At 41.0% G+C, this 72,089-nt stretch overlaps 1 protein-coding gene across 2 annotated transcripts; it reads left to right on the plus strand.

The window, feature by feature from the left end:
• Nucleotides 1–6,710: 6,710 nt before the first annotated feature.
• LOC132898930 (uncharacterized) lies at nucleotides 6,711–49,462 on the plus strand. 2 transcript variants are annotated; one of them, XM_060940599.1, is made up of 6 exons: nucleotides 6,711–6,802; nucleotides 40,869–40,945; nucleotides 44,066–45,067; nucleotides 45,167–45,316; nucleotides 47,576–47,671; nucleotides 48,962–49,462. In XM_060940599.1, exons 3-6 carry the CDS (start codon nucleotides 44,066–44,068, stop codon nucleotides 49,289–49,291), a joined length of 1,578 nt encoding a protein of 525 aa, XP_060796582.1. In that variant the 5' UTR covers nucleotides 6,711–6,802; nucleotides 40,869–40,945; the 3' UTR covers nucleotides 49,292–49,462. The 2 variants fall into 2 exon arrangements, with proteins under 2 accessions (XP_060796582.1, XP_060796583.1); XM_060940600.1 differs by lacking the exon at nucleotides 40,869–40,945.
• The last annotated feature ends 22,627 nt before the right edge of the window (nucleotides 49,463–72,089 follow it).

A 72,089-nucleotide genomic window follows, 5' to 3' on the forward strand; every position in this document is an offset into this window, starting at 1 on the left:
TCCGGTACTGTTGGTCAACAAGGTGCCATTGGAAAGTATGCTACTGTTACGCCAAAACAGAGAAGGAAAAAGACAGGGGGAGGCATGTTAGAAGAGAGCATGAAAGATGGAAGGGAAGGAGCTTAGAATTGAGGGTAGAAACACTGAATGTGGGAACAATGACTGGCAGAGCGAGAGAGTTAGCAGGTATGATGGAAAGAAGGAAGTTGGACATTTTGTGTGTGCAGGAGACAAGGTGGAAAGGAAGCAAGGCCAAGAACATTGGAGGTGGATGCAAGTTGTTTTATTATGGAGTCGATGGAAAGAGAAATGGTGTTGGTATTGTTTTGAGGGGAGAGTTGGTCAACAGTGTGATTGATGTGAAGAGGGTGTCAGATAGAGTGATAGGCATGAAGTTGGAGATTCAAGGAGTGGTAATCAATGTTGTGTGTGCATATGCCCCACAGGTTGGATATGAGAATGAAGAGAAAGAGTCTTTCTGGGAAAAGATGGATGAAGTGGTAGAAAGTATACCGAGGGAGGAGCTTGTGCTGATTGGAGCAGATTTCAACGGACATGTTGGTGAGGGAAACAGAGGAGATGAGGACGTGATGGGCAGATATGGTGTAAGAGAGAGAAATGGGGAAGGGCAAATGGTGGTTGATTTTTCAAAGAGGATGAATTTGGCAATAGTCAATACATACTTTGAGAAGAAAGAGCAGCACAGGGTGACATTTAAGAGTGGAGGAAGATCTACACAGGTGGACTACATACTCTGCAGAAGGGGTAACCTGAAGGAGATTAGAGACTGTAAAGTGATGGCAGGGGAGAGTGTAGCTAGACAACATCGAGTGGTCGTGTGCAGGATGAGCTTGAAAGTGAAAAAGAGGGAGCATGAAATGGTGGAGTTGAAGATTAATTGGTGGAAACTAAAAGAGGTTGAACATCAGAAGGAGTTTAAGGAAGAAATGAGACGAGCATTGAGTGGTCATGGAAGTCTGCCAGAAGATTGGGATACTACTGTTATACTAGTAAGAGAGGCAGCAAGGAAGGTGCTAGGGTGGTCATCGGGAAGGAGGAAGGAAGACAAGGAGACATAGTGGTGGAACAAAGACATGCAGGAAATTATAAAAGATAAGAGGCTAGCAAAGAAAAATTGGGACAATCAGAGAGATGAGGAAAGCAGGTGGTTATACAGAGAGATGAGACAGAAGGCAAAAAGAGCAGTAGTGAAGGCAAAAGCAGATGCATACCAGGAGTTGTACGAAAGACTGGAGACCAAAGAAGGAGAGAAAGACCTGTACAGACTAGCTAGGCAGAGAAACAGGGAAGCGAGGGATGTACAGCAGGTAAGAGTGATGAACGATGGAAATGGAAATGTGCTGACAAACAAAGAGAGTGTATTAAGAAGGTGGAAAGAGTACTTTGAAGATTTATTAAATGAGGAGAATCCAAGAGAGAAAAGGTCAGATTTGTTGGAGACAGCAAATCAGGAAGCAGAGTTGGTTAGTAATGATGAGGTGAGGGCAGCCATGAAAAGAATGAAGACTGAGAAAGCAGTCAGACTAGATGGTATCCCGATTGAGGCTTGGAGATGTTTGGGTGAGATAGCTGTGGAGTTCCTAACGAGATTGTGTAATAAGGCAAGGCAAGTTTATTTATATAGTGCATTTCATACACAGTGGCAGGTCAATGTGCTTTACAGAGGTAAAGGCAAAACAGTAAACAATAGAAAATAAAATTACATAAAATAAAGGGGGAAGAAGAGAGAAAAAATAATAAGAATTAAACAATAGTAGAAATAAAATAATAAAATGAAGTAAAAGTTCAGTAAAAAAACAGCAGAATAAAATAGAATAAAAGTTAAGTAAAGTTTAAAACATGCAAAGACTGTAAAAGTTAAGTAAAGTTTAAAACGTAAAGATGATGATATTTATCAGTTAGCAGAAAGCATCTGAAAACAGCTTGGTCTTTAATCTAGATTTGAAGCTGCCAACAGCAGGAGCATTTTTAATGTCCTCTGGGAGTTGGTTCCATAGCTGTACTGCATAGTAGCTAAAAGCTGCTTCACCACACTTTGTTTTAACAACAGGTTTTACCAGTAAATTTTGCTGCTGCGATCTGGTAGATCTGATTGGGTTAGGCCGCTGCAACATATCAGAGAGGTAATTGGGCCCTGTACCATTTAGAGATTTGTACACCAGCAGCAATGCTTTAAAGTCAATTCTGTAGCTTACTGGAAGCCAGTGAAGGGACCTTTGAATTGGAGTAATGTGCTCTGTTCTTTTTGTTCGTGTGAGAACCCTAGCCGCTGCATTTTGAATCACCTGAAGTCATTTGATGGTCTTTTTTGGCAGGCCTGTGAAAAGGTCATTGCAGTAGTCAACCCTACTAGAGATGAAGGCATGTATTAGTTTTTCCAGATCATTTTTTTGACATAAGTCCTCTTAGTTTGGAAATGTTTTTTAGGTGATAAAATGCGGATTTACTGATTGCTTTCATGTGACTGTCAAAGTTTAGCTTGCTGTCAATGAAAACACCAAGATTTTTAACCATATCTTTTGTTTTAATCCCCTTTATGTCAAGAATAGTGGTAATCCTGAGTCTTTCATCTTTTTCCCAAATAGAATTACTTCTGTTTTATCTGTGTTCAGCTGAAGAAAATTTTGTGACATCCAGTTGTTGATTTGGTCAATACACTGGTAGAGACATTCAAGGGGGGCATAATCATTAGGTGATAGAGCAAAATAAATTTGGGTGTCATCTGCATAGCAGTGATACAAAATTGAGTTGTTCTTGATAATTTGTCCAAGTGGGAGCATATAAAGGTTGAATAGTAATGGTCCAAGGATCGACCCCTGGGGGACACCACAGGTCAAGGACATTGATGTTGAGGTACAATTTCCCATGGTAACAAAGAAGCTTCTATCTTTTAAATTTGATTTTAACCAATTGATAACTTTACCAGTCAACCCAACCCAGTGTTCAAGTCGATATAGCAGTATGTTGTGATCAACAGTATCAAAAGCTGCACTGAGGTCCAGTAACACCAGGACCGATGTTTTGCCTGCATCAGTATTAAGACGTATGTCATTTATAACTTTAATCAGCGCTGTTTCAGTGCTATGATTGGCACAAAATCCTGACTGAAAGTTATCAAAACAGCTGTTTGATATCAAGAAGGCAGTTAATTGATTGAAGACAATTTTTTCAAGGATTTTCCTGATGAATGGTAGATTTGATATTGGCCTGAAGTTGTTCAATACTGAAGCATCCAGATTATTCTTTTTAAGTAGGGGCTTTACAACGGCTTTTTTCAGGGACACAGGAAAAATGCCAGTCTCTAGGGATGTATTTATGATCTGAAGCACATCTGAAATTATGAGGTGAAGAACAGACTTAAAAAAGTTGGTGGGCAGAATGTCCAATTCAGATGTTGAGGAACTGAGATTTTGTACAGTTTTTTCAAGAGTCTCGTAATCAATCAAAGAAAATTCTGACATTGTGTTGAAATTGTCTGTCTGTGTCACAGGTGATTGCAGCTTTTCAGTTATTTGCAACTGAGATATATTATGAGCAATATTCTGCCGTATTTTACCAATTTTACCTTTGAAGAAGGATGCAAACTCATTGCATTTATTAACTGAGAGAAGTTCAGGTGCTAATTGTGGTGGGGGATTAGTTAGCTTCTCTACTGTTGAAAATAGCACACGGGCATTGTTCATATTCCTGTTGATGATGTTGAAGAAAAAAGACTGTCTTGCTTTACCAACTTCATAATTATATTTACAAAGCATCTCTTTATGGATTTGATAATGGATGTGAAGTTTAGATTTGCGCCATTTTCTTTCAGTCTTTCTACATTATCTCTTTAGCAGTTTAACAGCCGGGTACTGCTTCCATGGTGCTTTCTGCTTGTCATTGACTCTTTTGATTTTGAATGGAGCAATATCATCCATAATTTGGGTCATATTTAAATTAAAAATTTCCAGTAAATCATCTACAGAGTCTGACATTTTGGTTGAGTTCTGAGAGAGAGCTTGCTCAAAGAGAGCACATGTGTTGTCTTTTATGACTCTCCTACCTATAGTTGTTGAGCTGTTCTGAATGTGAGGAGACATAGAAACATCAAAGAAAACACAGAGATGATCAGATAAGGCCAGGTCAACAACAGTATTAGAAACAGTAAGACCCTTTGTGATGACGAGGTCAAGAGTATGACCACGAGAGTGGGTCGGCCCCTGTACATGTTGTACTAGGTTGAAGTTGTCAATAATTGCAAGTAGTTCTTTGGCATAAATGTTATCAGTATTATCTACATGCAAGTTAAAATCTCCAGATATAATAAGACAATCAAACTCTAAGCAAATGACTGATAACAGTTCACCAAACTCTTCAAGAAAGACTTTGGCTGAATGTCTCGGAGGCCTATAAATAGTTAATAATAATATGTTAGGAGAGCATGTAACAAGTGCACATAAGTGTTCAAAGGACGTAAAATCACCAAGTGAGGATTGTTTACATTGAAAAGAGACTTTGAATATATTTGCGATCCCTCCACCTTTCCCTTGTCGGGTAACATTCAAAAAATTAAAATTTGGGGGAGCTGCTTCAATAAGGGTGGTAGCACTATTTGCTTGATCCAGCCAGGTTTCAGTTAGAAGCAAAAAATCAAGATTGTGTTTGCAAATAAGATCATTAATTAAAAATGACTTGTTTAAAAGTGATCTAATGTTCAGAAGAGCTAGCTTTACAGAAAGTCTAGAAGTAATATCTGCTTGTGCACTCTGATGCTGTTTTAAAACAGGAAGGAGATTAGATTGGTTCACCCCCAGGGTTAAATGTGCTCTATGTTTTCTGCTTCTTATCAACACAGGAATAGAGAGTGGCATAGGCACATTGGTTCCCAGCTGGTTTTCAACACTACACCCATTTGCAGGGACCCAGAGTACATCAAACAAGACTTTCTAAATGTTCCATTTGGTTTGAGGGTGAAAGGATTGGAGATGACATGTATCTTTTGGATGGTGAAAAAGATTTGTAGCCAGCTGAAAGTCTTGGGCTAACACAATTTTGATGAACTGGGTAAACTGCTTGTCGCGACAGATTTGGGCTGGAAAAAGAGAGTGTAGCCATTGGGAGCAATTTTTTCATGCTATTTGGGAAATCCATCCGAGGGGAAGTGGAGTCCTCTGTCTTTGAATGTTGGGAGTCTTGCAGGTCAGATGTCTGTGTGTCCTTGATGACGACTTGCAAAGATGATTGTTTAGGCTTTGTAACTATGTCAGTCTGCGACATCTTATCAACTGTTTTCCTCAATGCTGGCTGAGAAAAGATTGCAAGTCTGTAATGGTCTACTAAGACTTTGGCTCCAATCCAGCTGAGTTCAGTGCTATTTGGCTTGTAAAATTCTCTGCGATTCCAGAAAAGGTTAAAATTGTCTATGAAGTTCATACCAAATGAAAAACAAGTTTTTCCAAGCCAGGTGTTAAGACTGAAGAGTCGAGAAAAAGCAAAACTTCCTCTCGCTGGGAGTGGGCCACTGATAAAAGATTGAATTCCAGTCTTATAGAGCTCAGAAAAAAAAGTTTTCTGAAATCATCTTGGACAAACAGCTGTTCTCTGAAAACATCATTTGCTCCCACATGCACAACAATACATTTAATAGTTTTTTAATTTTTTTTTCTGGGCTTTTTTCACCTTTATTGGATAGGACAGTGCAGAGACAGGAAATGAGCGGGAGAGAGAGATGGGGAGGGATCAGGAAATGACCTCGGGTCGGAATCGAACCCGGGTCCCCGGATTTATGGTATGGCGCCGTATCCACCTGAGCTACGACACCCCCACGTTTAATAGTTTTATGCTCGGACATGAGTTTCAAAATGCTGTCTTTGGTGTCAGAGATGGATGCATTTGGAAGGCAACAAATAATCATCCCATAACCTTTTAATTGTCTTACAGTGGAATCACCAAGAACAAGGGTCGTGGGATCAGGTGGTGTTACGAGCTGCTTTTTGCCTCTTCCCACAGCTCTTCGATCTTGGTGCGATCTCTTTTTACTATGTGTTTGTCTGCTTGAAAAATCCTCTTCCACATCCCTGAGGCATTCAAATTTGTTCTGAAGCCTTATGGGCTGTGGATTTTCCATAGGATTGTAGATCCTATTGTAATTTGTAGAATGAGCTGGTGTGGAAGTAATTACTCTTCTGTTTTTATTTTTGGGCTTACCACCCATCATTTGCCAGTTTTCTGTACTCACATTTTGCCCAGCTTGATTGATGAATTCTTCCACTTGATCTGCAATGTCCTCGGTCTGTCGGCGTGCAATCTCTGCATTCTCAGCCACTGTTTCTGTACTCCTTTCCTGAGATATCACTTTTAATTCGTCCGTCTTTGGCAGAGCATCAATCTTTGATTCCAGAATAGAAATCCTCTGTTCTAGTTCCATGCATTTTCTGCAGGATTTTTTGCTCCCTGGCATTTTGTTTGAAAAACTAACTTATCTTATAAAGATGAAAAAAAAAATAGTGGAAATTAAATTAAAATTAAATTAAAAGCTTATGAAGATGAAAAATAAAATGAGAAAAAAAATAGTGGAAATTAAATGAGAAAGTAAAGTATAGAAATAAAGATCAAGAAAGCAGGACAAAGCAAAGAAGCATCCTACTCGCTTGAGTAGGAGGAGCACTCAAGTCCAGTCAAGTGGTTGCAGAGCTCCGCGGCAAAAAAAACCCAAAATCAAATATGAAGCGAAATTACCCCTCAGGGAGCCAGAAGAGAAAGAAGAAAAGGGAAGAGGAAGACAGAAAAAAACAAGACACTGGTAAGTGAGAATGTACACACTCATTAATACCAAGCGGGTCGACAAGCAAATTTGGTAGCTAGCTTACGTTAATGGTAGTTATCTTGTAGACAGTGTTTACAACAGTGATGTAAACGTTGTCATGTACAACAGGCTTACAAACTTGCAAGGACTGGCTAAAAATTCTAATATGTGCCTCACAAATAGGTGAAAGACTGTCAACTTCTCCCAGATTAACTATTGTGTTTATCAAAATGTCATAGTCAGAGTTAGTTTCAGCGAGCTGCATGGCTTTCATCAGAAGTAGCTAGTGTGTCGTGAGCATGAATGGAGTAGGACAGGTCACAAGAAAGCTCTTTTTTACATAATGGGCCAAGAGAGGCTCTCCGGACTGGCACTGATGTCAATTGAATGTGATGTGCGCAGGTCTTTGGACATGGGGGGTATTGTGGCTGCCTTTGCTGAAGCCCGCAAGCAGCAGTTTTAGACATTTTGCCCATGATTCTAGTTGTGTATCCTTAAATTTTTATGTTTTTCTATACCTTTTGCACTTTTCTGTGTGTGCTGGTTCTTATTAAGATTCTTATTCATGTTTGTAATCATTTAATCACCATTTGAAGTTATTTCTACTTGTGTATATACTGTAAAATATTTAGTGTTGTGTTATTTGCACATTTTATATTACTTTGTCTTATTTTCATATTTAATTTATATATATATATATATATGTGTGTGTGTGTGTGTGTGTTGTCTATTCTTGTGTTTAATTGGGTTTGATAATTATTTATAATAATGTAAAGAGTTCATTTATTAAGTAAAAATCGTAAGAATGATTACAATATGTGTGATGTTTATTTATTAAGTCTTCAGTGGATAGGCGGCCATAAGGCCTTTCGTCGAGGGGGGGATAATTATGGGCCCCAGATCCCCCTTTGCCTAGGGCCCCCCAAATAGCTTGAAACGGGCCTGCCTTTAACAGAAAAGTGCTTTCATTTATATATTTAAAACTTCGCAACAGAGCGCTAAAGATCTCCAAAGATCTAAAATCAGGTCGGTGTAATTCCTTTTGTGTCCGCTAGAGGGCTGTAGCTCAGAGCAGGTTTGTGTTGAAATGCTGCTCAGCTCTGCACTGCTCTCGCCGGGCGCGGTGGCGCGTGCCTGTAATCCAAGCTACCGGGAGGCTGAGGCTGGCGGATCGTTTGAGCTCAGGGGTTCTGGGCTGCAGTGGCCTATGCCGATCGGGTGTCCGCACTAAGTTCGGTATCGATATGGTGCTCCTGAGGAAGCTCGGGACCACCAGGTCGCCTAAGGAGGGGTGAACCGGCCCAGGTCGGGAACGGAGCAGGTCAAAGCCCCCGTGCCGATCAGTAGTGGGATCGCGCCTGTGAATAGACACTGCAGTGCAGCCTGAGTAATACAGCGGGACTCAGTCTTTTACACTTACTTTTACAACAAATACTTCAACACAACAACATACTGTCCTTTCACCAACACACTGCTCATTCACTCATCCGAAATACACACATATTACACTCTACACCACACCTACACCTAAAACACACTTTACACAGCTTTTGGCTTCAGTCACCACAAACACAACTAAAAATACACAAAACGGTCACGGAGCATTTTAAATCATAAACTCGCTTGGTTTCTCGTCTTTTATCCATTTTATGTCTCTTACTGCAGTGTTGAAATCTATCTGACTATAAGCGCTACACTGCCTCCTGTTGGACCAAGATTGAAATTACATCCTTACTTTCCTCAAGAAAAAGTCACGACCAATAGGAGGCGCTGTTTGCACCAAACTTTGCACGAAAAACAAAGACAAGCAACTTTTCATTTCATGAGAATTACATTTCCCCCCCTGAAGTATATCTGTGATTATTGATCATTAATTCTGAGTCATGTGATGCAGTTTTCTCACCAATTTTTATTCTTTAATTTTGCATGGAAATCTTTTGCAGCATGTTAGTCACATAACTCACTTGGTCGAGTAGTTTATATATCTTTTTTAGACTGTTTAATGATTATACATTTTAGGTTATATTTGTTATTTACTCAGCAATAAGGCTAGAAGTTACTGATCACATCTGAAAGTAGGCTAATATTGGGTGAGATTAAAAAAAAAAGACGTGGTACATGTTTTTTCTCTTTGTTTTGCTAATTTAATTTACCTAAAGTTTTATATTTTTTGGCAGGGTGTTTTAATTCATACAGCACTTTCTCTCCAACACACCTGATTTAGTAGATCAAGACACGATTCTTAGTTAATATGACAAACCAGAAGTGTTAAAAGTAAGTGTAATATTAAACTGCTGCACACCCTCATACCCACAAATGAACAACAATTTGTAAAAGTTTGCTGCATGATGTGATTTGTAAAGATAATATATCTGCTTTAGTCATCAATGGCATAAATTCACAAGCAGTTCTACAACCCCAATTCCGAAAAAAGTTTGGACGTTGTGCGAACTGTAAATAAAAAGAGAATGTGGTAATTTGCAAATTATGGAAACCCTATATTTCATTGAAAATACTACAAAGACAACATATCAAATGCTGAAACTGAGAAATTTTATTGTTTTTTGAAAAATATATGCTCATTTTGAATTTGATGTCAGCAACATGTTTCAAAAAAGTTGGGACAGGGGCATGTTTACCACTGTGTTGCATCATGTCTACTTTTAACAACACTCTGTAAGCGTTTGGGAACCGAGGAGAACAATTGCTGTAGTTTTGAAAGAGAAATGTTGTCCCATTCTTGCCTGATATTCAATTTCAGTTGCTCGACAGTTCAGGATCTACTATGTCACATTTTTAACTTAATAATGCGCCAAATGTTTTAAATGGGAGAAAGGTCTGGACTTCAGAGAGGCCAGTTTAGCACCTGGACTCTTTTACACTGGAGCCATGCAGTTGTAATATGTGCAGAAAGCGGTTTGTCATTCTCTTGCTGAAAGAAGGAAGGCCTTCCCTGAAAAACATTTTGTCTGGATGGCAGCATATCTTTTATCTTTTTTCATTATTTTATATCACAAAACCTGCGATTTCAACAAAGGCGCGTAGACGTTTTTATATCCACTGCAAATGCAAATAGATGACATATTAAAGGAAAAAAATTCAGCTTGTCCCTGTTGTACCATGGTGGAATTTTTTTCTGGCTTGGTTTGGATCTACTGAATGCCTTAGATGGAAGAGTCACAACAAATGAATACGAAGTTATTTGGACTGATCACCTTTATCCTATGATTAAATATTTCTATCCTAATAGAATTGTCTCTTTCAGGATGACAGAGAAACAGAAAAAAATCTGTTTTTATGCTAATTTCCAGAGATATAAGAACACCCTTCTATGTTCAAAATATTGTACAGTGGTGCTTGAAAGTTTGTGAACCCTTTAGAATTTTCTATATTTCTGCATCAATATGACCTAAAACATCATCAGATTTTCACACAAGTCTGCTCTGTGCAGTGAAAGTCAGGTAGCTCCACCATGGTCTACAGAGTAATTTCATTTAACCATGTCTGACTTGATGTAGAGAAAACAGATGTAGTTGAAAAGTCCTTTGTAGTGCTTACTAAGTGTTTCAATTTGTCCATTTTGTTGCTAAGTGAGTGCATGTTGGAGATAAGTATGCTGGGGAGTGCCAGTTGAAAGCCATGTCTCCAAAGTTGTGTGAGCGCACCACTGCGTCCCCTACAAGTGCTCCACCTCGGTGTCTCTTTCATGCAGGAAGATGGCTGCTCCCTCAGTGAGCTTCTCCGGAGAATTTCCACAGGTATACATGCAAAGCCCTGAAGATTATTTTGTGGTGCTAAGCACCTGAGGTGTAGGAGCTCATTCTGGTCAAAAGCCACATCTCCATGAGCTGTCTGCATATGCATCATTTTGATTGGGAAAGATGGGTGATGATTTCCTCAGTGAGTTTTTGTTGTTTCATACTTCAAAATAGCTGCAGAATTGTTGAAGTTTTGGCTGTGCAGGTACATGGTATCTATCTATCTATCTATCTATCTATCTATCTATCTATCTATCTATCTATCTATCTATCTATGTCTTGCAAAAGTATTCATCCCCCTTGGTGTTTGTCATGTTTTGTTGCATTACAATCTGGAACTAAAATGGATTTTTGGAGGTTTAGCACCATTTGATTTACACAACATGCCTGCAGCTTTAAAGGTGAAAATTGTTGGTTTATTGTGACACAAACAATAATTAAGATGAAAAAACAGAAATCTGGAGTGTGCATATGTATTCCACTCCCCCCCTCCCCCCCCCAAAAAAAAGTCACTACTTTTTAGAGCCACCGTTTGCTGCAATTCCAGCTGCAAGTCTCTTGGGGTATTATTATTAGCTACTATTCGCTACTATTATTAGCTTGGGGTATTATTATTACTATTAGCTTAGCACATCTAGCCACTGGGATTTTTACCCATTCTTTAAGGCAAAACTGCTCCAACTCCTTCAAGTTAGATGGGTTGCTCTGGTGTACAGCAATCTTCAAGTTATGCCACAGATTCTCAATTGTGAATGGAATTGTGAATTGGAATGGCCTAATCAAAGCCTAATCTGGGCTTTGATTAGGCCATTCCAAGACATTTAAATGTTTCTCTTTAAACTGCTCCAGTGTAGCTTTAGCAGTATGTTTAGGGTCATCATCCTGCTGGAATGTAAAACTTTGTCCCAGTCTCAAACCTTGTAAAACCATGTAATCTCTGGTGTCATGTTGAGACCAAGCACCCAAGTTTGGTGGCCAAGCCACAGGAGTTTTGGATAGAAAGCTAAAATTCACAGAAGAAAGTAAAGTTTCCTTTTCTTATCCATTCAGCTGGATGAATCGACAGACATCGCAAACTGTGCCCAGCTAATGGTGTACGGGTGCCAGAAAAGAGAGATGAAATAAGCTCAGTGCCCAAAAGAACATATAGCCACATTTTCTATGATAGACCCTGCGTCAGTGTGTTTAGGTCATTTGCTTACATTTTTAAATATGCAATGCAGATTAAGAAAGCAGCCGTTGGCAGATCACCACATTACATTATCATACAATGTTATAATTCCATAGACGTTAGAATCAACAGCCCTCAACTTCAGTTTGCCCAACGAAATCTGACCAATTCGGATGGTATAATTCAAAGAAAATAAGCGCTTTAATACAAAGAAGTGGCAACAATATCCCGGTAAGAGCACAAAAATATTATTAATATTATTATTCTGTGTTATTTAGCCTACTATCATAAGTTTTTACAATGTCGCCAATACAAAATGTTTTAGTAACCATAGCAACATTGGCCCCTAGTTAGCTAGACGATGAGCAACAAACAAGTACACTTGACCAAAGAGCAAACCTATTCAACAGTATGGCACAGGATGTAGAAATATATTTCTAAGTGTGGATTTAAAGCCTTTTTATAGAAGTTAATTATTTCATGTCCACTCACCATCTTCTGTCACCGGTACTAATTCATACTAATTCCTGAAGTTTTATTACATCATTACCCAAACTCTGGTATCTGTGTAGCTTCCAACCTGTGAAATGTTATTATACACCCAGACACATAAAGGTAATTTCTTATTATTTAAAGTGGGCTTAATTATATTATTTGGAAATATTAGCAAAATTAATTAAAAGGTATAATATTCATGATACAATTATGTGTAAATTTTGATGACCTTTGACAAAATGCCTTGCAGTGTCTCCAGTGGCTGTTTACTCTGTGTTTGTGTTACTTGGCTGAATGCAAATTTGTTCTCCATTAAATATAGAGTGCAGTAAAAGCTCTGTAGAAGTCTTTTCTTCATACACTATCGGATGTGTATAAGGGACAGAGAGCCATTTCAGATTTAGCTAATGGCTCATCTGCTGTTAACTGTCCGTGTAGTCTCTCATTTGGGATTGGGAACTATCTGGGAGATAAATCAGGCTTGGTGTAAAGACTTGCTGCTTTGGTTTTTGAAATACATTGTATATTTCCTTGGAGTGTGTCACTCATAATGGTGATAATATATTCTGCTGTTTCAATATATTTAGCCACAGACCTACAAGATTGTTCTGTGCTTTTTCCAATTGGTCTTAGGAGAAATAACATACAACTGTGTAAAATGGAATCTAATTTCATAATGACATTTGTGTAATTATTAAAGAAAGGATGAACAAATTTTAAACACCCACATGGTTTGTGCTGAGAAAAGAATGAATTTATAATGTTATTCACTTTTAGTGCATCGTAGCATTTAATCCAGCCACTGGGGGTGCATAAGCATACTCTTCGTGCCAGTCCCAAGCCCGGATAAATTGGAGAGGGTTGTGTCAGGAAGTGCATCTGGCATAAAACTGTGTCAAATCTAACATGCGGATTGAAAAGAATACCATACCGGATCGGTCGGGGCCCGGGTTAACAACGGCTGCCTCCGGTACTGTTGGTCAACAAGGTGCCATTGGAAAGTATGCTACTGTTGCGCCAAAACAGAGAAGGAAAAAGACAGGGGGAGGCATGTTAGAAGAGAGCATGAAAGATGGAAGGGAAGGAGCTTAGAATTGAGGGTAGAAACACTGAATGTGGGAACAATGACTGGCAGAGCGAGAGAGTTAGCAGGAATGATGGAAAGAAGGAAGTTGGACATTTTGTGTCATTGGAGGTGGATGCAAGTTGTTTTATTATGGAGTCGATGGAAAGAGAAATGGTGTTGGTATTGTTTTGAGGGGAGAGTTGGTCAACAGTGTGATTGATGTGAAGAGGGTGTCAGATAGAGTGATAGGCATGAAGTTGGAGATTCAAGGAGTGGTAATCAATGTTGTGTGTGCGTATGCCCCACAGGTTGGATATGAGAATGAAGAGAAAGAGTCTTTCTGGGAAAAGATGGATGAAGTGGTAGAAAGTATACCGAGGGAGGAGCTTGTGCTGATTGGAGCAGATTTCAACGGACATGTTGGTGAGGGAAACAGAGGAGATGAGGACGTGATGGGCAGATATGGTGTAAGAGAGAGAAATGGGGAAGGGCAAATGGTGGTTGATTTTTCAAAGAGGATGAATTTGGCAATAGTCAATACATACTTTGAGAAGAAAGAGCAGCACAGGGTGACATTTAACAGTGGAGGAAGATCTACACAGGTGGACTACATACTCTGCAGAAGGGGTAACCTGAAGGAGATTAGAGACTGTAAAGTGATGGCAGGGGAGAGTGTAGCTAGACAACATCGAGTGGTCGTGTGCAGGATGAGCTTGAAAGTGAAAAAGAGGGAGCATGAAATGGTGGAGTTGAAGATTAATTGGTGGAAACTAAAAGAGGTTGAACATCAGAAGGAGTTTAAGGAAGAAATGAGACGAGCATTGAGTGGTCATGGAAGTCTGCCAGAAGATTGGGATACTACTGTTATACTAGTAAGAGAGGCAGCAAGGAAGGTGCTAGGGTGGTCATCGGGAAGGAGGAAGGAAGACAAGGAGACATAGTGGTGGAACAAAGACATGCAGGAAATTATAAAAGAGAAGAGGCTAGCAAAGAAAAATTGGGACAATCAGAGAGATGAGGAAAGCAGGTGGTTATACAGAGAGATGAGACAGAAGGCAAAAAGAGCAGTAGTGAAGGCAAAAGCAGATGCATACCAGGAGTTGTACGAAAGACTGGAGACCAAAGAAGGAGAGAAAGACCTGTACAGACTCGCTAGGCAGAGAAACAGGGAAGCGAGGGATGTACAGCAGGTAAGAGTGATGAAAGACGGAAATGGAAATGTGCTGACAAACAAAGAGAGTGTATTAAGAAGGTGGAAAGAGTACTTTGAAGATTTATTAAATGAGGAGAATCCAAGAGAGAAAAGGTCAGATTTGTTGGAGACAGCAAATCAGGAAGCAGAGTTGGTTAGTAATGATGAGGTGAGGGCAGCCATGAAAAGAATGAAGACTGAGAAAGCAGTCAGACTAGATGGTATCCCGATTGAGGCTTGGAGATGTTTGGGTGAGATAGCTGTGGAGTTCCTAACGAGATTGTGTAATAAGGCAAGGCAAGTTTATTTATATAGTGCATTTCATACACAGTGGCAGGTCAATGTGCTTTACAGAGGTAAAGGCAAAACAGTAAACAATAGAAAATAAAATTACATAAAATAAAGGGGGAAGAAGAGAGAAAAAAATAATAAGAATTAAACAATAGTAGAAATAAAATAATAAAATGAAGTAAAAGTTCAGTAAAAAAACAGCAGAATAAAATAGAATAAAAGTTAAGTAAAGTTTAAAACATGCAAAGACTGTAAAAGTTAAGTAAAGTTTAAAACGTAAAGATGATGATATTTATCAGTTAGCAGAAAGCATCTGAAAACAGCTTGGTCTTTAATCTAGATTTGAAGCTGCCAACAGCAGGAGCATTTTTAATGTCCTCTGGGAGTTGGTTCCATAGCTGTACTGCATAGTAGCTAAAAGCTGCTTCACCACACTTTGTTTTAACAACAGGTTTTACCAGTAAATGTTGCTGTTGCGATCTGGTAGATCTGATTGGGTTAGGCCGCTGCAACATATCAGAGAGGTAATTGGGCCCTGTACCATTTAGAGATTTGTACACCAGCAGCAATGCTTTAAAGTCAATTCTGTAGCTTACTGGAAGCCAGTGAAGGGACCTTTGAATTGGAGTAATGTGCTCTGTTCTTTTTGTTCGTGTGAGAACCCTAGCCGCTGCATTTTGAATCACCTGAAGTCATTTGATGGTCTTTTTTGGCAGGCCTGTGAAAAGGTCATTGCAGTAGTCAACCCTACTAGAGATGAAGGCATGTATTAGTTTTTCCAGATCATTTTTTTGACATAAGTCCTCTTAGTTTGGAAATGTTTTTTAGGTGATAAAATGCGGATTTACTGATTGCTTTCATGTGACTGTCAAAGTTTAGCTTGCTGTCAATGAAAACACCAAGATTTTTAACCATATCTTTTGTTTTAATCCCCTTTATGTCAAGAATAGTGGTAATCCTGAGTCTTTCATCTTTTTCCCAAATAGAATTACTTCTGTTTTATCTGTGTTCAGCTGAAGAAAATTTTGTGACATCCAGTTGTTGATTTGGTCAATACACTGGTAGAGACATTCAAGGGGGGCATAATCATTAGGTGATAGAGCAAAATAAATTTGGGTGTCATCTGCATAGCAGTGATACAAAATTGAGTTGTTCTTGATAATTTGTCCAAGTGGGAGCATATAAAGGTTGAATAGTAATGGTCCAAGGATCGACCCCTGGGGGACACCACAGGTCAAGGACATTAATGTTGAGGTACAATTTCCCATGGTAACAAAGAAGCTTCTATCTTTTAAATTTGATTTTAACCAATTGATAACTTTACCAGTCAACCCAACCCAGTGTTCAAGTCGATATAGCAGTATGTTGTGATCAACAGTATCAAAAGCTGCACTGAGGTCCAGTAACACCAGGACCGATGTTTTGCCTGCATCAGTATTAAGACGTATGTCATTTATAACTTTAATCAGCGCTGTTTCAGTGCTATGATTGGCACAAAATCCTGACTGAAAGTTATCAAAACAGCTGTTTGATATCAAGAAGGATGATGAATGGTAGATTTGATATTGGCCTGAAGTTGTTCAATACTGAAGCATCCAGATTATTCTTTTTAAGTAGGGGCTTTACAACGGCTTTTTTCAGGGACACAGGAAAAATGCCAGTCTCTAGGGATGTATTTATGATCTGAAGCACATCTGTAATTATGAGGTGAAGAACAGACTTAAAAAAGTTGGTGGGCAGAATGTCCAATTCAGATGTTGAGGAACTGAGATTTTGTACAGTTTTTTCAAGAGTCTCGTAATCAATCAAAGAAAATTCTGACATTGTGTTGAAATTGTCTGTCTGTGTCACAGGTGATTGCAGCTTTTCAGTTATTTGCAACTGAGATATATTATGAGCAATATTCTGCCGTATTTTACCAATTTTACCTTTGAAGAAGGATGCAAACTCATTGCATTTATTAACTGAGAGAAGTTCAGGTGCTAATTGTGGTGGGGGATTAGTTAGCTTCTCTACTGTTGAAAATAGCACATGGGCATTGTTCATATTCCTGTTGATGATGTTGAAGAAAAAAGACTGTCTTGCTTTACCAACTTCATAATTATATTTACAAAGCATCTCTTTATGGATTTGATAATGGATGTGAAGTTTAGATTTGCGCCATTTTCTTTCAGTCTTTCTACATTCTCTCTTTAGCAGTTTAACAGCCGGGTACTGCTTCCATGGTGCTTTCTGCTTGTCATTGACTCTTTTGATTTTGAATGGAGCAATATCATCCATAATTTGGGTCATATTTAAATTAAAAATTTCCAGTAAATCATCTACAGAGTCTGACATTTTGGTTGAGTTCTGAGAGAGAGCTTGCTCAAAGAGAGCACGTGTTGTCTTTTATGACTCTCCTACCTATAGTCGTTGAGCTGTTCTGAATGTGAGGAGACATAGAAACATCAAAGAAAACACAGAGATGATCGGATAAGGCCAGGTCAACAACAGTATTAGAAACAGTAAGACACTTTGTGATGACGAGGTCAAGAGTATGACCACGAGAGTGGGTCGGCCCCTGTACATGTTGTACTAGGTTGAAGTTGTCAATAATTGCAAGTAGTTCTTTGGCATAAATGTTATCAGTATTATCTACATGCAAGTTAAAATCTCCAGATATAATAAGACAATCAAACTCTAAGCAAATGACTGATAACAGTTCACCAAACTCTTCAAGAAAGACTTTGGCTGAATGTCTCGGAGGCCTATAAATAGTTAATAATAATATGTTAGGAGAGCATGTAACAAGTGCACATAAGTGTTCAAAGGACGTAAAATCACCAAGTGAGGATTGTTTACATTGAAAAGAGACTTTGAATATATTTGCGATCCCTCCACCTTTCCCTTGTCAGGTAACATTCAAAAAATTAAAATTTGGGGGAGCTGCTTCAATAAGGGTGGTAGCACTATTTGCTTGATCCAGCCAGGTTTCAGTTAGAAGCAAAAAATCAAGATTGTGTTTGCAAATAAGATCATTAATTAAAAATGACTTGTTTAAAAGTGATCTAACGTTCGGAAGAGCTAGCTTTACAGAAAGTCTAGAAGTAATATCTGCTTGTGCACTCTGATGCTGTTTTAAAACAGGAAGGAGATTAGATTGGTTCACCCCCAGGGTTAAATGTGCTCTATGTTTTCTGCTTCTTATCAACACAGGAATAGAGAGTGGCATAGGCACATTGGTTCCCAGCTGGTTTTCAACACTACACCCATTTGCAGGGACCCAGAGTACATCAAACAAGACTTTCTAAATGTTCCATTTGGTTTGAGGGTGAAAGGATTGGAGATGACATGTATCTTTTGGATGGTGAAAAAGATTTGTAGCCAGCTGAAAGTCTTGGGCTAACACAATTTTGATGAACTGGGTAAACTGCTTGTCGCGACAGATTTGGGCTGGAAAAAGAGAGTGTAGCCATTGGGAGCAATTTTTTCATGCTATTTGGGAAATCCATCCGAGGGGAAGTGGAGTCCTCTGTCTTTGAATGTTGGGAGTCTTGCAGGTCAGATGTCTGTGTGTCCTTGATGACGACTTGCAAAGATGATTGTTTAGGCTTTGTAACTATGTCAGTCTGCGACATCTTATCAACTGTTTTCCTCAATGCTGGCTGAGAAAAGATTGCAAGTCTGTAATGGTCTACTAAGACTTTGGCTCCAATCCAGCTGAGTTCAGTGCTATTTGGCTTGTAAAATTCTCTGCGATTCCAGAAAAGGTTAAAATTGTCTATGAAGTTCATACCAAATGAAAAACAAGTTTTTCCAAGCCAGGTGTTAAGACTGAAGAGTCGAGAAAAAGCAAAACTTCCTCTCGCTGGGAGTGGGCCACTGATAAAAGATTGAATTCCAGTCTTATAGAGCTCAGAAAAAAAGTTTTCTGAAATCATCTTGGACAAACAGCTGTTCTCTGAAAACATCATTTGCTCCCACATGCACAACAATATGTTTAATAGTTTTTTTATTTTTTTTTTCACCTTTATTGGATAGGACAGTGTAGAGACAGGAAATGAGCGGGAGAGAGAGATGGGGAGGGATCAGGAAATGACCTTGGGTCGGAATCGAACCCGGGTCCCCGGATTTATGGTATGGCGCCTTATCCACCTGAGCTACGACACCCCCACGTTTAATAGTTTTATGCTCGGACATGAGTTTCAAAATGCTGTCTTTGGTGTCAGAGATGGATGCATTTGGAAGGCAACAAATAATCATCCCATAACCTTTTAATTGTCTTACAGTGGAATCACCAAGAACAAGGGTCGTGGGATCAGGTGGTGTTACGAGCTGCTTTTTGCCTCTTCCCACAGCTCTTCGATCTTGGTGCAATCTCTTTTTACTATGTGTTTGTCTGCTTGAAAAATCCTCTTCCACATCCCTGAGGCATTCAAATTTGTTCTGAAGCCTTATGGGCTGTGGATTTTCCATAGGATTGTAGATCCTATTGTAATTTGTAGAATGAGCTGGTGTGGAAGTAATTACTCTTCTGTTTTTATTTTTGGGCTTACCACCCATCATTTGCCAGTTTTCTGTACTCACATTTTGCCCAGCTTGATTGATGAATTCTTCCACTTGATCTGCAATGTCCTCGGTCTGTCGGAGTGCAATCTCTGCATTCTCAGCCACTGTTTCTGTACTCCTTTCCTGAGATAACTTAATAATGCGCCAAATGTTTTAAATGGGAGAAAGGTCTGGACTTCAGAGAGGCCAGTTTAGCACCTGGACTCTTTTACACTGGAGCCATGCAGTTGTAATATGTGTAGAAAGCGGTTTGTCATTCTCTTGCTGAAAGAAGGAAGGCCTTCCCTGAAAAACATTTTGTCTGGATGGCAGCATATTGCTCTGAAATGTGTATATATCCAGGGGCGTATCACCCGCGGGGGATGCGTACGTTTCATCCCCCCCACTTTTGTTGAAACACAATTTCATCCCCCGCACTTTTGTAAGATTAAAATGACGTCATTATGAAAATTATACAGCTACTATAAAATGTGTAACAAGGAAGTAAACTATTGCCATAACGTTAGACAAAAAACAGCCACGCAACGGACTCAAAACAGTTTTTCTCACTCGACCAATCAGCAGTTGCGTGAATATAATAGCCAGTTTGCATAGCGTGCCGAAAGCACTCAATAATACAGTATCTGTCTGCAGAGCTGCAGAGCCAACACCAGTTTTACCGCTCCTGATTCACCGTTCCAGGTTTGACGTCGCATGCGGTGCTTACTCTGCCTGGCTCTGCGGCTCTGCAGACAGACCCTTCTCAAAGCACTTGCGATGCCGTCGTTCAAACAGTTGTCCCAGGTGCAATACCCTAAAAGATTGTGTTAATTTCCATAGGACTATTAATGCTGTCCTCTTTTGTCGTGCAATATTGACAAGGATACAGAAAAGGAAAAGGCAGGGGACGATTGACTCCTTTTTCAAGAAGACCCAAGTAAGTTGACTATATTACCCCTGCACCTACAGGCTTGCAAACGTGCCACTACTTTGAGTAGCCTACTGCTCAATCACTCAACCACTGCACTCATTTCAAGATTGAGGATCCGTGGTGCACCAGTTTTATTTAAGGCAGTATTGATTGAAATGCTTAATGTTAGTAGCATACTAGCCGGCTAGAGAGAGAGAGGCAATATTAGCTATGCTAATGTGACTCGTGTCAACTTGTGTGATTATCAAACGTTGAATGATCTATACACTGTGTATGACTTCTTGGGCTATGTGAAGTTTTTGGTTTTGTTTATATCAGTGTATACCAGTGTAGGCAGCAATACTGACATCTCTGTTATAGAACAGTATCCTGTTACCTAGAATTATCATTCAATACTTTTTGCCTTCACTTACTGAATAATTACATAGCCCTGGCAGGAACAACACCAAAACCCAACATGATAGATCTCTGCATGAAATGCAGAACTTGGCTGGAGTCAGGTGGATTTATAGGCTTTCTGCTGTCCTCCCTTTCATTTGCATCCATGGACCATGGGTATGAAAAAGTTCCATATCGGTCATTGACAGTACATCACAGTGTACATGCCGGGCGTGTATATAGCCATAAACCGATTTCTAATGATATGGCTTCCCCATTCCAGAACACCCCCACTTTTGGAAAGCTTGATACACCCCTGTATATATCATTTAGCATTAATGATACTTTCCCAGGCGGCACGGTGGTGTAGTGGTTAGCGCTGTCGCCTCACAGCAAGAAGGTCCTGGGTTCGAGCCCCAGGGCCGGCGAGGGCCTTTCTGTGTGGAGTTTGCATGTTCTCCCCGTGTCCGCGTGGGTTTCCTCCGGGTGCTCCGGTTTCCCCCACAGTCCAAAGACATGCAGGTTAGGTTGACTGGTGACTCTAAATTGACCGTAGGTGTGAATGTGAGTGTGAATGGTTGTCTGTGTCTATGTGTCAGCCCTGTGATGACCTGGCGACTTGTCCAGGGTGTACCCCGCCTTTCGCCCGTAGTCAGCTGGGATAGGCTCCAGCTTGCCTGCGACCCTGTAGAAGGATAAAGCGGCTAGAGATAATGTGATGTGTGATGTGATACTTTCCCAGATGTACAAGCTACCCAAGTCATGCACACTAATGCCCCCTCATACTGTCACAGATGCTGGATTTTGAACTGACCACTGATAACAAGCCGGATGGTCCCTCTTCTCTTTAGCTTGGAGGACATGGTGTCCATGATTTCTAAAAATAATTTCTACTTTTGATTCATCAGACCTCAGGACTATTTTCCACTTTGCCTCAGTCCATCGTAAAAGAGCTTGGGCCCATTGCAGTGTTGAAGAACACACAAGGAAAAGTCTAATTCATGTGTAACTTAAAATGTGAAATCTTGAACTAATTTGTAAAAAAAAAAAGGTTTATATGTGGAAAAAATCCTATATTTTGCATTATTGGTTTAGAGATGATGTGTTGGGCTTCAGAAACACATGACTCACCTAGCTTATTTCAGTCCTATGTTGAAGAAGACACTTGTTTTAATCCAGTTCATATGTAACTGAACATGTGAAACCTTCACATTATTTGTCAAGTTGGTTTATATGGAGGAGCTTCGGTAGTTTTCATTTTAGTATAAAGTGAAGCTTCAGATTTTTAAATCAGATGTGCTTTTCATAATAAAAGTAATAAAGGTGTGTCATTCTGAGTCCCATCATCACAAAATATTTGGACTGTCAGCAGTGGTGGGATATTTCATCTCATTATCTCTAGCCGCTTTATCCTTCTACAGGGTCGCAGGCAAGCTGGAGCCTATCCCAGCTGACTACGGGCGAAAGGTGGGGTACACCCTGGACAAGTCGCCAGGTCATCACAGGGCTGTGGTGGGATATCTATCTATTTATTTGAGCTATTGTAAGTCCATTTGAGGAACTTCGGTTCCAGGGCAGGGTATCTCAGCTGTGTGGATGTGGACAGAAAATATGAAAAAGTAAAAAAAAAAAAAGTGAAGAAATAATCAGAAACCCGTGTGCACACCAAATCAAAAGACAGACCTACATATTCAAGAGGAAGTAATATATTCAGGCGGAAATATAAATGTACTTTTCTAGCGTCTCCCAAAAATATAATATCTAACCCCCGAGAAGTAAAATGGCAAATCAGGTCGGTGTAATTCCTATTGTGTCCGCTAGAGGGCTGTAGCTCAGAGCAGGTTTGTGTTGAAATGCTGCTCAGCTCTGCACTGCTCTCGCCGGGCGCGGTGGCGCGTGCCTGTAATCCAAGCTACCGGGAGGCTGAGGCTGGCGGATCGTTTGAGCTCAGGGGTTCTGGGCTGCAGTGGCCTATGCCGATCGGGTGTCCGCACTAAGTTCGGTATCGATATGGTGCTCCTGAGGGAGCTCGGGACCACCAGGTCACCTAAGGAGGGGTGAACCGGCCCAGGTCGGGAACGGAGCAGGTCAAAGCCCCCGTGCCGATCAGTAGTGGGATCGCGCCTGTGAATAGACACTGCAGTGCAGCCTGAGTAATACAGCGGGACTCAGTCTTTTACACTTACTTTTACAACAACATACTGTCCTTTCACCAACACACTGCTCATTCACTCATCCGAAATACACACATATTACACTCTACACCACACCTACACCTAAACACACTTTACACAGCTTTTGGCTTCAGTCACCACAAACACAACTAAAAATCCACAAAACCGTCAGGGAGCATTTTAAATCATAAACTCGCTTGGTTTCTCGTCTGTTAACCATTTTATATATCTAATGTAGTGCTTATAATATCAGCACTACATTCCTTCCTGTTGGAAAAAGAGTGATATTACATATCTTTATATTCCGAAAGAAAAAGTCACGACCAGTAACCCTCGTCAAAAAAGTCCTTTTGGATTTCAAAGAAAATTCCAATTCGAAAATCTATTTAATTTTGAAACCAATCCGATATGATTTTATTCTACAATCCCAGAGCCGCGTTAACCCTTGCCGAGGCCCCACCCCTGCCTGTTGTCAACTGCGCTCAGCAAATTCAGCCCCTCCGGCGTGCCTGTCTAACTAGACACAGAAACTAATGATAGTGGCACAATTAGAAATACTATTGAACGATAAAACTTTATATCCATCATATTTAATCGAGAAAAAGCAATGGTGAAATAGGCAATTGCATGGTGAAAAAATCCATCAGACATCACGGTTAACAAGTCTGGTTTACTGAAGTTTAGCCTCAAGAAGCCTTTGAATGAGTGAGTCAATGAACAACATGTCAAGAACATAACCGAGGCCTACAACAGTTTCTTTAGGATTCAGAACAAGAACATTCATTTGGTATATAACCGTTCGTTTTCATTTTGGAATCCAGGCGACTTTTAACTTGTGAAAACAAAGAGCGATAACAAAGAAAGAAAAATATCTTGCTTCTCAGAAATAAATCTCAAAATGTTAGGCTATGTGAAACATTTCATCCTTTCACACACGTAATGTCCCAAACAGCAGTGGCACACAGCTTTGCGCATTCAGTTTGACAGCCATGGGTCAACTTACAAGGGCACTTTCCTACTTTTCTGGAAAGCGAAGTCATTAATTAAATCATTGAACTCAAGCTGGCGTAGCGTGTGAAGACATGGTGGACAGTGATCATATTGACAATGACGGGTGATTTATGCAACGGGACAAGGTGGGCTTCCTTACGGGCGGCGAAATGCATCAAAAATGTTATCAATATGATCAAAACTTCTGAAAATATCGTTTCATATTTTCTGATCTCGCTACCTCCGAGGCCCCGGGCAGCTGCCCATGAAGCCCATTAGGATAACGCATCCTTGTACAATCCTACAGGATACAGGCTAAAGCAGGGGTCACCAAACTTTTTTCTCTGGGGGCCAAACTTTTTTCTCTGGGGGCTCTTTTTTCACATTGTCGTTCCTGACTGTGATGGGGGGGGCGTGGTCGGGTCAGCTATATAACATCGAATTGTATGACCCAGACAAATATGACCACCAGCAGGCCTCATTGTGTAGTAGAGATTACTAGCCTGGCACAGCCATCCCCACTACTATATCAACACTACACTCTAAAAAATAATGGGGCCAGTACCGGTTCTTCAGGGCGATGCCATAGAAGAACCTTTTTCAGGGCTTCAAAGAACCGTTCATGCAACAGTTCTTTAAAGAACCGTTCATGCAACAGTTCTTTAAAGAACCATTTAAACCATTTGTTTGAGCAGTGAAGACAGATTTGTGTAAACATAGCCTATGTGCATTGACCAGCAAATGGTAAGAGAATGCCAGGCTCTGAAGAACCATTTCCAATGTGAAGAACCTTTCGCATAATGTAATGCGAAATGTAATGTAATGTTCATCACAGAGTTTTGACTCTCCATGGAATCATCCAGAGATTTGAAGAACCACTGAAGCACCTTTATTTTTTAGAGTGTACTATATCAGCACTTGATTCCTGGCACATATTTGTTTATCTTTACTAGTGGTTTGCAAAAGTAGTAATTGAGTCATCACACTTTGTTTTAAATTTGAAATACCACAGATATTCCATTTATTTATTTTCTAATAAAAATAACATCAAAGCTGTCAAGGTAAGAAACATCTGCCTAGTTGAGGTGACTGACACTGGCAAAGGTGAGTGGAAAATTATAAATTGTAGGTAGGCCTGTTGATATTATTAATAATTGTGTGCAGCACTTAATAAAGGTCAAATAAATAGGCCTATGAAATAAAAAAAAAGTGAAATTATAATAATATATGAGCAATAGATCAGATCACAGCAGTTGTGCTGTGTCCTGCACGTCATTGCTCTCATCCATGGCCAAAGCAAAAAACTCGAATTCTGACACTCTCTCATTCAGCTGGTCATACACGTTGTCCCCCAAATCTTCGGTTCGCCTGGTCATAGTAGGTGCGGAGACTCACCGCGTTGAGCACATCCTTCTTGTCGGGACACACCTCCTCAGCCACAGCAAGCATGCATACTTTAACAAATTCCCCATCAGTAAACGGCTTCCCTAGTAACAATTTTATGTTCTCAGAACGTTCTGGGCACGTACACCTTTGGTTGCCTATACGTTAGGTTTGGTTGCCATGGAAAGTTTTTCTGATGTTGCCCAAACATTTCCTGTTGGTTACAACAACAACCTTCCCCTGCCCTTCCCCTAACCTTGCTGGTTGCATGTTTGGTTCCCTGAATGTTAGCCTAACATCCCCCTGACGTTGTAGAAATGTTATGGTTAGATTTTGCTTGCAACTAATTAGCAACATCAACACAACTGCTAGCACATCTACATGAGAAAACTGTCAGTGATGAATGAACAGGCAAATTTGGCAGGTCTTGAAAGTTTGAGATAAAATCAATAAATTTGAATAAAAAAAATGCTTGAAAATAAAATAGAAGAGTTTCTGAAAGTGTAACGGTGCATTCAATAAAACAATCATATACACAAAACAGAATAAAATAGAAAAGTTTCTGAAACTTTCTGAAAACACATTCAAAACAGAATAAAATAGAAACAGTTTCTGAAAGTGTAACGGTGCATTCAATAGCAAACAAAATAGAATAAAAAAAAAATCACTTCACAAAAAAATAGAATAAAAATTCACTGTTCACAATTCAATTGCCCATCCGTTGCTGCTGACCAGCTGATCTGAAAAGAAAAAGGAACAAAAGGTTTAAAAACAAGAACAATGAGCACATGTCCACAAAAGCATGATAAACCACCCTACTACCAACCACGAAGTTTCTGTGATTGCACCAAATTAGAGAGGAGAAGTATACCGTCTGTGTGGTGCAAATTTTAAGAGTCTGCCCAAGGCATTCCTCCACTTCAGCTTCCATATGGCCGGGAAATTTTTTGACACATGCAGCTAGAAGGCAAAATAAAGGAAAGTTACACATCAAAACCTAGTCAGTCAAGCATGACATAAAAGTGATGATCAATATAAACACTTACCCTTTATAATCTTGCACAGAATGAGGTCATCAAAGGACATTTTGGCCTGTCTGCTGTACTAAGCGAGTACCTCATTATTTGCCACTCGGCGTAGCATACGGCAAATGGCTGCCCCCAAACCTGCCCCTCCAACAGTTTCAAGAAAATGTTGCTGTAAAAAAAAAATAAAAAAAAATTATACAATGAAAATTACTGTAGCGAGCTTATACAATACATACATACATATACACACACACATATATGATAGACAGGGCGAATTACCATCTTGTTCCTCTTGTCTGGTTGTTCCAGACTCCTATCCAACTCCAGCAGCTCCATCACCGTGCTGCATGGTTTAGCCAACACCACATCTTCTTGCTGGAGTTGAGGCGTGCGTGTCAGGGCATTGGTCTCCACCAATGACTCGATCCCGTCAAACCTAGCCTCGATCCTGTCAAACCTAGCCTCGATCCTGTCAAACCTAGCCTCGATCCTCCGCATCAAGCGACTCATGTGGGCCTCTGTGACTATGGGGACAAATGTGATGGGAGTTGTAATTTATAATGTACTTTCCTGAGTGAGTGAACTAGTTAAGTGTGTATAAAAGTACTTACTTCTCTCAAACATGGCTGCGATAGCCGAGACACCCTGTCCGTCATGAAGCACCCGGCTGCTGGCTGAAGTTTTCAAAAAGAAAATTAGTTTTTCTGTTCATGATTTTGTATTCCAACATCTGTAAATGGGAACTTGAAAGCAACTGTACCTTGAACAGAGTCAAAAGAGGCTTCCAGTGATTCTTGGAGGTGCCTGGCTGACTGAATTGGGTGTAGCGCCCGGCTGCTGGCTGAAGTTTTCAAAAAGAAAATGTTAGTTTTCCTGTTGCACTCTGGCTCTTCTTCATTCTCCTCTGCCAGTAGTACAGATTGTTCTTGCAGTTGCTGCTGATGTTGACGAAGCCTGGCCGCTTCTTGCATAGCCTGCTCTGCCCGTGCAGCGTCTAGTGCATCCTTCTCCTCTTGCATTTCTGCTCTCAAAGCCTTTCGCACCGCTTCCACCTCTCGCCGCACCCTCTTCCATCTCTTTGTGTAGGCTTGTCTGGCCAATCGCTTTTCACTCATTGTGGGGAAATACAATGTGACTGCAATGACAAAACTAAATGACTAACACATTAACAGCACATTGGCACAGTACACAGTAATGCCACAAGTCAATTGTGAAAACTAAAAAACACGTTTATCATTCAATGAATGACTTAACTTTATCAAAATCCAAAAACATTGCAGAGTGAAGCGTTGCTAAAAAATATATGTTACAACGCTTTCCATGGACATTGCAACATGGAACTCAAAATTACATTAAAAGATATGTGCATAAGCCCATATCTTGCCATTCTGAAGCAGGCTGAGACATACCCCAAATTTGCCAAATAACTGAGACAGCAGCAAACAAAATCGGTGAGGACCACTATTACATTGCAAAGAACTCAGAAAGGAGCTTCATGTTCAAAATACTGCACATATCCTTTAAAGGAGAATTCCGGCTGTTTTGCAAATAAAATTTTGAACTTTTGATTCCCCTGAAGTCAGCGCTGAGCACCGGTGAAGCATTTGATGCGCTCAGTGCTGACTTCCGGGGAATCTGGAAGGCAACAAAGGTATGTGCTGGCTCGAAAAGTTCAAAATTTATACACCTATGTGCTAGCTAATGCAGTAAATCTGCAATGTTTTCAAACATCAGGGTCCACACACCACGGGCAATCCCATGAAAACCATTTTGAAACAAGTTGTGTGAATATACGAACGTTGAAAGGCTGCCCTGTAGCCACCGTTTCAATAGAGCGCTTCGAGATCAGCGCGAACCCGGCGGCGGCCATATTGGAAGTCAAACGTCGCTGTGTCAGTGCATTGTTGTTGCTCAGCGAAGCAAAATGCCGAACACGTGTGTCATTGTTGGCTGTAGTAGCCGGGGGAAAAGGGTGGCAAAAGCTTCTACAGACTCCCTAAAGTCGTGACAAACCAGGGAATTGCAGCACAGGAGAAAAGCGAGCGGAGGAGACGACAGTGGCTGGCTGCCATCAACCGATCAAATTTAGGACAACTAGACTGTATCCGGATTTGTTCTGATCACTTTGTGACAGGTAGGTTAAATTGTCTTGAATTTCATAGTTACTAAAATAAATGTGATACAAACTATTATCTTTTAATGATTAATGGATATATTTGTCACATTAGGTAGCTTATGTCTACTGCAGTGCATTGTTGCATCAAATGGCATTTAAGATCTAGGCCTAGTAATGTTTATGTACACATGCTGTTAGTACAAGTTACACACTAGGCCTACATTTTATTCACTGACTAAAATAATTGATTATGCGGCAACAAGCTGGGGTCGGCTTTCCATTCCTTCTCACTAACAGTGTATGGATCTACATTCTCAATGAAACGTACCTTCTCAGCATAACGCTCCCGTGCCTGCTTATCCAAACTTTCACAGTAGTGCTCCATCACTTCAGATGTCTAAATTCTTAAAAAAATCAAAGCTTCTAAGCCCATAGCTGCCAACATTCCGAAATTGTAAATAGTAATACAAGGTTGGGTACTGAGTCTTGGGGGGGGGAAGCCCCCCCCGCCGCCAAAGCTTTCTAGCAAAACTACCCTGAAAAATCACACTAAAACAAAATAGTTTGACAAAATTTATTCTACAAACTAAACTATCATCTTACATTAATTTGCAAAGTTCTTTTCAACAATGTATGGAAATAGTCAGTGAATCAGACAAAAACTTCAAACAATGCAATTGGCACATATAACTTTTGACAAAGTACACATTAGAGAAATAGACTAGAGCTTACTCAGTCAACAGTTGATGTTATTGCACCACATAAACTTGGCAATATCTAACACCATTCATTCATTAGTCACAAACAAAAATGAATTAAGAATATTACATCAATGAAAGTTGATACAAAAAAAATTATGAACTTTGTCATCAAAATTAAATATACAACAAAATGTGAAAATTGGCAATGAATATGGCACTTCAAAGATAAAAAAAAACAAAGAATTTTTCGCGTGTTATGATATCAGAACGCCCGCAATGACTGATAGAAATGTCTCGCCGACATGGAGCACAAAACGCCTACCCCAAATTTTGAATCAGTATTCTTGAAAACATTTTTCAGTATTTTGGAATGACTTTCAGTAGCATTAGGTGCATTTCCATTATAAAGAGGTGTATACCGGGGGGGGGGGCGGCACGGTGGTGTAGTGGTTAGCGCTGTCGCCTCACAGCAAGAAGGTCCTGGGTTCGAGCCCCGGGGCCGGCGAGGGCCTTTCTGTGCGGAGTTTGCATGTTCTCCCCGTGTCCGCGTGGGTTTCCTCCGGGTGCTCCGGTTTCCCCCACAGTCCAAAGACATGCAGGTTAGGTTAACTGGTGACTCTAAATTGACCGTAGGTGTGAATGTGAGTGTGAATGGTTGTCTGTGTCTATGTGTCAGCCCTGTGATGACCTGGCGACTTGTCCAGGGTGTACCCCGCCTTTCGCCCGTAGTCAGCTGGGATAGGCTCCAGCTTGCCTGCGACCCTGTAGAAGGATAAAGCGGCTAGAGATAATGTGATGTGTGATGTGAGAGGTGTATACCGTAAATCCTCTAATATAGGCCGGGGCCTTTATTTCACTCAAGTGCATCTTGGTCCAGGCCATTATTGGAAGGAGGCCAGAATTAGAGGCAGGCCTCTATTTCTATTTGAGCAAAACAGACTACCAGTGGAATGAATAAAAACGAGATTTTGTGTCTATTTGAACCTATAAAATAGGTTGATGCTTGGTTGCCTGGTTACCACCAGACCTACCGGTAATCACAATCAGGGGCGCCTGCAGGGTTGAACTGTAAGTGGTGTAATCCCCCCCCCCCCCCCCCCCAAAAAAAAAAAAAAACCGCTTGCGTGCTGCAGTTTCTATGAAGAGTCGATCTATAGGCTTATACACAAAACAACGATAGAACTTTAACTTGAAATTGAATAGCCTTCCATGAACACAGGCTGATATTTGAACAACATATGTGAACTACACACGACAATAAACTCTTTATAGCCTCGATTAGAATCTAGTGAACTTGCTCAGCACTACCGCACGCACGACTCTGACACACACTGTAGCGCAGGGGTCACCAAACTTTCTCTGGGGGCCACATTGTCGTTCCTGACTGTGATGGGGGCCGGGGTCGGGTCAGCTATATCACATAGAATTGTATAACCCAGACAAATATGACCACCAGCAGGCCTCATTGTGTAGTAGAGATTACTAGCCTGGCACGGCCATCCCCACTACTATATCAACACTTGATTCCTGGCACATATTTGTTTATCTTTACTAGTGGTTTGCAAAAGTAGTAATCGAGTCTTCACACTTTGTTTAAATTTGAAATACCACTGATATTCCATTTATTTATTTTCTAATAAAAATAATATCAAAGCTGTCAAGGTAAGAAACATCTGCCTAGTTGAGGTGATTGACACTGGCAAAGGTGAGTGGAAAATTATAAATTGTAGGTAAGCCTGTTGATATCATTAATAATAATAATAATAATAATAGTATGCAGCACTTAATAAAGGTCAAATAAATAGGCCTATAAAATAAACACATTTTAAAAAACAGTGAAATTATAATAATATGAGCAATAGATCACAGCAGTTGTGCTGTGTCCTGCACGTCATTGCTCTCATCCATGGCCAAAGCAAAAAACTCGAATTCTGACGCTCTCTCATTCAGCTGGTCATACACGTTGTCTCCCAAATCTTCGGTTCGCCTGGTTATAGTACTGTAGGTGCGGAGAGACTCACCGCGTTGAGCGCATCCTTCTTGTCGGGACACACCTCAGCCACAGCAAGCATGCATACTTTAACAAAGTCCCCATCAGTAAACGGCTTTCCATGAGTAGCTAGTAGGTGAGCTACCTTATAGCTAGCTCGGACAGCAGTCTGGTTGATCTGGGTTTGGGGAAGGAATACATTCTGTTGTGCAGCCAGTCCGCATTTCATCCTCTGAATCCTGTCTGCTCTTGTTTACCCTCGCAAACTAGCATACTCTTTGTGGCATAGTTCGAATTACGTGGGAGCCAATGGGAGCTGAGCTCCCATTCCCTCAGGCTCCCATGAAAGAAGCAAACTTAATTTTCTGTGGAAGTCTCTCAAATACATCATATAATCACCATAATAAGCTTGAATAGCCTATATCACCATATAAATAAAACTCATTTCATTTCCGATCACCATGCAGCCATAACTTTGTATTGAACGTGTTATTAAACCGCAACATGTACGGCTGTACTTCACCACCACACCACTATGCGCGCAAACTGAAATTTGCAGCCTGCGAAATCGAATGTGAAGTTAAGTCCAAAGAAGACTTGTCCTCTATCTCACAACGATCTTCCTTTGTTTAACAATATATATATATAAAATTTATTTAAATATTATATATGCAACACTGTGTGCGTGCATGCGCGCGCCTGTGTGTGAAAGCTGTGCACTGCAGTGCGCAAAAGTGCGCTGGTCCAGGAGAGCGAGTATGCATTGCCTTTTTTTTTTTTAAATAGAGACCCCCATAGGGTCAAATTTATAATTCGAACCCTGCTTTGTGGCGGGTTTCATAGTGACGACGCAGATTATATTCTTTGAAAACCGGCACACTTTCTTTACATACAAGACAAACTGCACGGTCCTTACACTGAACGAAAAAATAATCGGTGGGCCACTGTTCTTTAAAAACTCTGCACTCTGTCAGCTTTTCGCTGACCGCTAGCCATTTTGCTGTCCTGAACACTGACAGTTCTCTGCGCGTGCACTGCCTGTCACTGCTTGATCACGAACATATGACGAAAATTCGGAAAATATGAATAGTTCATTTTATAACTAAATATCAATTTTAATTGATAAAATCAACAAAATACAAGATGACATGTTATTATTTGCCAAAAAGCAATTTAAAAAAATAGGCCATGACCACTTTTGGGGATTGCCTCATATGGCCGGTTCAAGTGATGGGGGGCAGAGGGGCTGGGGGGCCGGTCAAATGGGGGTGGCGGGCCGGATCTGGCCCGTGGGCCGTAGTTTGGTGACCCCTGCTGTAGCGCAACGTGGGGTACATAGACTCGTTGAAAAACTCCTCGGGTATTTTTCTGAGTTTACCGAAAATTAGCGTAGAAGGAGCCACCCACCCTCTGTCTGGTTTGAAGCGGTTCTGTAGGACATTGAGCTTTACAGAGTCCGGTGCACATTTTAAGGCATCTGGTTGAAGTTTACCTATGTCTGATAAATCTGATGTCAGTGATAGCGGGCTGACTCGTGGCTCATTAGTAAAGCTATCTGATGGCTCATTTGTCAGCAAGGTGGAGCAACCATCTACTTCTGATTGTAAGGGACATGGGGAGATGTAGGTGTTCTTATATGAAATTCACTGGATGTATGGCTAGTTTCAAACTCAGAGGTAGATGAAGGCAATTCCCTCAAAGGCACTGAGCTAGCATCCAGCTGCAGCGTACTGCTGCTAGGTTGCGGAGGAGTGGAAGCTGCCGGTGCCATGTTACTAGCTGATACTGGAGAGGACTGGCAAGCAGATGACACCCCTGGATCACTGCTTTTGGACTTTTTCGTAAAAGTCTGAAACAAGCTCGTTTGTTTCAGGGTTCGTTTACTCATTTTTGACTCGCTTCTCAATAAATTCTCGCACAAGCTCTGACTACTGACGATTGTCTGTCTCCGTTTCTCAAAACTGGAGAGAATCTCAGTGGTGCAAGAAAAGTATATCTGCATTGACCAATGAGCTTTCTTGGTCACGCACACCCCGCCCACTCCTGAAGCACACAAATGCGCCGGCACACACACACACACGTCTCTCTCTCTCTCTCTCTCTCTCAAATTATGTTGCATTGCCAAAGCATTCAGGTAACAATTATAATAAAAAAAAAAAATCTCTCTCTCCCCAAGGTACGCCTAGTGCGTACGGCCATACGCCTGGTGGCGCCACTGATCACAATTGTCTTTCAGATCGGAACGATTGTGTAAGGCCACTATGATCTCAGAAACATCGTTGGTTATAGCCCCGGCCTGTATTAGAGTCCGGCCATTATTTACCTCCTCCGACAGCGAGACAAGCCAATATTAGAGTCCCGGCCAGTAATGGAATACATTAGAGGATTAGAGGATTTACTGTATACCAATATGCTTAACACTTAAATTATTAAAAAGTACTGTTTTGTGTGAACTGAATAAACAAAACACAAGCAGCCATCTCAACTGAATTTCCACTCAAATTTCTAGAGCATACAATATATCACATTTTTATAAATACAATAGTGTTCCCTGTTTGCAGACATTACGGTTGACTACCAGTCATTGGTATTGAATGTAACTCCTCAAAAGTATTATATTATATTGCCTGGCAAAATGTTCTACCTGTTAACGGATTCTAATAAAATTAGGGAAAAAAAAAATTCTTATTTCATGCCAAAGAGAGTCCGACATTGTTATCTTAATGTCCCAATATATAAATACTTCAGCATAATGCTTCAGAAGAGACACTGAATAAAATGACATTTATAATTGTATTTAAAACAGTGGAATGACCAATTTTTTGCCACAATCCCAACAGCACTAATCATAAAATTCTGTTTTTGATCATACTACATGTACATTTGCACTTGCAACACTGAAAAGACTTTGAATTAAAGAAGTCCAGCCAGTGTTTGATATTTCAGTGAATAAAAATCAGACATGTAAAAAGAAACTGAATAAGTTTAACTCACATTTCATGGCACTAATCGGCAAGTTCAACTCCAAGCATAGGTCAACCATCACCGCTTCAGCATGGGTCACGTTCCGTGTCTTTTCATCCACAGATTTCGTAAAAAACTGCTGGATATCCCCAGATTTACTTTCCGCCTGACTCGCCATTTCAGCATACTCCATACGTTTTTTGGAGTTGACAAGCCGCCTGCAGTCATCGCGACCACCATGTTAATGTCAGTTCTACACAGTTTGCAGTGCGCGTATCCATTGCCCTTTTGACTGGGTGTAATGCACGGCCATTCTACCGTATCGAAAATAGCGCGAACAAATGTGCAGAATCTGCGCATGTCACACACAGCATGTGTGGTTGTCGTAAAAAAAAAAAAATAGCCGTGAATCGCGCATGGATTGAAAAAGTCGCTTGGACATTTAAAAACAACTCACTGGAATTTAAGACTTTATAATAATTCCGTACAGAATAACACTGTTTGCCGTAACATCGTATTTACGTAACTTTTCCGTACAAAATACGGCCAATCCGTACTAGTAGGCATCTCTGGTAGTGATCGCCCTTAGTTGACTTAGAAATGAAGGGAAACTCCTCTCGGTACGAGTCCTTGAAGCGCTGGCCCTTCCCCTTAGCCATGCTTTCTTTAGAGATTAGTACTACGCTACATCTTCATAACAAATGCTGAAACTTCAGAAACTTCGTGAACAAAGGCCAGACGATAGCGTGCCATGGATGATCTAATAGCATCATTGATTGGCTGAGAGAACAAGCAATAGCCAATGAAGTTTGGCGTAGTATCTGCCGCTTGGAACGAAGCAGTGTTTTATCAAATACGAATCCCACCGGTGATAGACTTTGAAAATGACCCATGAAAATTGGCAAATTCGTATTTTTGTAATCAAAATGACAAATCGTAATAAATACGATTTATTCGTAGTAGTTGGCAGCTATGTAAGCCCTCTAACGCGGAAACGAATCGGTGAATGTTTACTCTATGCGCGCTCTGGAGCAAGTGACTTCCAAGATGGCCGTGCAGACCGCATGGTTACTATTTTTAGCATCATCTCGGAGCCCTCACTGAAATCCGCATAGCAGCTATATGCATAACTTTTTTTTTTTTTTTTTTTAGACGGGATGGATTTTTCTCGCGGTTTGTGCCTACTGCCAACTTTCCTTGACCACAAACACTTGAGACATATTTGCAAAACAGACGGAATTCTCCTTTAAGGTATAACCACAACCAGAACGAAATCACAAATTACCTTTTCGAAAGTAGAGTACTTGAACAGAAGCAGGCTTCAGTACTTCCAACAGAGACGTTTGCTTCCAAATCCAAGTTCCGGGTAGTGACTTTGCTACACGCACCTACGTCCTCTTAGCCATCTGTCCAGCCAATGAGGAGTGTTCGTTTTGCGTCACATGCCGTTGCGTCAGGCAACCTGACCAATCAGCAACTTACAGTGGCTAGGTCTCGTTTCTTCCTGTAGACCCCATGGGAACAAATCCAATGGATAAGGGAATCTGAACTATAAAATAAGTTACTTATTTTAGAGTTCAGATTCCCTTATCCATTGGATTTAATACATGATGATTATTAACTTTTATGACAACCCTTCACACCAACAAAGTGTTGTTTTTCAACAGACAGTAAAAGTTACGTTACGTTTTCTGTGCAACCTCTGAACTACAATGCTTGTCTCGTGCTATATTCTAAACTCTAAGCAATGTGGTTTGAGTGAGCTAGGCTAACAGAGTACTGCAGTAAACATGTTGCTGATCTTTGCAGCCTACAAAAGTAGGCCCTCACTTGAGGGCCAACATACTATATTTCGTCAAATAATACATGGGGAAATCCGCCGTTCTGAGGCACAAATACACAGACATTTTAACAGAGAACACCGTCACCTACACGACATGTATATCGATATGGGGTAATCATGCGTAACCTCGGCGCTATGGCGTTAGCCATGCTAAGGTATGCTACATAGCATTATATCAGCGTGCTAAATCACAACAAAGGTGAAAGAATTATGTACGAGTTCTTTGTCAGATGGGAGACTGGAAAAGACGTGTTTTAGAGATACCAACAACGATTCACTTCGTATAATGTGACCGGAGATGGTTGCACGCATAGCAACTAACTGCTAGGTGAATATACTATTCACATTTATACAGAACAAAATAACACATTACCTGATCGCACGTACTGTAAATCCAGATAACGTACACTGGCGCTGGCAGTTCTAAATCCAACAAGGAGACTCGGTGAAATTTTCAAATAGCTAAATAAAAGGGCTATCGTAGCATCCATTAAGTCCGCCATTTTGTTATTTGCCTTAGAGCTGTTTGAAAGCACAGAGAATTCTAGGTAATGTGCAGGATGATGATGCATCGAAGCTACCTAGCTGGACTTTTATTTTTAGAAAATAAGAGGAGAAGAGAAGTGGATTTTTGTATTGCAGCAGATTTTGTTAGTGGTACAAGGTGGATTTGGTTGTTGTTGGGACAAAGTACAAATAAGTTGATCAATGGAGCTGGGTGTGAGTGAGTTGGGGCAACAATAGGGATAATGTACCAGAAGTATGTGCATGAGAAAATGTAGTTGGGGCAACAATAGGGATAATGTACCAGAAGTATGTGCATGAGAAAATGTAGTTGGGGCAGCAATAGGGATAATGCACCAGAAGTATGTGCATGAGAAAATGTAGGCATTATTGTAATGCAGCATGTTTTGAGGGCGAAATGTGTGACCACAACTTAAAGGTCAAACTTTTGTTGCTGCTCTGCCATATTATCAGGAGCCAATTTGCATCACACAAGACTGTGCACCAAGTCACAACGACCCATTGCCAAACCATGTTCACCCTCTTCATATGATGTATGCTGCAGCCTGCTCATTACAGATCACTTGAATTCCACAAAAAACATCACCACTTACAATCCAAACAAATTTAGCCTATAAGTTTATTTCTGCAAATCAGCCACACTCTACCCACATTGCACTAACTAGAAAAAAATTTAACCTGTCCATTTTGCTTTCACCATTCCCTTCTTGCCCAGTAAAATATCTTTTACATTTAACACTCAAAATGCTTCCTTTCCTTCGTTCTTAATTGGGTCTCCTGGAATTGAATTGGAGTCGCCTGAAATAACCAATAGAAGGAAAATACTGAAAATAAAAATGTTCAACTAATGATGTTATATATTACAAATAAAATGCTATATATCAGCTTTGAAAAGAAAACATCCACATAACTGAAGGCTAGGCTGCTGATCAAAATATAGAATATGTGACACTGTGCAATCTCTATAAAATCTAAAAAATGTGTATGGGGTCATGAGAAATTGGTGATGTAAAAATGGGGTCCCAGGCCAAAAAAGGTTGGCAACCACTGCTTTAGACAGTCAAAACACATTACTCAGGAATGTACATGGGTTTGTCGCCTATTTTTGTGAAAATTTCCTTGCAATATATCTCACAACTCAACATAGACTAGCCTATTTATCTGGCCTAGTATGCACACATTTCTGTTGACCATATGGTGTTTTCAATGTGTGAGGGTTGGATTCCAAACCAAAATGGCACGACATAATGCATGACAAAAGGAAAATTATATGTGACAGTTTACTATGGCAAAAAAAAAATAGGCTGCAAGTACAAAAGAGGTTGAAATAAAAGATTAAAAGATAATTTAGCCAGCATCAGGAAAAGCAGATAGTATAGTTCTCAGAACAACAAAAAAACAATCAAACATAACGTTGTGTGGAGGTTATAGTGTAACCAAATGATAACGTTTCAGTTGGTTAGTTACCTCAACGTTTCGGGGACGTTTGGCTTCGTTAGGTTTATGCATAACCATGAGGAAACGTTCTCTAAATGTTAGTTGTTGGTTACGTTCTAACAAACCTTTAGAGAACCATAGGCTAATGGTTAGCTAGTAGGTGAGCTAGTAGATGAGCTACCTTATAGCTAGCTCGGACAGCAGCCTGGTTGATCTGGGTTTGGTGAAGGAATACATTCTGTTGTGCAGCCAGTCCGCATTTCATCCTCCGAATCCTGTCTTCTCTTGTTTGCCCTCGCAAACTAGCATACTCTTTGTGGCGGGTTTCGTAGTGACGACGCAGATTATATTCTTTGAAAACTGACACACTTTCTTTACATACAAGACAAACTGCACGGTCCTTACACCGAACAAAAAAAATAATCGGTGGTCCACTGTTGTTTAAAAACTCTGCACTCTCTGTCAGCTTTTCGCTGACCGCTAGCCATTTTGCTGTCCTGAACACTGACAGTTCTCTGCGCGTGCACTGCCTGTCACTGCTCGATCGCGAGCATATGACGAAAATTCGGAAAATATGAATAGCTCATTTTATAACTAAATATCAATTTTAATTGATAAAATCAACAAAATACAAGATGCAGACATGTTATTTTTTTTTTGCCAAAAAGCAATTTAAAAAAATAGGCCATGACCACTTTTGGGGATTGCCTATAGGGCTGGTTCAAGTGGTGGGGGGCAGAGGGGCTGGGGGCCGGCCAAAGGGGGGTGGCGGGCCACAGTCGGCCCGCGGGCCGGAGTTTGATGACCCCTGGGCTAAAGTATTGTAGGATATTATTCCGATAGGATTTTAAAAGTTAAACCAAAAAGACTATCATATGATTCACCCTTTAAAAATGCATCTCATCCTATAAGATTATCCAAAATTTCTTGCTTATATCAGTGTAAATAAATTCAAAATCCTATATATGCTTTTAATATATTATCTTCGCTCCCTATAAAAAATATTTTGATTGAATTTGCAGAATTTCAAACTTTATCCATTTGTTATTTTTAATTTCATTTATGAAATTACTGCGTTAAAAACAACGAGGCCTGGGCTGCAATAACTGAGGCGGTGAATGCTGAGTCTCCTGAGGTTCGGACGGTGGCACAAGTTTAAAAAAATGGTTTGACATTCAAGTTGATGCCAAAAACGACTCGCAGACCATTAAAAAATAAATAAGGGAGAAGGATAAGGAACACCACCCATATGGAAAAGATGTAGATAAATCTTATAAAATTTGTATATCCTTTGTCTGAAACCTGTATGTAAAGCATACAACAGTGAAACCAGATATAAGATCCTTAGTAAATTTGAACAAAATGAAACAATAAGCCTCATCAACAAAAAGTAGGCTTTTAACATTCATAAACTGAGGTAAAACTAGCCAGTCATTTCAAAACGGACTGTACAAGGATATAGGCTAGATAAGTTTTGTACTTCACATAAAACAGGTGCAATGTTGATTAGTTTATCGATTATTTTTGAGTGGTAAAAGATTAACCTTCGTTCCTGATGATGACGCGAGGGATGAGCTTCTGAATTTGAGCCACTTCCAAAAGCGTGCGTGGAGTTGTGTGTCTAGTGCCCCTCGAGCCGCTTCGGACGTTATCAGCCCCTGGCTCGGGGAAACCCCGTTGCATGCCCCGTTTTTTCCAGACAAGTTGAGCTCACTTAGTTATAGAAGTCTCCAGATGAATACATTCAAAACTTGATATGACAACTTCTTATTGCGAGTTAATAGTGTTTTCTTGTCATCTTAGTTCTGTTTACTCATATCAACGTGTGGGCAGAAAAAAATGAAGTTCTATTTTTTACAGTGTGGGCTTCCAAATTACATTGTTTAGCCCAATTAATTACCTTTTGTATGCAGCAATGCTATTTTCATTTAAATAAAATTGTTCTGACTGAATTGCACCTGTTAATTACAAAAGAAACTGCAAATATCTTAATTATGAGCAATGACCTCTCGGTGACGGTTCGTGGTGAATGTCATCACTTTCTCCCTCAGAACAAATCCCACTTAATGATGACTGTTGCTGCCAGCCTCTCATCCTGGGCAGTCAGATCTGCCAATATGGAAAAGAAATAGAAGAAACTTATAAAAAAATATATAACTTCCATCACCTTCAGTTTATGTTTCATGTATTGTGCATCGTATAAGGAATATGATTTACTCCTGAAAGTGGCCACTTTTGCATTACTGTCATATATTGTTCTGATAAATACGCAAATCATACGATATATTGACTATTGATGTGTAGGAGGGCATCTATGTTCAGTTGTAATTACACTTTATTCATGTTGATTCAAACAACTGTTATATTGCCTGCTGCAAAAGGGTCTGTTGAAGGCTCTAGGTAGCTAATTGAAAACGTGGGTTGCACTTGTCGTTAGCGTGGAAGGTCTCCCTCCCTCGACGTTAGCTTGATTAACGTTGGCCTCAGTCTAAATTAGAAAAGAATAAACGAACGGGACTCGTATTATGTCTAGGTTCTACTCTTAGAGCAGGAAAAGGTGGCACATAAATGCTTGTACTATCACAATGGAGACCGACTACTTGTTTATTTCACCGACGTTAGTCAGGACCTCAGTGTCTGGGCATTTTAGGCAAATGTGGCGCCATTGAAAGCTTGTGCGTCCCGTGGTTCGCAGTTTAGTGAGTGTGCTTGCACAATAATAGTGTTACTTTAATTATAATAATTACAACAATTTCGGTTCGGTCACCAATATAACAGAAGTATAACAAGCTTACGATCCATTTCCTACTTCACATAAGCCTCATCAACAAAAAGCAGATTATTTTAACATTCATGAAATGAGGCTAGGTGCAATGTGTGATGTTTAAGATGGCAGTGTTTCCTGCTAATGCTTTCCGACCGCCAAACACTTAAAACGCCAAAACTGTACTGTAAATTATAAAAGTATTATATTTGAATTGTTTGAATGGTTTTGCTCCAGATTCTGTTAATAGTCAGATCTGTTTTTATTCTTCATTGTTGGGTTTTAACCGCCTTAATTAAACTAACTAGTTTCCCCATGTTTTTTCGTGATGCAATGCAGAGAGTGTAAATTCATCCACCCGGATGTCCAGACCCTGCTGAAACATTATCGCCTGAGACACGGAGGGGGTCATCAAGGTAAGAATTGGCCTTGCCTCTATCCTGACTGTGTATGCACCTTCCGCTCATCAAGTACTCTAAAATCTCATCTTTCACGCTACCATAAAAAAACCCATACAATTCACACCACATCAAATTTCAGTTGTGAGCATTGTGCTTTCAAAGATGTCTGGAGTTTAAGTGCATTTTTTTAGCCATCTCGGAAGACATTTGAAGAGTGGTGAACTTGTAACATGTCCATTTGTTGGCTGTGCCTATAAAACAAATAAGTTCACCAACTTTGCCAATCACAAAAGCAGGAAGCACAAAAATCATACAGCCAGAGACCTAAAGTCAGCCGTTTCTACCATAGGTAAAACAGGTGATGCTGACACAGAATTAGGATCCAGTTGTTACAGTGACTGTGGTGATGGGGATGAAGGCCCCTCCTCTTTTGTTGTTCACAATCCAGAGATAGAGGTGTCGAATTGTGAGGTTGAGAATTTTGAAAGTGACACTCTTGAGCACAAACTGGCAGCTTTATTTCTGTCGATGCAAACAGTTCTGCATGTCTCCAAAGATGCCACTCAGATCATCATAAAAGAGCTGTGCGATATTCAGCAGTTATCTAATGCCAATAGTGTGAAGGAAATTAAGGAAATACTGATCAGGCACAATATATACAATGATGCAGCTATCCTACAGGAAGTTTCCGATGTTCTATTCAAGTCAAATCCTCTCAGGTACACCACATCAGACCGAGGTAGTCTGTCCACAGCATACAGGCGAAATTTGTACTTTAAAGAACACTTTTCAGTTCTGATGCCAACAGAGTATCTTTACGACAGGACACAAAACAATTCTTTCGTTTATGTGTCTGTGTTGGATACCCTTGCCGGTCTTTTAAGTAATGCTAACTTTTTGGACATGTTGGTGTTCAATTATGATTCTACTCCTGGATATCTGAAATCATTCCAAGATGGTCATTATTACAAAAATAATGAACTACTGAGTGAAGGAGATTACAACATTTCACTGGGGCTATACATGGATGAATTGGAGTTGTGCAACCCATTAGGTACGTCCAGGAAAGTTCACAAAATTGTTGCTGTGTACTGGGTACTACTGAACTTGCCACCCAAGTATCGATCTAACCTTCATTCAATTCAGCTTGCTGCACTGGGAAAAAGTGTTGATGTAGCAACATTTGGCTATGACAAATTTCTCAGTCCTTTAACAAAGGACTTACACAATTTGGAGCAGACAGGGGTTTTTGTCCCTGCCCTTGCACAGTACTTGAAAGGGACAGTTTTTTGTGTTTGCGCAGATAATCTAGGTGCAAATAGTCTGGCAGGATTTCAGGAAAGTTTCAATGCAGAGAAATTTTGCAGATTCTGTTTGATTAGCAAGACTGAAATCAAGAACACAAAGAGCAGGGATTTCATGTTACGAACAATTGAAGGACACAACTAATTTGTCAAGGAATTACAGAGTTGTAGTAGCAGGCAAAATGTCTGGGGTGTGAAGATGGAATGTCCTCTGAGCAAGTGGTTGTCCTACTTTCACCCAGTCACTGGATTTCCCCCCGATGTCTTGCATGACCTTTTCGAAGGGATCGTACCAGCAGAATTGGCTGTTTGTTTGCAGTCTTTAATTGCCAAAGGTTTTCTTTCACATGACGAGCTTAACAGATACATCAAGACTTTTCCATACAAAGACTCTGACAAAAGTAACAAACCAAAGGTCATAGCAAAGTCATGCTTTGCGAAGGGTTCAACAGGTGGGAACGGCCATGAAAATTGGGCTCTGCTACGTTTGCTCCCACTGATGATTGGCCACAGAATTCCAGAACATGACCCTGCTTGGGAAATTCTTATGGATTTGAAGGTCATTGTTGAGTTGGCTGTCTGTGCCTCGTTTTCAGAGGAAACGTTGTGTTCCTTTCGACCTAAGCATCACTTTGTGGATCATTATCCCCATTTGATTCGCTGCTTTGGGCCGCTGGTGTCTTTGTGGACAATGCGCTTTGAAGCGAAGCACAGTTACTTCAAAAGTGTGGTGCATGACACCCATAATTTCAAAAATGTGCTTCTTACGCTTGCAGTGAAGCATCAGGAAATGATGGCTTTTTATCTTGACTGTGGTGCACTTTTTAAACAGTCTGTGTACATACAGAGTGCTGAATCTTTCTTAACGTGTCCTTTGGAAGCATCCCTTAGGACTGCAGTTGAGCAAAAATACACAAACACAGATTCCGTGTCCCTCTGTAATGATGTTTGCCTGCATGGAATTCGCTACTCATCAGGTATGATTATTTCTGCAGGGCATTGTGATGGCTTACCTGAATTCTACAAGATTTTGAAATGTGTTGTAATTGACAAAGAGGTCTCTTACCTTTGCAAGAAAGTCACATCCTGGTACACAGACCATTTGCGGTCATACATAATTGAAGAGAGCAACTATGATGATGTTTGTGTCATTGGCCTTGAGGTGTTGAATGATTTCCATCCATTGGTTGCTTACAAAGTTGGGGGTCGTGTTGTTGTTACTCCAAAAGTATTTCTTTTACATTAAGCACCTTTGGTAAATTAACTCTTTGTGAAGTCATGTAAGGATGCATTTAATATTGTACAGTAGTGAGCGTTGTGCACAGTGTGAACAGACATTTTTATATGTAATCATTTGTCTTTTTACAGTAAGCACAGGCAGAAAAGATGTGCTATATGAAACCACCTTCACTTTTCCTCAGTGTTATATTTGTGTAATTAGAATGAAATGTCAGAAAATTGACTCACTTCAGATTACTGAAGTTAAGTTTCATGATTTTAATAGTTTTAACAGTTTTTTTTAAAACTATTGAAAGCCTGCACATAGTTGATGTTTTGATTTTGTTATTCAATGTGTAAGGGTCCTACATTGTAATGTAATGTGCACATTTTATTTGGAGGAACTTTCTAGTTTCATTGTTCAAGCATTGATATTGCTTACAGAAATTGAAACCTGGAGATATATTTTTGGTCCATAGTACTATGCAGTTAAATATGCCCTGATACTAACAAAAACAGATGTCAATGTCACTTAAGAAGTCTGTAAGATGTAAGTCAATAACACATGAAACGATGAGATACTAATACCTCTGTTTTTTCTGCTTTCTCGTAGATGATACAGTTGCGTGTGCTGCTCTCTCCCAACAAGGCAAGGCGGATCAACCTTCCCAGTCTCCCTGAGTCTGTCGACCATCTTAAGACTATACTCCAGAGCCAGTTGGAACTGAGAGATGGTTTTGATATACAATATGAAGATCCTGATTTTGGGAATGCACTTTGTAATTTGCATGACATAAACGAGTTGCCAGACGGAAAAGCAGTGCTAAAAGTAATTTGGGATGATGAGTTCACCTTGGAAATCATAACTTCTACTGATCCTTCTGATGCTGGCTCTCTGTCATCTTTTGACACAGCAAGTCATAGCAGTGCTGCCAGTTCTACCATGACCTCGCCGACTACCAGCAAGCATTTAAGAGATGCAACCCACTGGCCCTCTCCATTTGAAGTGCCTAAGTTCTCCATAGATGTTGAACTGCGTCTTCAAAAAGCTAATGACAGCTACCACCAAACTAAAGTCCCCCTGGATGTGCCGAGAGATGTGAAATCAGAAATCTTAAGCAAACTTGTGCAGGCGATATTTGAAGTCAAGCCGTATCCCACAAGAAATGAAGTCGAGTCTGTAGTCATTGCCCTTGTCCGGAAGCACCCATGCCTCACCGAAGAGCAACCTAGTTCAGGCTGGGATGCTTGGCTCACAAGTCTTTGGTTTAAAGTGGGCAACTACCGCTTCAAATTACATCAAGCTGGGATGTCTGAGGTGGCTATCAATCGAAAAAGGTCTGGTGAAGATGGTGTGGCAAAATTCAGCTTGAAGAAATCTAGAAGAGCAGAGATCAACTTTCTCCCTGACCATCCAGAGGGCCAAACGAATGAAACACTGGAAGAAGAAAGGTTGGAAATGATTGAGGAAATGAAGAAGAAAAACATGGACACTTCTCTTATCCAGCAGAAAATGCACTCTACATTCTCTCTGTGCCGTAGAGAAGTAGTTGAGGTCCAGCCGCTTGTCCAGGAAATTAAAGAACGATGGCCAGCAATGTTTCTGACTGATGAGGTGAGTGTTGTATGACCTATATTAGAGTTAGATGTGGATACTAGTGTGCTGGCTGTGTATTTCAGATCTTTAATCAAAGTGTTTGTCCTGTTTGTGCAGATCTGCAGGGAGTTTCATCGCATTACAAAAGTTCATCTTATGGCCACATTCCAGTCAGCATTGGAGAAGTTCGCCCCAGCATTGCTGAAGCTTTACAGAAGTAAGAAGGAGTCAGAGTTCAGAGCACTCCTCGCGCCTCTGGATGAACAGGTAAGAAAATCAAGTCATGTCAGTGATTATTTTTAATTTGTCCTCTTCCTTCACTTCCCCCCTCAAACCACCTGTTTTCTTTGTCCAAAATGGATCATTCCATGTGAAATCAGAAACTTTGGGGCCGGACCGTCACAGATTTTAATCAAACTTGGTATGCCTTTTTAGTGACTGTAAAGCACCAAAAGTGCTTTTGCGCCAATCATTTCTGACTCCACAAATTACACACAGCAGGGAGAACAGTACAAGTTATGATATATTCAAATATAAAAAAATGAATAACAGAAAAAAGCTATATTTTGAAATGAGCCTCTCTCTAAAAAGTCAGTCTATTATATCATTAACATCCCCAGAAAATTTGGCCTCTGGTTCTTGGGTCATTGCAGAGATAATGTGACTGATTGGGTGAAATTAGTTGTAGTGAAGTAGTAATAGAGTAATGTTAGAGGAGAGTATTCCACTTGACATGAGCACCCCACCTGACATTCAGAATGTCAGGTGGGGTGCTCATGCCAAGTGGAATACTCTCCTCTAACATTACTCTATTACTACTTCACTATAACTCATTTCACCTTGTAAGTCACATTATATCTGCAGTGACCCAAGAAGCAAAGATACATTTTTCATGTTTTTTGTATGTGTATTTTATAGTCAGCTTTCAAACAACATCAAAACCATTTCTATGTCACCTACATTGACTGTGATAATTGAGACTGAATTCATGGTATACTGCCCACCTAATTCAGACTTTTTAGTCTGTTTCTCCCTTAATAGTTGTGCAAATGCAGTTCTGTGGTTCTATCTCGTCACTAAAAAAAAAAAAAACATACCAAGTTTCATTAGAATCTGTGCCGGTCTGTCCCCAAAGTGTCTGATTTCACATGGGATGTCTCATATGTGTACTTAAAGGGTACCTCCGGCAATTTTGAAGCTAAATCCCATTGCTAGAGGTGGTCGAGTAATGACAGTAGCCAAAGGACGGTGCAAATTGGCGCTCCCTGTGCGAAGATTGCGCTGTTTGCGTTGCCTGTCATGCTAGCCAAATAGCGTGGTGATGGGGGCAGATTTTAAACCTCCACATAAAACAACAACTTGCACACTGCAGAAATGTGACACCGCTTTCTAAACCATCCGACAACAAAGCCACGAGCCTTACAATCAAAACTATATGCCTGGTTCATACATTATTGGTGTGGGGACGTTACAAAACAACTTAATATGCAGCCTTTCACTTACCTCTTGTTGGTATGCGCGCGCCTGTGAAAAGCCCTAAAGAGTCAATGGCTGAAGAGAAACGCTATTCCAAAAGCCAAGAGTTGTGGATGGGAATATCGGCCATCGACTCTTTAGAGCTTTTTACAGGCGCGCGCGCATGGTAGTGGAACTGACATGGTTTGGGGCTGCATGAAAGCCGTCAACATTGGAAAGCTGAAGTTCACCAAAAGAAACATGCATGTCAAAATGTATTGTGACTACTGAAGCAGATCATGACCCTCTCTATGCATTTTACATAGGATTTTGCCAGAGGATGAGACATTAATGGCTGTATTTTTAATTATTTTGAGTGAAGAATATATTGGAACGGTTATATAAGCTGTACAGTAACTACTTTTCATTGTGTCAAAGTGAAATTTCTTTAATGTTGTCCCATGAAAAGATATACTTTACAAATCTGCAGAAATGTGAGGGGTGATGGTTTAGAACAAGGAAGTAGTTCGTTGTTGTCGAGAGGACCAATCACAGTGGCTCTCTTTTGACTGTTTGCTGTAACGTTCATCCAGTTACATTTTCTGGAATTTCATATAGAAGCTTTGAATGTAAGACTAAATGCATTCCACAGATTTATGTTGTGTACAGAATTAGAATTGCTGCCTCACACCCAATACAGCCATCATATTTTGATGCTGGATTTCTTAAAACATCCAATTTGATAGTGGATACTTCATGTAGTTGGCTTTAATACCCTGCCAGGTGGTCTTCAGTGGGGAGTACCAGCTAATGTCACTAAGTGTTCAAAAGAGCATAGTTGTAAACAACTGGACTTCATTTTGGGTCTGGAAGATGCTTCACTTCACATCCGAATGGTATCTTCACTTCTAGCCAGTACTGAAGAACCCTTTCGGATGAATGAAACAACTTTAAAGCTCCAAACAGAAGTCCAGTTGCTTACTACTAAACACAGTTTACTGACATGGCCTAAATGAATAACAATATTCACTGACATGCCACTAAATAAATTCTGTATCTCTGTGTGCCCAGGTGACGGCGATAGCAGAACATAGGAGGAGAGTGGCCTTGGAAGGATTGCCCATTTACCTCAAGGAGGATGCATCAAATCTTTTCAAGACATGTCTGGTAAGAATCAATTTATTCTCTGATACTCTCAACATGTGATAATGTTGGGCAATGTGCACTGTGGCAAGAAGGTTTGCTTTGTCCCCCAGCACAGTGTCCAGAGCTTGGAGGAGATGCCAGGAGACATGCCAGTACATCAGGGGACGTGGAGGAGGCCATAGGACGGTTTACAACCCAGCAGCAGGATCGCTATCGCCTTCTTTGTGCAAGGTGGCACAGAAAAACCACTGCCAGAGCCCTGAAAAAAGAGCTTTGCAGGCCACTGATGTGCATGTTGATGCTCAAATGGTCAGAAACAGACTTCATGAGGAGGGTTTGAGGGTCTGGTGTCCACACGTGGTTCCTATGCTTACAGAGTGGCACCGTAGGGATTGATTTGCGTATACCATAGAACATCAAGATTGGCACATTCACCATTGGTGCCCTGTGCTCTTCACAGATGAGAGCAGTTCACACTGAACACATGTGACAGACATGACAACGTCAGGAGATGCCATGGAGAATGGTATGCTGCCTGCAACATCATTTGTGACGAGCACAGGGCGCCAATGCAATGTAGATTTTGATGTTCTCTCGTTTATGCAAATCGCTCCATACGGTGCCGCTCTGTGAGCATAGGCCTCACGTGTAGATACCAGGCCCTCATACCCTCCTCATGAAGTCTGGTTCTGACCGTTTGAGCATCAACATGCACATTAGTAGCCTGCAAAGCTCATTTTGCAGGGCTCTGGCAGTGCTCTTTCCATGCCACCTGGTACAAGGAAGGAGAAAGCAATTCCGCTGCTGGGTTGTAAACCGTCCTATGGCCTCCTCCACGTCCCCTGATGTACTGGCATGTCTCCTGGCATCTCCTCCACACTCTGGACACTGTGCTGGGGGACACAGCAAACCTTCTTGCCACAGCACACATTAATGTGTCATCTTGGATGAGGAGCACTACCTAAGCAAATTCAGTGGGTGAAGGAGATTGTCACGTGGTACCTACAAGGGTGTGAAACTGTCAAAATGCACATGTGACCAAAAAAAATCAGCCAGAAAGGATGAAAAAAGAGAAATGGTCTGTGTGGGATGTTTTTTGGTTATTACCTCTACTTTCTACCCATTGCTTGTTAAATTTGCACAAAATGGATTCATAATGAGCGTTGCTTCGTTACTAACTGGACTGGCTGGTATCACAGAAGTATGATTGACTTGGAGTTGCATTGCATGGTTTTGGTGTTCCCTTTATTTATTGGAGCAGTGAATTTCAGTCACACATTCGTAATGTCTTCTATCTTTGCACACTCTCAGGACACAGATGAAGAGGAGGATTACACCAAAGGTGTAAAAATTGCCATACTGACAGTCTTCGAGGATGATGTAGCATCCGTTACGTCCCTACCTACGGTAATCAACATTGGCGTGATTTTGGAAGAGAGTGTCATCGTTCAGGGCATAAAGGACCTTCCTTCAGCAGTCGCATACTTGTTTGGCCTGCTGTATTGCATCAACATGGAATACCCCAAAAACTTGAGATACACTTTTGAGGTTTTACAGAAAGTTTTCTTTGACATGGGAGCACACTGCTGCTCTGCACGAGCTCAATCACTCCGAGGTAAAATGCAGAAATGTCTGCGCTAATGTGGCAAGTCCATTTCTCTCTCTCGGAGCTGCAAGTCAGGTGAGGGCAAGAGGCGGAAAAGTTTGTTGAATAGTTAATTGATTGTTTTACACAGATTTTTACTTGTTAATTGTTTAAGGGCTTAAGGTTTATTTACTAAATACTACAGGTCACACCACTGTGTATGCAGTAACTGCTTATGTTTACAAGTCCTGTATGTGCTAAAATGTGTGTTTTGAGACTATTTTGATCAAATCAAAAACCTGAGATACACTTCTGAGATTCTATAGAAAGTCTCTCTCTCTCTCTCTCTCTCTCTGTGATGGGTGTTTTTAAGCGTATTTTTTTAAGCGTATTCAGTGAAATGTGTTGGAACTGTTTTGATCAAATTTAGTAAGAAGAGTAATTTGGAAGAATGTCCCAGTTGCCTTTCCACTTTACCTGGTTTGAAACCCCCAGTGCATGTTTTTTGCATACTGTTAGTATGTGTTTAAAATAAAGGAAATGGTTGTGCACATGAATTGTCTATTTGACTTTTTCCCCCTACTTTTTAATCTAAGTTGTGACAATCATTTAACATAACTTTAGTTTTTAAGTCACAAAAATAGCTAGTAAAAATGATTTTTCAAGTAAGAAGATAGTTTGATTTAATTGATTAAACAAGTTTTGTCCTCTTGTTGGGCATACTTGGAAAAACAAGTAAAAAGATTTTAATTTAATTGATTGAACAAGTTCTGTCGTCTTGTTGGGCATACTTGGAAAAACCCTTAAATACATTTCTTGATTTCTTAGTTGAGTTTACTCCAAAAAACCCTTGATATGGGTTGCCTTGCTTTTTCAAGTCTCATCTCATCTCATTATCTCTAGCTGCTTTATCCTTCTACAGGGTCGCAGGCAAGCTGGAGCCTATCCCAGCTGACTACGGGCGAAAGGCGGGGACAAGTCGCCAGGTCATCACAGGGCTGACACATAGACACAGACATTCACACTCACATTCACACCTACGGTCAATTTAGAGTCACCAGTTAACCTAACCTGCATGTCTTTGGACTGTGGGGGAAACCGGAGCACCCGGAGGAAACCCACGCGGACACGGGGAGAACATGCAAACTCCGCACAGAAGGGCCCTCGCCGGCCCCGGGGCTCGAACCCAGGACCTTCTTGCTGTGAGGCGACAGCGCTAACCACTACACCACCGTGCCGCCCGCTTTTTCAAGTAAACTGAGCAAATATTTTTTTTACAGTGCAGATGCTGAAGCGCATTCGTTGACCACTCACTCCAGCTACACAGCCCAATTCCCAGTCCTCTTTCACGGAGTCTCATCGGCATGCCCGCTTCCTAAGCGACGAGGTTGTATACAACATCAGCTGGATCCAAGGAAACTGCGACAGGAAGGAGCAGATTTAAGCAGTGTGTGTGTTTTACGATGCAAATAGAACGCCAAAAGTGCCACTTGTTTAATGCTCGCTTGTACCCCATCGTCTCCTTGCCCGTAATTAAGGCAGTCATTTTTGAAAATTTGAATTAATTTCTCTGAACGAGCAGCAACATCTAAATACTCAGCTGTGTTGTGGCCAGTAATTTTAGCACTGCAGTGTAGTGATGATAATCAGAAACCTTTCAATTCTGCAATAAGGTTCATAAAATGGGTAAAAGACGAGAAAAGAAGGTTTATTATTCAAAATGATCCCATAAGACATTTTTAAGGCTCTGTTTATGGTCGCTGAACCAAAATGCTCTTCATACTCTGTAAGCCAAAAGCTGTGTAAAGTGTGTTTTAGGTGTAGGTGTGGTGTAGAGTGTAATATGTGTGTATTTCGGATGAGTGAATGAGCAGTGTGTTGGTGAAAGGACAGTATGTTGTTGTGTTGAAGTATTTGTTGTAAAAGTAAGTGTAAAAGACTGAGTCCCGCTGTATTACTCAGGCTGCACTGCAGTGTCTATTCACAGGCGCGATCCCACTACTGATCGGCACGGGGGCTTTGACCTGCTCCGTTCCCGACCTGGGCCGGTTCACCCCTCCTTAGGCGACCTGGTGGTTCCGAGCTCCCTCAGGAGCACCATATCGATACCGAACTTAGTGCGGACACCCGATCGGCATAGGCCACTGCAGCCCAGAACCCCTGAGCTCAAACGATCCGCCAGCCTCAGCCTCCCGGTAGCTTGGATTACAGGCACGCGCCACCGCGCCCGGCGAGAGCAGTGCAGAGCTGAGCAGCATTTCAACACTAACCTGCTCTGAGCTACAGCCCTCTAGCGGACACAATAGGAATTACACCGACTTGACTTTCCTTTTCGCTTCCCAAGCGTGAGATAATATTTATAGAGGATACGAGAACAGAACATTCATATTTCAGAGTTAATATTGTCCTTCCTTATGAATATGTAGATCAGTCTTGGCATTGAGCGACCACAGGGCTTTCTGGTTGTTGTTGTTGTTATTTTTTACTTTTACACATTTTCTAACAACATCCATACAACTGAAATACTCTTCCTTGGAACTAAATTTCCTCAAATGGAGTTAAAATAACTTAAACAAGCAAACAAACAAACACACAAGCAAACGAATGAATGACTGTCACTCCAGTCCTAACAGTCCAAATGTTTTGTGCTGATGGTATTGTCTTTATAATAAAAAGCACATTTGATTTAAAAATCTGAAGCTTCTGACGTGTTCTGTTAAAATGGAAACTACAGAAACTTCTCTATATAATCCAACTTCATAGATTATTTAAAGTTTCACCTGTTCAATTACACATGAACTGGATTAAGAAAGGTATTTTCTTCAGCACAGAACTGAAATACACCAATAAACCAAAATTTAAAACCACGTACATTCTATTGCGTAGGTTTCCTTGTGTTGCCAAAACAGCTCTGAGCCATCAATACATGGAATCCACAAGACCTCTGACGGTGTGCTGTGGTATCTGGCACCGAGATGTGAGCAGCAGTTCCTTTAAGTAGCGAGTTGGGGGCCTCCATGGATCAGACTTGTCTGTCCAGCACATTCCACAGATGCTTAATCGGATTGAGATCTGGGGAATTTGGAGACCAAGTCAATACCTTGAACCCTTTGTCATGTTCCTCAAACCATTCCTGAATAAGTTCTTCTATGGGTGCATTATCCTGCTAGAAGAGGCCACTGCCATTAGGGAATACCATTGCTGTGAAGGGATATATTTGGTTTGGACCAACATTTAGGTAGGTGGTAGGTCTCAAAGGAACATCCACATGAATGCCAGGACCTGTAATTTCCCAGCAGAACATTGCCCAGTGCAGCACCACAATTTCTTCACTGGCTTTCCTTCCTCACATTATACATCTTAGTGTCATCTCTTCCCCAGTTAACAAGGCACACACACATATGGCCGTCCACATGATGGAAAAGAAGATGTGATTCATCAGAGCAGGCCAGACCTTCTTCCATTGTTCCACGGTCCAGTTCTGATGATCATGTGCCCATTGTAAGCACTTTCAACAGTGAACAGGGGTCAGCATGGGCATGCTGACTGGTCCACGGCAACACAGCTCCATATGCAGCAAGCTGTGTTTCATTGTTTGTTCTGAAACCTTTTTTGATAATAGTCAAAATTAACTTTTTCAGCACCTTGTGCTACAGTAGCTCCTGTGTGAGACTGGACAAGACAGGCTAGATTTTGCACCCCGCGCACATCAGTGAGGCTTGGATGCCCATGACCCTGTACCTAGTTTACCAATTGTGCTTCCTTGGGCTACTTTTGGTAGGTATTAACCACTACAAACTGGGAACACTGCACGAAGACTTGCCATGTTGGAGTGGCACTGACCCTGTAATATAACCATCACAATTTGGCACTTGTCAAAGTTGCTCAGTTCCTTGTTCCAGTGTTGTAGTCATGTCACTAAACCTTGAGTCTGAATTCAGTCTCGAGTCTCCAGTGTTCAAATCTGGGTCAAGTCCAAATCATTAAAAAATTTTCGAGTCGAGTCCAAGAACAAGACTCCAACTGCACCATTTGATGGCGGTTGTTTAGCACCTTTAACATTTATTTGTTCCTGAACATGATGTATGAACCGGTGATTGTGCATTCTCTTTATCAGGGAGTGTGAAGTATTCTGTCAGAGATGGTTAGGAGATGGATGTAAGTGCAGAAGCTATGTTTATTAATACAAGTGGAGTCAGGTAAACAATCCAGAATGGCAGGCAAAATCGTAAAAAGGTGAAACAGGCAATAGGTCGAGTGAGGCACAAACAGGCTATCATAGACTCGGCAGAATCAAAGACAAGAAACAGGAAATCAGGGATCAGGAAACCAAACAAGGAAATGAGGCTCAGTAGTGTGTCAGCATTGCAACTCAATACTTTGCAAAGTAAGTGAGTTTTCACAGTTTTTATATAGGCGCGCTGAATGCGCTTTAATCCTGTGCAGTTGTGGGTTGTTTACTGCGTGTGCGAGAGTCCGCTTGGTGTGCACACTGTCCGGAGCATGCCTGAGAGTCTATCTGATGCACGTGCCAAGGCGGGCAGGTGTAACACTCTTGCACGAAATTAGTACAAATATTAATGTAGATATAAATATCTTATGGCAAATTATTTTGGCATGTTACAAAAAATAAAGAAAAAATCTGAGTCCTCATCTCGAATTTACAAGTCCTAACACAGTTAATGCATGAGTCCGAGTCATCAGTGCTCATGTCCAATTCGAGTCACGAGTCCTTAAAATTAGGGCATAAGTCAGAGTCCTGGACTCAAGCCTGACTTGCTCTTGCCAATTTCTCCTGCTTCCAACACATCAACTTTGAGAACTGACTGTTCATTTGCTGCCAAATATAACCCACCCCTTAACATGTGCCATTGAGAAATAGTAACAGATTGGAGGGTATCATCAAAGTGTGCAGCAAAATTGTAAGTACATCTTTGAATGAATTAACCCATCTGTAGAAGGTCAGGACTTTGATGAAGGCCCAGTTAATCCTGGCTAATTCTTGCCACCCCCTGTTCAAGGAGTTCAAGTTGTTTCCATCTGACTGCCAATACAATTTGCTGACATGCAGGACAAACAGATTGAAGAATTAATTTCCCCTTGCCACCACTGGCCTTTTAAATGTGCTGTTGAACGGAAATGTATTTTCCTTGGTATAGGAGAGTTTGCTACATGGAACTGACATACCAAGAACCTCAAACAGTGTTGTCACCTCCTTCAAATGCAAACCCTGCATATACAAAAGCGGGCAGCAAAACGGGACAATTCCAAAATGTTGGAGTGTTTTGTAATAGTAGAAACAGGCTATCTAGCCAGTAGCTCTGTTCTAAATTTCCTTTGGGATCAATAATCTATCTATCTATCTATCTATCTATCTATCTATCTATAGTGCCTTGCAAAAGTATTCATCCCCCTTGGTGTTTGTCTTGTTTTGTTTCATTACAAGCTGGAATTAAAATGAATTTTTGGGGGATAGCACCATTTGATTTACACAACATGCCTACCACTTTAAAGGTGCACATTGGTTTTTTTTATTGTGACACAAACGATAATTAAGATGAAGAAACAGAAATCTGGAGTGGTATTTATCCCCCCACCAAAGTCAATACGTTTTGCTGCAATTACAGCTGCAAGTCTCTTGTAGTATGTCTGTATTAGGTTAGCACATCTAGCCACTGGGATTTTGGCATTCCTCAAGGCAAAACTGCTCCAACACCTTCAAGTTAGATGGTGTACAGCAATCTTCAATTAGGTCACAGATTCTCAATTGGATGAAGGTCTGGGCTTTGATTAGGCCATTCCAAGACATTTAAATGTTTCCTTTTAAACCACTCCAGTGTAGCTTTAGCAGTATGGTTAGGGTCATTGTCTTGCTTGACTGTGAACCTTTCTCCCAGACTCAAACAGGTTTTCCTCCAGAATTGCCTTTAATTAGTGCCAGCCATCTTTCCTTTACTCCTGACCAGCTTTCCTGACCCTGCAGATGAGAAACATCCCCGCAGCATGATGCTACCACCACCATGCTTCATTGTAGGGATGGTGTTCTCAGGGTGTTGGGTTTGCACCACACATAGCATTTCCCATGATGGCCAAAAAGTTCAATTTTTGTCTCATTTGACCAGAGAATCTTCTTCCATGTATTTGGGGAGTCTGCCACATGTTGTTGGGCAAACTCCAAATGTGATTTTTTTAAGCAACAACTTTTGTTTCTGGCTACTCTTCCATAAAGCCCCACTCTGTGGAGTGTACGGTTAAAAGTGGTCCTATGGACAGATACTCCCATGTCCACTGTGGATCTTTGCAGCTCCTTCAGTGTTATCTTTGGTGTCTTTGTTGCCTCTCTGATTAATGCCCTCCTTGCCCAGTCTGTGAGTTTAGTGGGTGGGGCCTTCTCTTGTCAGGTTTGTAGTGGTGTCATATTCTTTCCATTTTGCTATAATGGATTCAATGGTGCTCCTTGGGATATTCAAAGTTTGGGATTTTTTTATGACCCAACCCTGATCTATACTTCTCCACAACTTTGTCTCTGACCTGTTTGGAGTGCTCCTTGGTTTTTGTGTTGCTTGCTTAATAGTGTTGCATAGTCAGGGTCCTTCCAGAACAGGTTGATTTACATACATCATGTGACAGATCATGTGACACTTTGCAAACAGGTGGATCTTAATCAACTAAGTATTTGACTTATGAAGTGAATTGGTTGGACCAGCTCTTATTTAGGGGTTTCATATGAACGGGGGTGAATACCTATGCATACTGCAAATTTCTGTTTTTTCATCTTAATTATTGTTTGTGTCACAATAAAAAAAAATAACAATGTGCACCTTTAAAGTGGTAAGCATGTGTAAATGAAATGGTGCTAACCCTCCAAAAATCCATTTTAATTCCAGCTTGTCTTGCAACAAAACAAGACAAAAGACCAAAGGAGATTAATACTTTTGCAAGGCAGTGTAGATAGATAGATAGATAGATAGATAGATAGATAGATAGATAGATAGATATCAACCATGGACCTGCACAGCCAACCTTTCAACAGTTCTTCAGTTAATATGAAGTATGAAACAATGACAAACTCACTGAAGAAATCATCAGCCATCTTCCAAGATCAAAATGATGCATACCGTATGCAGACAGCTCATGGAGATGTGGCTTTTGACCAGAATGAGCTCCTACACATCAGGTGCTTAGCAACGTGAAATAATCTTCTGGACTTGTGGAAATTCTCCAGAGAAGCTCACTGAGGGAATCAGCAACCGTCTTCCTGTATGAAAGAGACACCGAGGTGCAGAGCTTGTGGGGGATGCAGCGGTGCGCTCACGCAACTTTAGAGACATGGATTTCAACTCGCACTCCCCAGCATACTTATCTCCAACATGCACTCACTCATCAACAAAATGGATGAATTGAATCTGCTAGTAAGCACTACAAAGGACTTTTCAACTACATCTGTTTTCTCACTAAGTGAGACATGTTTAAATGAAATTACTCTTTATACCGTGGTAGAGCTACCTGACTTTCACTGCACAGAGCAGACTGCGACCCCATTCACCTTCAGAAAACCAAAGGTGGGTACACTGTTAGAAATAAGGGCACAGTAGGAGTTCATTTCTATATCCCATGGTACAATCTACTCTAATTTACCCCTTAGAGCTTATTATTGGTCCTCAAGGTAACTGTGTGTAACTTTTTAGGGCCAAAAAGGTATATATATGGTCCTAAGCGGTATATAAAGGGTACAAATCAATACCTTAGAGGGTATTGCCCCAGTGACAAGCCATTGTACCCCAAAGGTACAATAATATACTTTATTTTCTAAGAGTGTAGTAGTTAGCCATGCTATGCGATTTTATCCACTTTTTGATGGTTGAAGCCAAATCATCTTAAATTGAAAGGGTCATAGTTCACTAGCAACTTTAATTTACTTTGTGTTGTTGTCAAAAGCAAGTATGTAGCTAGTACTGTATGGGTAACTTTAGCTCCTAACAAGCTCCAAGTAGCTAGCACAGCTAAAGAGACAGTAGGTTGACTTAGCTTATGTACATGGAGGATCATTTTATTTTCCTGCCTGTGTCCTATTCAAAGAAATACTGTCATATAAATTTACTGTTATGTTGGCACTGGACGGCACTTCCAAGCAGCACAATTCGAAATACTGAATAAATACATTCTCTGGCCACTTTAACTAAATCAATGTAACTTCTATGTTGACATTGTTGATTCCTGGCTTTTTTTACTTTAACCCATGGGGACTTTTATGTTGTATTCATTGTCTTTCCATGATTATTGTTCATCTGATATTTGTGTGGATACTGCTGATTGTACAACAAATTGCGCCTCTGGGATCAATAAAGATATCCTTTTCCTTTATTGTAATGAGATAATCAGTGCTATTCACTTCAACTGTCAGTGAATTTAATGTTATGGCTCATTGGTGCTGTATGTGCTTTCATTCATTCAGCAGCATTTCAACACAAGCCTGCTCTGAGCTACACCCCTCTAGCGGACGCAATAGGAATTACACTGATTTTACTTGTGACCTTCAGAGAACTCTCGAGCCAATTGTTTGACATGTTGATGTTCTCTTATTTCTGTCGTCCATTTGAGGTTCCTTATACAATGCAGCATTTTTATTGTTTTTTAACTTTGCGATTTTACTGTGGCTTTAGAAAAATGGGTGTTTATATATTCATACGTTGTTGAAATATGCTGAAAACAGGGTTATTATTATTATTATTGTTGTTCATTCGTTCGTTTTTTTTGTTTGTTTCAGCTATTTTAGCTCCATTTGGGGAAATTTAGTTCCAAGGAAGGGTATCTCAGTTGTGTGGATGTTGTTAGAAAATGTATAAAAGTAAAAAAGAAAAAGAAAGAAATCAGAAACCCCTATGGTCGTTCAATGCCAAGACGGATCTAAATATTCATGAGGAAGGGCAATATTAACTGTGAAATATGAATGTTCTGTTCTCGTATCCTCTATAAATATTATCTCACCCTTGGGAAGCGAGAAGGAAATCTGTGTAATTCCTATTGTGTCCGCTAGAGGGCTGTAGCTCAGAGCAGGTTTGTGTTGAAATGCTGCTCAGCTCTGCACTGCTCTCGCCGGGCGCGGTGGCGCGTGCCTGTAATCCAAGCTACCGGGAGGCTGAGGCTGGCGGATCGTTTGAGCTCAGGGGTTCTGGGCTGCAGTGGCCTATGCCGATCGGGTGTCCGCACTAAGTTCGGTATCGATATGGTGCTCCTGAGGGAGCTCGGGACCACCAGGTCGCCTAAGGAGGGGTGAACCGGCCCAGGTCGGGAACGGAGCAGGTCAAAGCCCCCGTGCCGATCAGTAGTGGGATCGCGCCTGTGAATAGACACTGCAGTGCAGCCTGAGTAATACAGCGGGACTCAGTCTTTTACAACAAATACTTCAACACAGCAAACATGTGTCTCACCATGCCTTCTTTCACAAACACACTGCTCATTCACTCATCCTAAATACACAAGTGGGTTTAAAGAGCATTTTGTTTCAGTGACCATAAACAACCTAAAAATGCCTTAAAAATTGGCATCATTTTAAATAAATTGTTTTCTCGTCTTTTACCCATTTTATGAACCTTATTGCAGAATTGAAAGGTTTCTGATCAGGGGCATAGCTTGGATGTTTTTTTTTTTTTTTTGGGGGGGGGGGGGGGGCACACTGACTGGCAGCCTGAGTGCATTACGTAAAAAAAAATAATTACCATTGCTGGTTTTAGGTAGCTTAGAAACCGGCTCTTCCATTATTGCTGTTTCTTCCACATTTTCTTGATGTTGTGTTCTAGAAACGGCACTAAAACTTAGCTTCGAAGCCACAAAATGCAACTTTGATGCAGAAAAATATATAATAAATTCTTTACCTCTCTTCACGTCGAAAGAAGGAGGAAAGTTTCGCTTGTTTTGACATGGCGAATTATTAACAGGAGGAAATACCCATAATTCGCAACTAAAAAGACTGCAGCTACACTGGCAGCTTGACCATGCGATCATGTTGCGCTTGCGTAGAACTGTCAGTCCTGCGCGCCTTGGCTCGTGCACCTGAAGGCACGCCTCCTGCATGCGCGCCTAACGAGCTCCGGTACGAACGCCGTTAACAAAGAACACCTGTCTTTAATCAATGAACTATGTTTGGGCTATTTAAAGACTGCGCCCCTGCAAGGACGATGCAAAATATTACGCCGGGTCTAGTGTGCCTTGTTTTCTGTTGGCCTCCTGGTTTTTCGACTCCTGTTTCTCGTCCCTTATCTTGTGTAGTTTTGCCTCTGATATTCTGTTCGCGCCTCGATTGACCTCCTGCCTGTTTCCTCGATTACGACTTTGCCTGCTGTTTCGGACTGTTTGCCTGTTGTGTGCGTTTCACGCACTTTATGCTCATATCGCACTGTGTATTATTTAACATATCTGCACTTACATCCACTTCTCCCGCACACACTCTGACAAACTGGGTTTTCGCGCCTGAACCACAGGAAGTCCATATTACAGTGGGCGCTTTTCTAATATTCTTATGCGGCTACTGAAAAAATGTATGGTCCATCAAAGGGGGCGTCACGGGCCCCTCGGCCCCCCCAGCTACGCCTCTGCAACATCACTACACTGTAGTGCTAAAATTACAGCTGAATGTTTAGATGCTGCCTTTCTTTCAGAGAAAATAATTCAAATTAAAAATTACGGCCTTAAAGTGCATATCATGGGTAAATTCAGGAGCAAGATCAATGTAATTCTCCAATTTTATATTAAACTTTGGTCAAATATCGGTCACATTTTGCATTTTGTGCAATTTTTTTTACCTTGCGCAATACCAGAAAAATTCAGCTGAAATCAAGCTATTTGAGGCGAATTGCTCCGCCTCTGAAAAAACTTGGTATTTGGATTTCCTGGGAAACACTGATTTTTGTGACGTCACGTGCAGGACGCCTCCTTCTGAATCCTACGTCAGCGCTGGTTTGTTTATGAGAAAATGACCTGGTGGTTTTCTACAAATTTCTTCAACGTTATCACATAATTATTAAAATGGTTAACAGATGTATCATAGGAGGGTGGAGCAACATCAATCTTTATGGGATTAGTACTCATCATTTTCCACATTGCGCTCAGGTGACAATTCCATATTTCAATACAAACTCGCTAGCTGCTAAACTTGGTCTATACAGGCTGTGCACCGAAACCGTGCAAGCTCGCGCAGCCTGCTGGCGCTTCCGCAGGTGACGTCATGAATCTGGCTCCAGACTCCCTTGGGATTTTTCCAGACTTATTTTTTTTTCTGTTGTCGACAGATGGCCTTGTGCAAAATTACCCTTCTGGATGAGTGTGTAAAGGGACATACTTTCATATAAAAAAAAAACGAATTTGGTCCAGGATATGCACTTTAATTACAAAAATAGCCTGTAGGGCAGGGAGACAATGAAGCCTCAGTCTTGAGCGAGAAGCACTCTGGGGTAGCCTGGGAAATCCCATGCTGCTTTGCACAATCGTTCCGATCTGAAAAGACAGCATGGAAACTATGGTCTAAAGACTCGCCTGAGTTAGGGAGCCAATCAGAGAGTGGGGAGGGGTGGAAAGACGGTGACGCGTACTACTCGACAAACGGAAGCTTGTAGTTTATTTGGGACTGTTTACGGATCACATTTAACATGGCGGCGAGCGATACGAACCAAACTTTCGATCAAGCTTTAGACACTGTTCTGAATAGTTTAGAGCAGTGGCAGCTGGTAGTCTTTCAAACAGGGGAGGCTGGTCGGTTATGATATTTCCAGATTTTAAAAGAAAAAACACAAATTTTGCCCATACTCTTGCCTCTGATCTGGCTGATTGTTGGCAGGGTAACAAACTGTGAAATAACAGGTTCTTTTGGCCCATTAGCCTACTGTCCAATATACATGATGGTGGTGGGTGGGTGTGTGTGGGGGGGTATATTTTAACATTTTATATTTTAAAAATGTGGCATGTTGTTTAAAAATTGACCTCGGCTGTGTTTTTGTTTAAAAATGTTTTCCAAATTGTAGTGGTGTTTAATTCATATCCAGAAAAACATATATTCCAATATAATATACTCAGCAAAAACATTTTAAATAGATTCTATATTTTTGGTCCATCCATGACATATTACTAAAGTAGCCTATTTACTGTTGTTGATGTGGGTCACTTGCTGTTAGCCAATTCACTTTCTCGTACCAGGAGAGCTGAAAGGAACGAGTATTATTCCCTACCTTTTTCACCAAGTCAATTTGAGGCGTTGGTCTACCCTGCTCTTTAATTTTAATTTTTTTCCTCGAAAGGAAGACTGGCAAATGGCTTCGCCAAAATTAAATCAGCAATGCTTGGCCTCCGTGCGCAGCTTTCTTGCTAGCTGACTAGCCCCTCAAGTTCAAGTTCAGTCACTCAAATAAACAAAATTTCTGGAACTAAGATAGCAAACTTGACAACACTATATTTACACTTTATTTACAATGAAAATATATACAAACTAAAAAAGCTGGTAGAAACCGTATGTAATGAATGAAATCGAAATGTAAGCCGATCTCTTACAATACAGCACTTGCGAATCCGCATGGGACTGAACTGATGTTGCCAGATACTACTGACATTATCCCGCCCAAAATATGTTCAAAACCGCCAAAATGCACTTGAAACCGCCCAATAAGGCGGTAAATCGCCCAATCTGGCAACACTGTCCGCTGCCTGTCTATAGTTGAAACGAGCTGTCAATCAAAGAAAATATCCGGCTGCTTTCACCAATCACCAGTCTCCTCGCGGAAACTGCCATGTCCCTCCCATGTGAGGCTCGGAGTCCGTGGGCGGGCATTTTCGCAGTATTTGTCCAATAACCGTCTTGCATTTTGAGATTGAAAAGCGCAGAGCTCCCAAATGCCGTTGAAGTCCATTGAGGCTGGGAGTCCGTGAGACTCCGTGGGCGGGCGTTTTCGCAGTATTTGTCCAATAATCGTCTTGCATTTTGAGATTGACAAGCACATAGCTCCCAATCCACTGTCTGGGCTGCATCGCGCTGTCACGAGGGGGAAAAACTCACGCACACATTAGGCGAACTGGGGAAAGTTATAACAGAATGATTTCGCACTGTAGTTGGGTTGAGCACATATATTTCTATGATTCTGGATCTGAAATAGCAATGTTATAAGGTCGGCTATAACATAAGCCTAGCACAATTCATCCTACACGATGTTCGTCATTTTTAGAGGAGGCTGAACCTCCCTCGTTGTCTTAGAGCAATCGCCCGTGGTTTAGAGCGAAAGTTTGTTTTAAAAAAGAGAACAGCGTTTGGCGTTACAGTCTTTCTTCGTCGCTCTTATACGTCACCGGGTACAACTGCCATGATTGGCCATGGGCTACGTATACGCCAAATGATAGACATTCGCAACGTCCAATAAACGGCCGTTGACAATCGTAAACCACACCTCCCCTACGAGAAATTCAATAGGCGGATTCCAGACCATATTTCACTTGTGATATGGTCTGGTGTTAACCTGACTAACTCCGGGGTACAAGCGAGTATTCAACAAATGGCACTTTTGGCATTTTATCTGCACTGTAACACACACACACACACACTGCCTAAATCTGCTCCTTGTGGCCACAGTTACAAAAATCCAATATGCACAATATTTCTTTTCCCATCCATCCATTATCCGTAACTGCTTATTAACCGCGGGCAAATAAAAAATGTAAATAAAAATAAAAAAAAAAATAGGGCTTTTTGTGGCATGTTCTCCACATGAATTTGTGTCCTGCGCAACCTATAGTCACTTGATCTCCTTACTACCCGGAGCAGAATCACAACCGGACAGGCACCAAGATGCGCAGCCAAATGTGGGGCTTCCTAGCAGGGCTCACAACGCTTTAATGCAGCCTCCTTAATGATAGAAAGTTGAAGTGACTTATTTGAACATTTATTTTCAGAACAATAAAGTTGTGAAATAATCCACTTTTCCTTATGGGTTTATCTTAACTTTTCTGAAGCAAATCACACACACATTTCTGAGGACATCCAGTAACTGTTTCAGTATTTAATGTTTCCTATTCCTGTCCCAGTTTCCTTCACTGCATCCAGGAGCTCCAGCTGATGTTGTACAACCTCGCCGCTTAGGAAGCGGGCATGCCGATGAGACTCCATGAAAGAGGACTGGGAATTCCAGATAGCAAAAGGGCGTTGATTCGACGGGGAATCATCGGCATGTTCTTCGACCATACGCCGTCGAATCATCGTGGATCACCGGCGTTGATTCAACACCGCTTTGCTCATACGAGTTTGCGTTGAAACGACGTTGAAAAGTGGATGGTGGCCGACAGAGAATAGACCCCCTTTCACCCTTTATTCAACTACGGATTTCGGTCGATTTATAGTTTAATTTTCGGCGATGATTCATCCAACTTTACTTCCTGTTTTATGTACAACAGGAAGGCTACAAATTAAGCAAAACAGGCTAAATTAAACTAGCTAACAATAAAGCATCGGGGCTCTTGCCTAGGATGAACACACACATGCATACTTCAACCATGAAAGTGAAACTTAATTTATATCAATGTGCGTAGGCTACGTCCTGTTTTATGTACAACAGGATATAAAAATGCATGCAACAATGCACCTCTCCTAATGTTTGTCAAGCTATCTAATGAGGCATAACTTTTAACATTTATAAGGAACAGAACACACTTGAACAAGTTCTTAGAAACATTTTATGATTTATTTATAATTTATAATTGTGGCCTATTCCTCCTGCGGCGCAGACACCTGTACATGGAAACAGAAAAACATAACCAAAATTAATTTGATGCAGCATTGATAAAGAAAGTCAGCAGTAGGCTATGGGTTGGTAGCCTGGATAATCTTTAAAGTTCATGGCCGCGAGGCGCGACCCATGGCTACACAAAAGAACAGGTCAGCTCAAAACGACATGCGACCTAGGCCTACATGCTCGATTTAAACGCTAAGTTTTCACACCAACGCTAAGTTTTCACTCCAACAAGACAACTACTTCGACTCGTTTTTCGATTGAATAATGCATCTGCATTGTTGTTGTTTCAAATGGATACTAGTTGAGGGAAATTTCTCCAACGCGTGATATGACTGAAGTTCATCATAACTTCTTAAACTGCTTGAAATTGTATTCGAAATTCACTTTATTAGTAGTGACTGAATAATGGTACGTACCAGATGTCCAGGGATGAATGAAAATGTAGCGTGGTCCAGTGTTTTTCTCAATGTTGTTTCAATGGCAGGCCCGTAGCCAGCATTGTGGAGGGGGGGGATCTTTTTTTCCCCAAAAGTGGACTTCATCCGGCCCCCTACTCCCATACCCCCCAAATACACGAGCACACTTCAAATCTTCTAATTTAGACATTTTTTTATTCGTTATAAGTTCTCTGTTGTCTAACTTATTATTGTTATCTTCCTACAACTGTGCTGTGACTTCATTGTCTGTCTCTGTTGCTCACCTCAGTTGTCTGTTGTTGCTCTCTTTCATTGTCTGTCTCTGTTGTTGCTCTCCTTCATTGTCTGTCTCTGTTGTTGCTCTCCTTCATTGTCTGTCTGTTGTTGCTCTCCCCTCCTCTGTCTGTCTGTTGTTGCTCTCCTTCATTGTCTGTCTGTTGTTGTCTGTCTCTGTTGCTCACTTCAGTTGTTGTTTATGGCATCAGAACACTCCTGATCTGCCCATGCTTTAGCATAAAAAACAACAATAATTTCTAATTGAGATAAATGTTTCAAGTAATCCTGAGATTGAAATAATATCGCACAGCCCTATAAGGACAATTGATTTAAAAATGCCCAAATGCAGCAACAGTGGGTGTTTTCACACACACTGGTCTGAACATTTTCATTTTTCAGCTAGTGCACACGTTTCTTTTCACTCTGATCCAAATGCCAAACCACTGACAGGGCGTCATGTTACCATGATGCCATGTTACCATGACGACTGAAAAACACGTGCTCTTAAAGTCTCGCATTTTACTGTCTTCACACCACACCACAGCTCCGATTTCCCAAGCTGAAAAAAAAAAAAAAAAGCAGCCCCAGGTCCAACGCTACTAGTACCTAGCCATCGAGCCACCTAACTCATCTCTGTGTGTGCGTGTCACTGACACACATAGACTGACAGACGGGCTGACGCTACCCCCCACCCCCACTGATCACTCTGACAGATCGATCTACCACTACTGTTGTAAACAAAAGAAAAACAAAGTCCTGCACTCAGCACCTTACCCATTTTGGCCCTTTTTTGGAACATGGCACCAATATTTTGGGACAAAGTAGCAGCAGATTTCTTGCGTTTTCTGTCTTTATCTTCTTTTATAGAGGGCTACTGCGTGACGTCACCGTACCGCGAGATTGTGCTAGGGCGCCATATTGGAAGACCAAGTACATGCATACATACATACTTACAATATAAAACAAAGTGCGAGCGAGAGTAAAGTGACACGATGGCTGATAATTCTGGTTATGTGAGTACATTACCAGCTGCAGAAAGGGCACGGTATGTGGAGAAACTGGCTGTGATTGATGGGTTTGACCCATATGATAAGACTCGGGGCAAGGGAGAGTGGATTTTTTTATTTCATAATTTATTTTTAATTTACTACTTATCTGTTTTTATTTATATATATTTGAATTATTTGGACATGGGGAAAAACTATATTTAAAATCCAAAGAGGGATGGAGGGAGGAAAATTAAAACAAAAGAAAGAAATGAAATATAGAGTAGAGAATATTTGATAAAATTAAGGATGTTTTTATTCAGTAAACATTTAAAAAAATGTTCTACAACACCCTAGCCTAGTGACTTACCAGTAACAAAATAGACTTGAAGTATTCAGATCCGCTCTGCATAAAGCAGCTAAATCCTCTCTCTGTCTCCTGGCAGAAAGCTGCTTGAACACCCTAACACAGCACAAAAGTTTACCATTGTAGGTTTATGATGAACCAAGTGCCTCGTGGGTTCACATACCGCACGCTGCCGTTATTTCCCCCTAATCACGAGTTTGTTGGTCTTCCAATATGGCGCAGGGTTTGTTTACTTCCGGTTTCGGGTGACGTCAGTGAAAGGGGTCTAATGGGGGCATTACCGCCACCCACTGGATTGGGGTGTAAAGCAGTCTGAACAAAACGTGTAAACATAAACATAGGAGAAATGAACCCGTTTTTCTAACTCGTCCTCACTTAGTCTACTTTTCTTTTTTGATTAGTCTGGATTTGATATTGTAAATTTAAATGTGAATCAATGTATATTCATCGGACATGAACAAATGAATAAATCTTGAGTAATCTTGAGGGGCGTGTGTGTCGGGGGGCGGTGTCGCGGGGGGGGATCGAACGAACCCTCCGATCCCCCCTGGCTACGGGCCAGAATGGTCCAAGCATAACAGCAGGCCGATCCACAAGAGAGTCGCGATCCAACCGAGTGGTGTGGGAGTTTCACGTGCACCCAGGTATATAACGGAAATGACATCATCCAGTAAACAGCAGTGGTAATCGCACTGCATTATGGGACAGCGTGGGACATCCAACGACATATCGCTACGTATACGTACTGGCCCTTTTTTATATCATGCCTTGAAATGAAAGTCAATACAACAGAGATGAGAGACACCGGGTATGAAAGTAACACCAGGATAAGTTGTAACACCACCATTCCCACCAGTTAAGATGCAGGTTTTGTAACACTTTCAATCTTCTTAGAATTAATTTATGATCATCTTGGAAATGTTAAGTTATTTGCAAAAAAACTTTCAAAGATAGAAGGTCAAATCCATTGCTGAGTTAAGAAAGTAAACTGGTTTTTGTTCTTTTTTTTATCATTTACTTATCATTATCACTTATACTTATATCATTTACTCGTATCTATGTGTAAGCAGGATAAGACAAACAGTGGCAATTTATATTATAGTTGCTCATCCTACCAATGTTGAAAACTGGCCGGCAAAAGTGACGATGGTTCAACATCGTATATTCGACCTTCTCTGACGGTCGACAGATCAACCTTTACCCACGGTGATTCAACAGTGATAAATCGACCTTCTCTGACGGTCGACAGATCAACCTTTACCCATGGTGATTCAACAGTGATAAATCGACCTTCTCCGATGGCGGAGAAATCGATGTTTCACGGCGCCGTTTCAGCGTAGATTTTCTGACTTACGACGGAAACCGACCATTCTGACCAAGAATCGGCGCCGTTTCAATGTCCCTCTGCTATCTGTGTAGCTGGCACTGGGAACTGGGAGTGAGTGGTCAACGAATGCGTTTCAGCATCTGGGCTTCCAAATTAAATTGTTTAGCCCAATTAATTACCTTTTGCATGCAGCAATGCTATTTTCATTTAAATAAAATTGTTCTGACTGAATTGCACCTTTTAATTACAAAAGAAACTGCAAATATCTTAATTATGAGCAATGACCTCTCGGTGACGGTTCGTGGTGAATGTCATCACTTTCTCCCTCAGAACAAATCCCACTTAATGATGACTGTCCAATAATTGCTGCCAGCCTCTCATCCTGGGCAGTCAGATCTGGTGTTCCTTATCCTCCTCCTGCTTCCTTATTTTTTTAATGGTCTGCGAGTCGTTTTTGGCATCAACTTGAATGTCAAACCATTTTTTTAAACTTGTGCCACCGTCCGAACCTCAGGAGACTCAGCATTCACCGCCTCAGTTATTGCAGCCCAGGCCTCGTTGTTTTTAACATGGTAATTTCATAAATGAAATTAAAAATAACAAATGGATAAAGTTTGAGTGAATTGTAGCTGGGAGTTACAAAAAATCTCATCTCATCTCATCATCTGTAGCCGCTTTATCCTGTTCTACAGGGTCGCAGGCGAGCTGGAGCCTATCCCAGCTGACTATGGGCGAAAGGCGGGGTACACCCTGGACAAGTCGCCAGGTCATCACAGGGCTGACACATAGACACAGACAACCATTCACACTCACATTCACACCTACGGTCAATTTAGAGTCACCAGTTAACCTAACCTGCATGTCTTTGGACTGTGGGGGAAACCGGAGCACCCGGAGGAAACCCACGTGGACACGGGGAGAACATGCAAACTCCGCACAGAAAGGCCCTCGCTGGCCACGGGGGGCTCGAACCCGGACCTTCTTGCTGTGAGGCGACAGCGCTAACCACTACACCACCGTGCCGCCCGTTACAAAAAATGTGACATGGAAATTCTGCAAATTCAATCAAAATATTTTTATAGGGAGCGAAGATAATATAATTAAAAGCATATATAGGATTTTGAATTTATTAAAATTGATTTAAGCAAAAAATTTTGGATAATCTTATAGGGTGAGATGCATTTTTAAAGGGTGAATCATATGATATTCTTTTTGGTTTAACTTTTAAAATCCTATCGGAATAATATCCTACAATCCTTTAGCCTGTATCAGGGCCGGAGCAGCATTTTAAAATCCCCGAGGTCCGTGATGCACTAAGCGCGCGCCGAAATATTTTCGACATATTTAAACGAGAGGGGTGAATTACACGTCACACAAGAGATCTATTCCTGAAGTTACTTTTAATGGTGTTTGAACTGAATATAATCAGTTTTGGAAAAAAAAAATCATGTATGTGGCAAGAGTAGGAATAATGTAAGCTTGTTTCATGGTTTGATCTGGCCCAAGCAATGAGGACAAAAGATACCCTAACCACGTAGCCTATGGAACTGAGATACGTTAACAATCTGGCATCCGTTACACCTACACAAAAAAGAAATTCTGGGAAAAAAATCAGTATACACCACCATGTCTGAATAAAGAGTAGGGTAACTTTAAACTTGTTGAACAGTTTGCCTTATCAACTGTGTACGTGTGTGTGCCAGATTCCTGGTTTCTTCAGCTCAGCATACTGAAATGACAAAATAAAAATAATATTTAGGCAGAAATAAGTGATTATTAGTGCAAATGGCACCAGAAAAAATTGGTTTACAAATCTCAACAACAACCTCTTTCGTCAAAAGGCTATCTGAATCCTCCTGTGACCAGAGGCATCCCACCGTCTAAGGACTTTCTCCTGGTCCACTTCCACTTTCTGATGCACATGCATCATTGCTAGGCCTGTCAATCTGTCATTGTCGTAGACTCTCATAGCCTGCCCTATCTTGTTGGGTTTTTTCTGTTCTTGCTCTCCCACGCACGCAAGATACAGACGCAGAGGACCCAATCCCACCAAGATCCTCTTACCCTCTCTAATATCACAAGGCAAAGTTATCCAAGGCAAACACAAGTTGAAACTTTCCACTCTATTGCTTTGGTTTATCGAATGATTCATTTTTAAAATCACAAACAAGGTAGGCTACAACTGAGCTGCTTCGAAAATGTAAATTTAACAGCTTCATGAAAGTGCGCTGATGGTGACCATGAAAAAAACGTGTCTCCTGCACTGCGTTCCTCCCTTGTGCGCTCATTCGTTTTTGTGTTCTTGGTCTCAGAGCCGTGCACACGAAACAGAAGACAGAATCAATGTTTAACATAATTAACAATGCACTTTTTACGGAGATGTTTTAATGTTATTCTTTATTTTTTTATCCAGTTGAATATTTAGCATACAAATGTATTTTCAGCTCTTAAAAATGACCGAGGTCCGGACCGCCGGGGCCTCAGAGCTGGCTACGGCCATGTGTAAGATTGTAGGATAAAATCATATTGGAATCAAATAGATTTTCAAACTGGAGTTTTCTTTTGAAATCCAAAAGGACATTTTGACGAGGGTTACTGGTCGTGACTTTTTTTTCGGAATATAAAGATATGTAACATTAGTCTTTTTCCAACAGGAAGCAGTGTAGTGCTGATAGTCAGATATATAAAATGGTTAAAAGACGAGAAACCAAGCGCGTTTATGATTTAAAATGCTCCCTGATGGTTTTGTGGATTTTTAGTTGTGTTTGTGGTGACTGAAGCCAAAAGATGTGTAAAGTCGGTTTTAGGTGTAGGTGTGGTGTAGAGTGTAATACCGGTATGTATGTATTTAGGATGAGTGAATGAGCAGTGTGTTGGTGAAAGGACAGTATGTTGTAGTGATGATGGTTGTGTTGAAGTCAGAGCATTTTTTAAGGATTTTCCACTAGGAGACCAACTGATCTGGGCAATACAATCACAGGCCCCAGAGTCCATGCGGCTGCACCGCTGCGGCATATTCTGTGATGCAAAATGGTTCACCAATCACCATAAACACACTACAGTGACTACACAGCTATCAAGAGCAATTACCAAGCACAAATGTTATGTCAAAGACACTCAAAGTTACACAGTAATGACATTGGATTCTGACATCAGCCATCTCAGTAACCAAATTTTAGTTTTGTTTTTCTTAACCAACATGGTCTTGTGTGTATATAGAACATAGATCTTCGTTTTCCTTGTTAAATGTGTACTTACATGGTACTTGGTTAATTAATTGCAACTGATTGAACCAAATGATGAGACATAACTTGGTTTAAAATTTGGTCTCCCAGTGAAGCTGGTTTGGCATTGACTAGGAGACCAAATCTGGCCACTGGGAGACCATTTAGTCTCCTAGTAACTATTGCCGCTTTTCCACTACAAACGCGGCTGAGCCGTGCCGTGCTGAGTCGAGCTGAGTCGAGCTGAGCGGGGCTATTGAAGTTGCATTTCGACTACAACCGCGCTGAACCGTGCTGGCTGGAAGTGGGTGGACACATTGGGTGGAGTTAGCGAAAGTGGGTGGACGTCACGTGATGTCGTTAAGCAGCGCAAACAGTGACATCAGTGACAGAACAAGTCAGAGCCGGGCCGGGGGCGGGGCAAATGACCGGGCCCTTTATTAAAGCTTATCATAACATCATTTTAGGCTACAAAATGTCCGCAACTGCGGTGTTTACCAATTTCAACACTACCGGGTGCAACTATGTTATTTAGTACATCAAGTCCTTCAAACGAACATGTAACTCAGAAACAAAAAACATTAGGATACTGTACATGGCTCATAATAAAACATCAATAGCCTATACTGCGCACATTATTTGAAGGGCATACGAATGAGCGCTCAGAGGTTGCAACGGTGACAGGAAGAGTCAGAAATAAAAGGAGGGCGGTGCAAACCTCACTGAATGCACTGTGTTTACCAATTTCAACACTCCGGGGTGCAACTATGTTATTTTGTACATTAAGTCCTTCAAACGAACATGTAACTCAAACAAAAAAACATTAGGCGACATACTGTACATGGCTCATAATAAAACATCAATAGCCTACTGCGCGCATTATTTGAAGGGCATACGACGAGCCTTGCGCTCCGCGAACTCGTCCACGATGCTCTGTATGTCACTGATTCAGTGATCTTTTCAGCGGTAGTCTCACGACCCGGATAGTAAACAATAAACATGGAGGACATGGAGTCGTTAGTGTTGCTGGTCTTGGTGCTGTGGCTTGTTGTCACCGACAACGCCAACAGATACTGGCAAGAGCGTATAGATGAGGCGAGGCGCATAAGGCTTCAGAAATTCTCGTAATTCATAATTATTCTTCTTCCGGGTTTGCGGTGTTTACAGATCCCAGCGTGCTCGCGGGGCGTGTGTGGGCATGTGAGGACACTCCTCCTCACCAATCAGTGCACAGGGGAGTGTCTGCTCACGCCCCCAGCCTCACTCGGCACGGTTTGGCTCGCTTCAGCCCCACTCCAAAACGGTGCGAGTTTTAGGGGCTAAGCAGGGCTGAAACGAGCTGAGTCGTGCTGTTTTTTGGTAGTCGAAACGCGAGCCGTGTCGGGCTGAAGTGAGCTGAAGCGAGCTGAAAAAGGGTAGTGGAAAAGGGCCATATGTTAAAAAATGCTCTCGAAGTATTTGTTGGAAAAGTAAGTGTAAAAGACTGAGTCCCG

This window comes from Neoarius graeffei, chromosome 15 (assembly GCF_027579695.1).
Source record: "Neoarius graeffei isolate fNeoGra1 chromosome 15, fNeoGra1.pri, whole genome shotgun sequence".
Lineage (NCBI taxonomy): Eukaryota > Metazoa > Chordata > Actinopteri > Siluriformes > Ariidae > Neoarius > Neoarius graeffei.

Bases quoted from the DNA above. Each gene is read 5' to 3' on its own strand.
- LOC132898930 (XM_060940599.1), top strand. From the start codon at position 44,066: ATGATACAGTTGCGTGTGCTGCTCTCTCCCAACAAGGCAAGGCGGATC. The intron at 45,068-45,166 runs GTGAGTGTTGTA...CTGTTTGTGCAG, and splicing joins CAATGTTTCTGACTGATGAG to ATCTGCAGGGAGTTTCATCG. The intron at 45,317-47,575 runs GTAAGAAAATCA...CTGTGTGCCCAG, and splicing joins TCGCGCCTCTGGATGAACAG to GTGACGGCGATAGCAGAACA.